The sequence below is a fragment of the Curcuma longa genome, chromosome 20 (assembly GCF_044706935.1).
Source record: "Curcuma longa cultivar G26 ecotype Majalengka, Jawa Barat chromosome 20, ITB_CL_G26_1.1, whole genome shotgun sequence".
NCBI classification, from domain to species: Eukaryota; Viridiplantae; Streptophyta; class Magnoliopsida; order Zingiberales; family Zingiberaceae; genus Curcuma; species Curcuma longa.
In genome coordinates, this window is record NC_133880.1 from 8,459,258 (window position 1) to 8,531,346 (window position 72,089).

Consider the following 72,089-nt stretch of genomic DNA (forward strand, 5'->3'; position numbering starts at 1 on the left):
TAGCAAGTACTTCAACCACAAGTGCCTTTAAGACTATCTATGACCGAAAGGAGATCCACTATTTCTCATGATTATGTTTATTTCCAAGAGCATGAGTTTGATATAAGATTGGAAAGTTATTCTATATATATCTTTCCAAGAAGTCAAATAATGCTCTAATCTTGAGAGGTGGATTGAAGCTTTGAGGAAAGCGTTGAAAGTCTATGGCAAACAATGACTTCTAGGAACTCGTCAAATTTCCTGAAGGTATGAAATTCGTTGGTTGTAAATGAATATTTAAAATCAAATGGAATCAAAAGGCAATATCGAGAAGTATAAGTCTCGTCTGGTTGCTAAGGGATTCACTCAAAAAGAGGACATTGATTATAAGGAGACTTTCTCATCTGTTTCGATGAAAGATTCTCTTAGGACTTATAACTCAAATGGAATCAAAAAGTGCATTCCTCGATGGTAATATTGAGGAGATTATATACATGGTGCGACTAAAGAATTTTAAGTATAAGGACTCAAAGCTTCTAGTATATGTAGATTAAAGAAGTCCGTATATGGTTTAAAATAACTGTCTCATCAATGATATTGAAGATTTAATTAGGTGGTTACTTCATTTAGTTTTAAGGAGAACCTTATTAATCAACTTATTGATCAATATATATATGTCAAGTTCAGTAGAAGTAAGTTTGTTATACTTGTTTTATATATGAATGATATTTTACTGGCAAACAATAATAAAAGTCTGCTGCATTAAACCAAGTTATTTCTATAAGGTAATTTTGAAATAAAAGATCTTGATAAAATATATTTTGTTTTAGGCATACATATATGTCATAATCGTTTAAGGGATATTCTTGAACTTTCACAAAAGACCTATATTGAAAAGGTACTTGTATGGTATGCTATGTAAAACTATGCACCTGGTGACACACCTGCACCTAGAGATGACATATTCAATTACAGCAGTGTTCACAGCTGGAACTTGAAATAAAGGAGATGTAACAATTCTCTTATGCATCAGCTATGGGGAGTCTCATCAGGTATGTACACACCCAGATATAACGTACATAGTAGGGATGTTAGGTAGGTATTTAAGTAATCTAGGACCAATGCACTAGAAAACTAAGAAGACACTGATGCGGTATTTATAGAGAATTAAAAATTCTCATGTATCGGAGACATGATCACATGGAGGTGATTAGATATTCAGACTCTAATTTTGCTAGATACTTGGATAGCAAAAGGTCCACTTTAGACTATATTTTCATATTTGTTGGAGGGGCTATCTCGTGGAAAAGCATCAAACAGATGCTAATAGTCATTTATACTATAGAGATAGAGTTTATAGCTTGCTATGAAGCATCCAATCACGGGATTTAGCTATGGAACTTCATCACAGTGTTGCAGATCATTGGTGATATTAACATGTCATTAAGTATCAAATAGGAAACAACTTTATAACCCTAAGACCAAGAAAAAACAACTGCAACTAGTTGAAATCAAAGTACATTGACATCAAATTTCTAGTGGTTAAAAAAGAGTTTAGAGTGGTTAGGTGATGTTAGAATATATATCAATACATATTCCAAATTAGCAGATCCACTCACCAAAGGCTTGTTACCCAAGGTGTTTCATGGTATGCGGTGGATATGGAGACTCTTTTATTGGATGAAGTATATGTTTAGTGAGAGTCTATATCTATTTTTTGATGCTCTATATACATTAATAAATACATGCATTTTATTTTATTTTATTGTGTGTACTTAAGTTCAAAACATTCATGTGTATGTTTTTGATACTCTAAAATAAAGTTATCATGATTTTTATTGTCGTTTAATATATGATGTTTGTGAATATAATATGGATTCTTTTTGAAAACATAAGGTTTGGACCACGATTTGTTGCTATAATTTAACATAAAATGATTGCAAATATGATCAAGACCCTTTTGAGTCATTAGAAGGACTAGTTGAAAATTAACATGTATAGATAATATTTCATATAATTTTCATGCTATACTCTACTCGTGATCTATGTCATTAATGACATTGATGTTGTAATTACTATTAGGACTTGTTACAATTATAGTAATGATAACCTCTTTAGTTCTATACCAATGAAGCTAATGGATCATATTATTTTACAGGGATATTCTTTACCCATAAAGTTTGACATTATTGAAACTCAATTAAGGATTACTCGTGTGTTGTATACAAATCACATGTAGCCCAAGTGTGAGATTGTTAGATTTTATTTCGTTATTTGGTGGAGTACATGTTATTTGTAACACATGTATTTATGTGATTACAGAACAAATCCATTAAATGATCGAATTAAGGTTAATTGCAGGTTTGTGTTATTAGATGTGAGTTTACATGTGTAAAATTCGTTAACCCGTTCTGTTTTAATGATGGATTGATAACAAAATTGAGTCCATTGTTATATATATGGTGTGGTCTCCATTGGATTGGATAATTCGAGATCTCCCTGCTATCCATTGGTGAGGAGAGTACGGTATCGTTGTCTAAATTCGTACGAAAGATCCGCACCTACTGCTTCTTCATAGGATCATCGAATTACGAGGACAACACAAAGATGATGATAATTCCGTTATATTAAGGTTCATCATTTTTATCTTTTTTATTTAATTTTCGTTGTAGTTTCGATGATACTAGATCTTGTGTATGTTTTCTTCTTTGTTAACTCCATGAGAATTAGAATTCATATTAAAAAACTTACATCGTGTAAATGAATCAAAGGTTCATGGCAAGCTTGGTGTTTAATTTGATGAAAATGTATTTATATTTATTCAATTCACACGAAATCAATTAAATGAACAAATTTAAACATCTTGTTGTGAATATATATGAGAAGAGATTGTGAACTATTCGTTCGTGAATAATATTTATATCAATATCTACTAATATAATTTATGAACCATATTCAATAATAAACCTCATCACATAAGGGAAGAAAATCTAGATTAAATGGGGGAAACTTAATGGAGAAAAGGAGTTGGAAATTGCCATTTGTAACCCCTTTTCCTTTTTCTCCTCATTTAAATTTATTTCTCCATGTGTCTCTAACAAGATAAACTTGCTAGCACATTTGGTTAACCCATGCTCTACTAGGCTTTCCATTCCTTGAGGTCCAAGGATCAATCCCTAAGTTCCTCCATTATTTTTCTCCTTTATTTTTGCAAAGCCCACATGAAATTAGCCCAATTAAATCTTCAAGACACATTTAGAAATTCTTTATTAAATTCCTTTACGAAGGAGAAGAAGAATTTGTGGGAATGCTTTCAGCAACCTATGCTCCAAAGATTCCAAAGAATAATCAAAACCCTCAACCCATATGGGATACACTGGGTGAACTCAGTGGAAAATATGATTACTATGTGGACTATTCTGCACCGGTAAGACCACCCGAATACTACCTCCCTATCATTCCAACAGGATAGGAGGATGATAATGAGGAATGTCCACCCCTCCAGGATTTCTCTAAAGCAACTTCTCCACCAATTATTGACATCCCCCCAGAATGGAGGTATGATGATGAAGAAGAAAAAATTAGCAAGGATCATTCAGAGAAACATTTAAAGAAGGAAAAGCCAGAGACTTCAAAATCTCAACAAAAAAGAAAATTTTCCTGCTATGGCTGGATAAGTGAAAGTGAAGAAGAAAATGTGCTCTTCCTAGCATATGGGAGGACACACCCTGGGAAGAAGATCCTGATTATGACCCTGGTGAAGACTTACCAAGGGAGGAGGATGAAGAACGAGCTAACACTGATTATGGGGAAGATAGTGAAGAAGACTTAAGTTCTTATTTCTTGGGTCTCAATAATTTGGAGATCGATTATCCTGTATATTCTCCAACTTCAGTCCTTGATGAAGAATGGCAACAACCACCCCAATGGGACGAGTATAGTCCTGAAGCAGAAGCATATTGGCAACAAACTATTCAGGAAGTAGAACAAGTTGAAGAAGAATATTCAGCAACAAACAGGCTAAATAATCTTTCAATCAATGAAGAATCAACCTCAGAAGAAGAAGGTGAGCCAAATGAATGGTTACCTTTTGTAAATAAGAACCAGCCACAGAATCAAGAAAATTCAACAAATACAACACAAGAAGCAATACATATGGGAGTTGATTCCCCCTTAATAGAGCAATTAGCAAATCTTGATTATCCAATATTGCAAAGTATGATGTAGCAAGCAGCAATGGCAGAAAAAGCTTTATCAAGTACTAGTGTCATATCCAGGTACAATCCTCCACAAGAACCTCTTATGGGTCAAATTAATTATCCTCCTGCACAAGTGAGGACAGAGGTAAGGGAACCAACTACTATGTTTAGCGGAAGATTTAAGGCACGTGGATATAACCATCAGCCATGGACATTACCATCAGCTCAAACAAATGATGGGGCTATTGTAATTCTACCAAAAGACATTGGGCAATATTCTGAAGTAATATCTCGATGGGAGTCTATTACCAATAATTTGGTAAATCAAAAAACATGGCTGGACAATGCTCAAAAGGTACAATTTATTGAAAATCTTTTAAGCGAAACTGAAAAGAAAATGTGGATACAGTGGCGCATGACATATGCGGCTGAATATGAAGCTCTTGTTCAAATGGCTGGAGAGACTCAGAATGTTTTATCAGCTATCAGGAGGTCAATCTTATTGGATGACCCTTATCAAGGCTCCACTGTGGAGCAAGATCAGGCTTTCATTGATATTGAATGGTTATCTTGCAGTAACATGAAAGACATTTTTAATTACTTAAATGACTTCAAATTTCTTGCAGCCAAAACTGGTCGAGCATTTATCAGTCCTGAACTCTCAGACAAAATATTTAAGAAGATGCCACCTCTAATAGGGCAGGAAATAGCTGCTGCTTTTAAAGAAAGATACCCGGCAAATCAAGTAGGCATTCTACCTAGGATTCATTTTACTTATCAATATTTGGCAGATATATGCAAGAAAGTGGCGGTACAGAAAGTTGTTAAAGACCTGGCATTCTGCAGCAAAATACCAATACCGGAGTATTATAATAAACAAAAGAAATATGGCCTCAGAAAATCCAGAACATACAAAGGAAAACCCCATGATTCTCATATAAGGGTTTTCAAAAGGAAAAAGATATATATATATATATATATATATATATATATATATATATATATATATATATATATATATATATATATACGATTTTGATATTCTGCGCGACTGCCTCGTGTGCGCCCGTGCGCGACTCGCGATCCACCATCCATCAAGCGATCGCGAGCCAGATCTGACCGTCCAAAAGTGGGAATGCGCAGTGTTTCATCCGCCCAACCCCCGCCGCTTCCGGCCGCCCTCGCCTCACCGCCCGGTCACTGTCGGCCACCGGACCGGACCCGATCGACGAGCCACTCGTCGGCGCGTCGGTCGGTGTTAGATTTCGGCCGGATTGTGGTCGGAACGCAGCCGGCAGTGGCACGCGGCGTTTCCGGCTAAATCGCAGCCGAATTCCGACCAAATCGCGGCCGGGGAAGGATCGGCGTGCGACCGTGTCGCGCAGCGTGGATCGTGCAGAATATCAATTCTCTCTCTCTATATATATATCATTCTTATCATATCCTCAATTAAAAATTTATGGTTTACCATGTTTTTTTATTCACCGCCATTGAGTTCAATTAATCAACTTGTGGCCCTATAACTAAATAACATTTTTAGAGGTATAAGAGAAACTTCACACGAAGCCTCTCATTGCTTAGTTAGACAAATATTTTGTTTACAGATAAATCAAATAAATTTTAGATAAATCTCTTCTTTGTTCTTCTTCTAACTTCCATTCTTAGTGCCTTTTTATAAATATATGGTAAAAAATCAACAAATATAGAAGATTAGTTGTTATTGAGTCTAAGGTTTAAAATTTCAAACCGTGTCAAAGTTTCGGCTCCAAATCAAAACGATCTAATTTCAGTATTGTATCATGCCATGCCGATATGATTTTGATATATTTTTAAAAATTTTTAATATAAGTGTATATTAACTAAAAAATCACCTTCATTAATATTTGTTTGCTATATATGCTCATTATTTATTTTATATTTCAAGTGTTGATTGTTGAGTGTATATTTTAATGTTATTGTAAGATATTTAATGCTAGCATCTATAAAGAGTTATAAATTTAAAAATTATATTTTTATTGAGTATAATAAAATCATAACTTTAAATTATTTTCTAATTTAATGTAATTTTTAAAATTTGAGAATATTTAAAAGTGTCAATTTGGTTTAAAAATATAAATAACGTTAAATTTAATTTTATACAATAAATATACAACATTATGATGGTTTGACTTATTGATATAATGTGGACATTACTTATAAATATAAAAATTCTTAAATGAATGTGTTTACTCTATTTTTTATTTTAAAAAATAATTTCTTGGGTATACTTGATTTTATATTGGTTTTATTTAAGTTAAACATTTTATATAAGTTTTCAACTTAAAATTGTTATATAAATGCAAATACATTTATTTCTCTTTCGAAAAAGTGATACATCATATACTCGAATCAAGTAATTAGGACAAATTTAAGATAATTTTCAAATTAGAACATACATTATATGTCACCTTGCCAATACCAAAAAGAATATCATGAATCGGATGGAAACATTGGTTCTTGCAACATCCTTGTAAGATCAACTCCATAGTTCTCAACACCCAAATTAAATAATTATTCCAAGACGTGGTATTGATATTGATTTCTCCACATGCCCATGAGTATATTTCGATTCACCACTAGGAGTTGGACTTGAATGACACAATTGGAATTAGAACTAGTATAAACACATAATACAGATAAACATATATCCTTGAACTTTGATATGATAGATCACTATATAATGAATCTTAGCTATAATAAAAAAATTATGATGAATTATGATCATAATCAATCTTAGCTAAACTCTCTTGCATATCTTGATAATTTTTCCTTCTTCATTTCTTATTGCAAACTCATAATCCTCATGCATCTTATCATATTCCTTATTTTACACCCTTATATGCCCATTTATATCTCCTATTAAAATTATTTTATTTGGTGAAATATTTTGTAATACCTCATTTAGGTTGTCTCAAAATTTAAATTTGGTATCTTCATCTAATTCTACTTGAGGTATATATATGTTAAGTACATTTATAGTTTCTTTCACTATCATTATCTTGAGAGCTACAATCCTATCTCCTTTCTAACTACTTCTACTACTTCATTCATTGTCTTTTGTATACACAAAATATTAATTTTTCTCTTAATCATTATATCTACTATCTTCATTGTTTTATCGGTGAACGTTCCTAGGTTCCATGTTTCATATCTTAGATAATTAGTTTTCCTATATAATATTTAATCTTATCCTATGAGAACTCTTACATATTTAATACCACATCTAAATTTTTTATGGAGATGTAGCGGTACTTGTCGAAATATCACAGTCGGATCGTGTAATGCGTTCCTTCTGGGGAACAACCTAATATTAGTACAATAGTTTGATGGATCTATTTATTGAATATTTGCTTTAAAATTTAAATTGAGTGACAACTTAACACGCAACCCTCATCCTTTTTCATCTGGTCTTAGGACCAACATTGGCGGGTTTGATATATAATATAATTAGAGTTTTTTCTTTCTTCCCTTGCTCACTCACGTCTTGTTCTGGATGATCTCACAAGCAGTCGCTTGATCGTGACTCGCTTTCGAGGATTTCACAAGTAGTGGTGATGGCGTCCCCGACGATCAATTTGGTGATCGCCTTCGGTCCTTAGAGGGCGATCACCTCTATTTCTGACTCTCTCGCTAAAGCTAATTACCTATTGTCGTTCCAATCTCAGTTGCTCATCACCGTCGTTCGCCGCTCGATTGCTCCTCATTGCTGCTACTTACTGATAAGTTTTCAACTTAATGATTCCTTGTTTTCTTCTTCCCTGTGATCAACGGAAGGAATCGACTATCTCCCTTCGTGCCGCTGACGTGATCATGCTAAAAAATCCTTAACCAACTATAGGAATCTTGCATGCTACAGTTGGCAAAGGTGACAATGTGTCGACAGGTACTAGTCCAGTGTCGGAATGGTGAAAGCCACTGGTATCGGGCGGAACATGTCGACACTAAAATCACCGATTGAGTCTACCTTGGGTCTTAATAGAAAGTTGGCTAGAGGAGACTAACTTGGAAATAGTTTGGCCAATTTGAATGGAGTAATAGGTTTAATTGAACCGAACTACTAGAAGTTTGTTGAAGCAGATGGAGTTAAGTTCGGTTGAGATGCCAAGAGATAAATCAAAGTGGGCAAATTTGGTTAAAAGGTGAGTAGATTGTCTAAGTTGAATGGGTTTAGGATTGATCTTAACTATAAAGGTTTAGGTGAAGTTAGGTTGCAAAGTGTGTTGGAATTGTTTGGGCTAAATGGGGTGATGGTGGAAGGGATTAGCTAAGCTAGTCTCAAGTGGTGATTATTTGTTTAAAGTGACAATTGTTGCTTAGAGAACTATGTAGCATGAATTGAAGTGTCGTGAATGAGCATTCCATTAACCAACTGACACACGAGATGATTTCGATTTGGTCAACATGATAGTGCACGGTGGAGACAAGAGGAGAGAAGAAAAAGAGAAGAGAATTGAGGAGGGAGTACTGATGGAATTTGGCTAACAATTGATGACACCAAGCAAGCCGAGTAGGGATGGCAACGATTACATACCACAGTAGGTGAGTCGTATTGTTAAGTTGAATGGGTTTATGATTGATCTTAACTATAAAGGTTTAGGTGAAGTTAGGTTGCAAAGTGTGTTGGAATTGTTTGGGCTAAATGGGGTCATGGTGGAAGGGATTAGCTAAGCTAGTCTCAAGTGGTGATTATTTGTTTAAAGTGACAATTGTTGCTTAGAGAACTATGTAGCATGAGTTGAAGTGTCGTGCTGTGCTTGTTGACATGAGCATTCCATTAACCGATTGACACATGAGATGATTTCGATTTGGTCAACATGATAGTGCACGGTGGAGACAAGAGGAGAGAAGAAAAAGAGAAGAGAATTGAGGAGGGAGTACTGATGGAATTTGGCTAACAATTGATGACGATGTGTGGGCGACACCAAGCAAGCCAAGTAGGGATGACGACAATTACATACCACAGTAGGTGAGTCTTATTGGGGGATGGTACCATGGACAAGAGAAATTAGGTGAGAGGAGAGAAGAAAAGAAGTTTTAACCAACTTCAGGAGCGGATGTTGAGAGAAAATTTAATCATAACCTTTTTAAAATAGCATTGAATATTGACTTAATTAAATACAATTGAATTGATGATTAAGTTTTAACCCACTTTATTTTAATCATCATCTCATCCTAAATGACTTCCACTTCAAAATTTTAAAATATTAGTTTGATTTAGCTTTATTATTATTATTATTTTTGTTAAATTTTAAAATGTAAAAAATTAAATAGAATAAAATTTAATATTTAATATTGATGTTTTTTTTTTAATGTTTTGAGTTTTATGATATCAAAATATCGTGTGTAGACGAAAAGAAAAGGTTTGGATTGTGATGTTGAGCTTCTCCTCTTTTGAGTATAAAAAATTTTCAAATTCAAAATTTGATTTTATCAAAAAAAATAATTTAAAATTTGATTAAGTCAAACTACATATTTTTCATTTAATTTTTTTTTGTACTTGTAAAATTAAATAAATTTAATTACAAAATTCAAAATCTAATTTAAACCTTAAACATAATATTTATATTCAAAATTTAAAAAATCTTTAATCTGATTATTTTGTATTCATTCTAACAATTGTATTTACGTGAAATACACAAAACTGAATTAACTCCAAATGATAAAATTTTAAAGATTTTACCACAACCAGTGGTTGTATTTTTGTATTTAGATTTTATGTAATAAAATATAAGAAACAAAAATATATTTAATGTTCACAATTATTATGAATCGAATAAAAGCATTTTTAACAAATGTAAAGAGAAGTACAAACTTAATTTAGCAATCTAATTAATTATAAATAAATAAATAGATAATTCTAATAAATTAATTAAAAGTTACAATTAAATAAGTATCAAAATTCTATTGGCATCACATGATACAATACCAAATTTGTTTCGTCAATCAAAGACCAAAACTCCAGTATGCTCGAAATTTTAAACCTTAGCACTATATAAATCTAAAATACCTTCCAAAAAAGTCTCTTTCTTTGTGAGCCTAAGTTCTCTTTTATAGTCTTGAAGTGAGTAATCATCTATTGATGCATTAGTGGCTAAGATTGTAGGTAACAATTTCGGACTACTAGCTAAATTGTTGAAATTCCTAGCCAAATTGGAATAAAACGTAAACCACATATAATACCTTTACAGCCAATTGAACTTGGCACTGGAATTTAAAATGCTATGAGATATTTGGTTCAGAGAAGCTCAACTTTATATCCTATGCCACACAATTGACTTACAAATATATGTTTGACCTCATACCATTTACTAATAGAGCTTTGCAAATAATAAATTATTTTTGAAGTTTAAAATTGTCTTACCTAATAATTTTGCACTCATCATTGCCACCAAAAGAGACATTACTTCTTTTGTCGCAAGGTGTTGAACTTACTAGCATCGTTGGTCATATGGCACGAGCAACCATTATCCAAGTATTGCTCTCTCTAGCGAGCTTACTTGTTAAATATTATTGCATAATTCACTTATATATTATCTATCTATGTTCGTGGCTTTGATGTGAACTTACAATATTTTCTCTCTTCTAATCCAATGCAATTAGTAACTGCTAATATTACAACATTCCTACATTTACCGAATTAAATTTTTCCTAATGGAAGGAATACATTATCATTGTCTTGGACTGTATGAACTTAAACTATACATTAAGGCACGATAGACATGCACCCCTACACTTACGAAATCAAATTTTGCCTAAAGGAAGGAATATGTTAATGTTGTCTTGGGTCGTATGAACTTAGACTATGCATTGAGGGATGATCGCCCTACACCTCTGACCAATGCTCACTGTAGAGCAAAGAGCTGAATTTGAAAAGTAAAAGCAATCAAATTGCATGAGTCTAAGTATCATGAAGCTTCAATTTTGAAACCAATTAGGGGCTCAATAATTGAAGGGGAGGATGCTAGAATTTTCTTGAAGCAACTTGCAAACCGTTTTACCTCAAATGAAAAGGTCGGGACAATTACGGTATTATCGAAGATTGTCTCAATGTGGTATAATGATAAGGAAAGTATAAGAAAGTACGTTATGGAGATGTATCATCTTGCTACAAGACTAAACCTACTAAAACTCAAAATGTTTGAGAGTAGGTTAGTGCATTTTATCTTGATGTCTCTCCCTACACAATTTACTCATATTAAGATATCATATAATAATCAAAAGGAATAGTAGACATTAAATGAGCTTATTGTCCAATGTGTGCAAAAGGAGAGACGGAGGCGCGAGACATCTGAGAGTGCTCACTTAGCATCTGGTCCTAAAGTTCGAGCAAGAAGAGGAAAATGACCAATGTTAAGAAAAAAAGGTAAATAAATTGCAAATTCTGAGAGGTTTCGCCATAAGAAGCAAAAGAAATAAGATAAAAAAAAATCCACTTGTTTCTTCTATCAAAAAAAGGATAGTGTCACCATATAAGATTATCTCAGGAGTCGACTACAATTTGATGGTGAAAGATACATCTATACGGAAAATGACAAGAAGCCTAAAATAGAATCAATACATGTTTCTAGATTTTATTTAGGGACCAATATTTTTTTGGATTTGGACAATATGTTCATTGTACCATCTTTTAAACGGAACTTAATTTTTATTTTTTATAATTAGACAAATCAAGTTATTCTTATTCATATGAAAATGAAATTTTCAGTATTTTTTTTAAATTTAGTGTTGATTGGCAATGATTCCTTAAATGATAAGCTATATAAATTAAACATCTTACCTCTTATTGACAACAAAATAATGCATAACATATGTATCAAATGCAATTTAACTGATGAGAATTCATCAATGTTGTGATATAGACATTTATGATATATATCCAAACAACGCCTAAAAAGGTTAATGTCACATTGGATTCTCAAATCTCTTGACATGTTTGACTTTGATATCTACATAGAATGTTTTAAATGGAAGACAACTAACAATAAATAAGAGTGTAAGCCGATATAGTGAAGTCAGAACTGATATATATGGATATTTATGAACTGTTCCCTAAGGTATCATGGAATGAGCACATATTTTTTATGAGTTTCATAGATAACTATTCATAATATGACTATTTATACTTTATTCATGAGAAGTCGCAATATTTGGAGGTGTTTAATATTTTTAAAGTTGAAGTTGAAAATCAATTAGGTAAGAAAATTAAGATCATCAGATCTAACCGTGATGTGAATATTATGATTGATATGACAGATCAGGTGAATAATATCTTGTACTTTTTATGAATTACCTTGCTGAATGTGGGATTGTACCTTAATATACCATGTATGATAATCCTAATCAAAATGGTATAGTTGAGCTGTAACGACCCGGCCCCTCGGCCCCTTGGGCGGCCCAATTGGCGGTCCCTTGGGCGGCCCAACTAGCGGCCCCCTTGGCGACCCCTATGTCGTCAATCGACGACCCTCGGCCGTGCCGTTACTCACTAGGTCTTTCCACCCCTGGCCAGTGGATTTTTGCCTTCCCCAGGATTCGAACTCTAGACCTCCAGGTTAAGTACTAGAGTCTATTGTGCACAATCTTATTTTATTTTATAACGATAGTAATTTTATCATTATGTTCAGGATCCCCTTCAAACTCTTTGGATACAATGATATACTAAAAATTATCAAAGTGATTAGTAGTTTGGTGATAGACTTTTAGTGGTAAAAAAAATCATAGATGTATGTAGAATATTTTAAAGATAATAGTAGTTTGATATTATCATTTTAAATCATCAAAATGTTTTAACTATAATATTTTGAAAATTATTTTAATACCAAAGTATATATTGATGGTCTTTTTAATAGTCAAAATAATAATCGTGACCAACATTGCCGATATTGTAAAAATTTATTTCATCATTTCACATCGATGATAATGAAAATTTTGCTTCTAATATAGCCTAAGGGCAGAGCCATATACATCTCTAACTGAGCTTTAGCCTGGAGACCCACCCAGAGGGAGGGGGAGGGAAGTGTGAAAATGGAAAAATAAATGGTGAATTCTCTTATAGCCCGGGTGTTTTTTTGCTAAAAAATTTTAGCCCGGATAGATTTATAATCCTAACTCCATCATTGATATAACCATACTTGTATGGATCAACACAAGTCAAAGGGTGTCAAAAGTCATCTCGATAAGACCTCTCTGATTCGTAAGCCATTATGAGTGTTGTAGAAGGAATAGAACAATACAAATAAAAAGGAATAATGTAAAGTTAGGGTTCCAGAGATCCCATAATCATATTATTGTCAACTTTTTATAAAGAAATTTCAACAAATTTCTAAAGGGTACATCTAAAGTTTGAGAATACCTAAAAGACCCATTTAACTTTCATTTTTCTCAAAAAACACACCTGATTCTCATTTTACCCCCTCTACTAATAATTGATTTTTTCTCTTCGCTTTGCATGCAACATTGCATCTCTTTTCTTTTTTACAAGCAATATTTTTTCTCTCTTATCTTTTCTCTTAAATTAAATTAAACTTTGATAGATAATACACTAAATTTATTTATCAAAATTATCAATAAATAAAAAAAATTGTCTCTAAAACGATAAATAAATCTGTAATATCAAATTCACTAATCAACCAAATAATTTTTAAAACATAAAAATTTTAAACAATTAAACAAACTCAAATAGAGAGTTCATTAACATCCAAATGAGTCAACCCCAATAATATAAAAAAGAAATCAAGTCAAACTTAAACAACCATCTCAACAATTCAATTCATTCTATGTCCAAAGACGGATCTTCATATGAGCTGTACTGGGCTGTAGCCCAGCCCTATTTATTGGATAAAATGTGGATGTTGGTTAAGGCTTTTCCTTCCTTCCCTCTCCTCACCATCGGCGCTCCACCCCTTGCTTCTCCGGCGGGGCGAGCAGGGAACATTGATGACCGATTCTTCAAGAGGGATGCCCGCGAAGTGGGAGAACAAGGGAGGTGCCGTCGCAGTTGCAGGGCCGAAGTGGGGTAGCGCCGTTTCCCCTTGCAGTGTTGTGGCGGGTTGAGAGGGGAGAAGAAGTAGAGAGGAAAAACAGAGGTGTATGCTCGCGATTTCTTCTTTAAGGAGAAAGCTACAGTACTTTGGATCGGTGATTAAGGTTTTCATTGATTTTTTTTTTCTCTTTTGTTTTTCGTTGCAGCCAAAAGAAAAATAGAAAAGAAAAACTAAAATCCTAAACTTAAAACCAAAACTTTATATCAGTTTGAACCGAATTATTACTGTAGCGAACCGATTTAAGTTTGGTTCGTTTGGTTCAACAACCAAACGACCTTCGATTTCACTCAAATCAATTTTGTTTACTTCGTCTTCACAAGACAAAGCTTCTCATACCAACCGTTCTGTCAAAATCTCTTCCATCATAAACCAAATTAAGTTGGTTCAATTTTGATTTAAAACATAATCATTTGGTTCAGTAACCAAACGGTTTCTGTCACTTCGCAATAAAATGGAAGATGATTTTTTTGAAGATTGCTTGACACTTTATATTGAACGAGATTTAACTAAGGATATAGATATAGATTCTATTATAAATAAATTTTATGTTTCAAAATCTCGTAGAACACAACTTTATTTAATGATATAGTGTAAATGACTTTTATTATTATTATATATATATGGATAATAATACATAATTCATTATATTAAGTCAAGTCTCCCCTAACTCTAATTTCTGAATTCGTCCCTGTCTATGTCCAACTTCGTTTAACACGGTTACCTTAACCAATCTTATCAAACAAATTTAAACAACAAAAAGTTTACCTCGGCTTAACTTGTTTACAAGCCTATATACTGGAGTGGCAGGCATGCTATGAAGCATGAAGTGTGGAACAGAGGGCATTCTACTGACTTTTTCTAGGATATGTCTCCTTAGCGAGCTCTGGCTTGTTTTCCTTGTCCTTGAACTGGTGTCATTTGGAGTTGCCAGTAAAGGCCAATCCAATTCTTTATCCATGACTTGCTCTGAGACATGACAGTGAGTTTTCTCCATTTGTGGATGTGTGCCAAGCCATGTTTTGGGCAACAACTGCTTGCTCCCTGTTCCTTATGTTTGTTGCTGTTATAGTTGCTGCTGTCTTCTCCATGCTCCCTCTCCAGCTTTCTTTCAAACAATAACTGTGATATATCAACTTCTTTCAAACTATTGCTGAGAGAATATAATTTTAGAGATGAACTTAGAGAACCAAAATCAGAATCAATTAAAAAGTTTTTAAAATTAGTTTGCTACTGTTTGGTTAGGAAATGCTACCTATAGATAGTTTTTTGATAACTATAGAGCTGTAACTGTAACACTTGGTAAACCCGAGCATCTAGGATGGTTCCTCGTATCCGCGTCTTTGTCCGAGTTAGGATTGAATTAGGTCATGTCATGCCGCACAAGCCATGCCTTACCATTCAAGTCGCGTTGGATGAGCACGACTGATTGACATTCAAGGGTTAAAGGTGTAGAACTTAACTAATATTGATTTGGTCTAGTAGTGAATAAGTTAGATTTCAAAGAAAGAACTTTTAGTCAAAAGTTGGATTTAAATTCATATAATAATTATTATTAAAAGGAATTTAACCTTAATAAACCTTTCTAAATCCACTGGATTTGGAGTCTAAAGATATGAAAGAGGAAAAAAGGGGACTCTTCTAGATAAAAGAAACATTAAAAGTCAATTTGATTGAATATAATCTTTTTCTTCGTGGTAACTTTATTTTCTTGCTCTAACATGGAAAAAAAAATAGAAAATTATTTTCTTTTCTTATAGTTCAAACCCATTTTGAAACGTTCTTCATACTTTTAAAACTATCATTTCACTCTTAGACTTTAAAATCTTGTTAAAAGTTAAATTTATCAATAAAATTAAGTTGGCCGATTTCATTAGAAAGTCGTACCGTGATTTTTAGAGGAGGCATATTTGTATGAGAGTTTTAAAATATAGGGAGTAAATTAATAACTTCAAAAATAAGTGTCTTTGAGAAATTAAGTAAACTATAGGGGCAAATCCAGGATTATTGCCCAAGCATTTGGCATCCCCTTCTATTAATTAATAATCTTATTATATTCAGATTATAAAAAAATATTGAAAATTATAAATTTTACATTTATAATTTAATTATTATTTTACATATATTAATCTTTTTGCTTTCATAAAATACTTATAATTCATTCATATTACGTAAAGCTGTCAAACAAGTTAATCCATGACGGGGTGGGTCAACCTATAATGGGTCATTATATGGCGGGGCGGATTAATCCACCAACTTGGCGGATTGAGAAATCTCTAACCCAACCCAACTCAAGACGGGCCACGGATTAAGCAGGTCAACTCACAGGCCTATTAAAAAATAAAAAAATATTAAAAATTTTAAGTTTGAATTATAATTTAAATTGATTAAGTTGAAATTTTAAATTTGAATTATAATTTAAATGAATCAAACCCACTAATTAATTGAGTTTTCTATTTTAATTTTAAAATTTAAAATAAATAAATAAACTTTCTTAATCCGCGGATCAACTCAAGCCCGTCGCAAACCAATCCACTTGGGTCGCGGGTTTAGATGGGTCAATCCATCTAAATTTATCTTAAAATGGGTTGATAAAATTTCAATCTAATCCATCTAAATTACTTGACAGGATGGACTAATCTGATGAATCTAATTCAAATTGACAGCTATAATATTACGTAGATGAACCAACATGCAGGCTTCTTATAAGGACTTTGTGACCACCCATATGGGCTTTTGGAAGTCTCTTGTTGCATTTAGGGATGCTACTGTTGGTATTCAATGATGACGATAAAAATAATAGTCTAGGAAATTTGTTCCTTTTTAATTTTTCTTCTTTTTTTATTGGGTGTAATTATAGAAACGAGAATAAGCTAAAAAAATTAAAAATATTAGTAAAAAATTAAGATGGTATGGATTAAGAAAAATTTGGAGAGATATCTTTAAGATAGCATGAATATATACTTAGATGACTAATAAATACTATAGTTATATGATATAAAATTATAATAAATATGTAAATCAAATGAGGAATATAAAAATAAAAAAACTTAATTAATAATAATAAAATAAGATAAAATTTATTTAAATATATATATGATGATATAAAGCTTAATAATTAGAAGGATTCATATAACCGTCCCGTATGTTTGGGAAGGATGAATCGCTTCCGAAAAAGGATCTATTGATTCTCTCTCAATTGGTTGTATCGTAGGTGCGATGATTTACTTTACAGGCAAGATTTCTGGTTCAAGTCTAAGATGACCAAACTGCACTAGGGAAAAGAATAGAAGACGCATCCAACTTTTTCATGCATATTTCACTTGGTTGGAGGATATAGCTCAGTTGGTAAAGCTCTCTTCTTGCAATTAGATATCTAGTGGGATAAAATTTGATTATTGTTATTATTATTTTTTTTACAATTAGAAAGAAAAAAATGACAATATACGAGTTGATAAAGTTCTATTAAATAAATTCCAATTATTATTTTAATTAATGTTATTTATTATTTTATTTTTTATTGTTAAATAAAAAAATGATATTTTACTAAATCGTGTGAGGAAGTTTTAGTATTATCCATTTCACGTATTTAACTTTCATAATTTCAAAAATACATAGTGCATTCTTATTACACCCCTCCTCCATTTCACATATTATGTGACTTTGTAACATTTCCAGATTTTTATTTCACTCATTCAAAAATTTACTGTTTTCAATTTATGTTATCAAATTCAAATATGACGACATGAATACATTAGGAAAGCAAGAGTATATTGATTTTGATTTAAAGTAATTCAGAGCTCTTTAATTTCTTAATCAATTTCTTTCAAAATTGAAGGATCTAACCATTTTAAAATTTAAAAGTTTGATATTTTTTAAAATAGAAGAGTCTTAAAAATTCATTAGTGGTGTTAGTTAATAAATATCATTTGTCTAATGACTTTTAATAAGTTAATGATAAATTTTATTAAGTCTTTGCAAGTTCAAAAATTCATCAATCTCAATTTATGATATTGAATTCAGATACGAGGGTATGGATAGATTAAGAAGACTTTTAAAAATATATTAATTTTAATTTAGAATAATTATTTTTTAAATTAAAAGAGTTTTAAAAATTTATTAGTAGGGTTGATTAATGAATATTATTGTCTTAAATCTTATAATACGTTGATAAATTTTCTCGCATCTTTATAAGTAAAAAATGACTATTTTAAAATTAATATATTTAAAAAATCATTTTAATGTGTTTATATTGTCAGATTAAATTAGATAATGTAAATTGAGTATAGTAAATATTTTAAATGGATGTGAAATTTTACATAATTCGGAGAGACAGAGGGAAGAGGTGCAAGAGAAATGAGCTATTTATTTTATTGAAACTCCTTTAGGCCTTTCCGTAAATGCCGTAGAAAAATTATTCTACTGGCCACAGATTTCGCTATCTAAACCATCTACTTATAATAAAAAAAAACCGTCTACTTCTGTTGTAATCAAGGATTTGTCCTTTGATTGATCATGAGAAGGCGCCTCAGCCACGACGCCTTCTACTCCTCCTCCTCCTCCTGCTCCGCCGCCCTTCTCCTTCTCCTCCTTCTCCTTCCCGCCACTCTCTTCTCGATCGCCGGCGGAGCCGACACCTTAGCCCCAGATCTACCTCTTCTTGACGATGGAAGCCCCGCCTTGACCTCCGCCGGTGGCACTTTCCAGCTGGGATTCTTCAGCCCCAGCGGATCCACCAACCGCTACATCGGCATATGGTACAACAGGATCTCCCCCCAAACCGTCGTCTGGATCGCCAATCGCCGAAGCCCCATAACCACCCGCTTCGGCAACCTCTCTTTGACCACCACCGGGACCCTCGTCCTCACCGGCGGCAACTCCACTATCCTCTGGACTTCCGGCGCGCCAGATTCACCCCTATCGAATCCCGTCGCGCAACTCCTCGAAGACGGAAACTTCGCTGTCCATGAATCCGGCGGCGGCGGCGGCGCTGACGGTTTCGCGTGGCAGAGCTTCGACTTCCCGACGGACACGCAGCTTCCGGGCATGATATTGGGGAGAAGGAGGCTCGGAAACGGGACCGACCTTAACATCAACATCACGGCCTCGACGAGCGATAGCGATCCCACTCCGGGCGGATTCGTCTACGGCCTCGATTTGCGGGGAGACCCGCAGCTGTTCATTTGGTCCGGGACGGAGCAGTACTGGCGCGCGGGGCCGTGGAATGGCCGGTGGTTCAGCGGTGTCCCGGAGATGGTGGACACAGCCAACGGACTCCTGAGGTTCGATGTTGGACCCAATCAGATGACCTACCTTCGCAGCGATCAGTCTTCTGCTCTGTTGAGATTCGTCATGCATTCTTCCGGCACTATACAGCTCAATGTGTGGTTAGAAAGTCGGCAATCTTGGAATAGGATTTGGTATTCTCCCAAGGATCTATGCGATCCTGTGTCGTCCTGCGGCCCCAATGGCTATTGCCGCCAAATCATCACGCCACAATGCGTGTGCTTGCAGGGGTTTCACCCGCGTAGTCCCAGAAACTGGCAACTCCGAGATGGGACGGGTGGTTGCCTGAGAACGACGCCGTTGGATTGCCGGAATGGAACCGACGGGTTCGTCACCCTAAGAAACATAAAACTACCAGATACCTCGAGGTCGACGGTGAGCGCAAGCTTGAGCCTTGACCAGTGCAGGTCTTTGTGCTTGAATAACTGCGACTGCACAGCTTATGCTGCCTCAAACATCAGCGACGGTAGCAACGGTTGCATAACGTGGACAACCAATCTCACCGATATCACAGTCTATCAAAGTAGCGTAGGACAAGATCTTTATGTCAGGCTCGCGGCAGCTGATTTAGGTGCGTTCTTATCCACTTAGTTTGAACAGATTGAATGCTCAATTTTGTATTTATACAACGAAGTTTATCCATCTTCCAGGGTCTGAGCCTTCATCGGATCATCCTCGTCGGAATCATTTCGTTGTTATCATTGTTACTCTTGCTGTAGCGATTGTTCTCCTCTCCTGTCTTGCTTTCTGCCTTTGGGAGGAGGAAGAAGAAGAGAGGTACCCTTAATGCTTATTCTTTTAACTAGTTTCAATTTTTGTTCACAATTACCTGGAGACATCAATTTATCAAATTTGTCTTATATTTGATATGTTTGTAGGTGCCGATATAATTGAAGCAACAGAAGAAAATGACTTAGACCTTCCATTATTTGACTTAGGCACAATTAGAAACGCAACATTCAATTTCTCATCACAGAACAAGCTTGGCGAAGGAGGGTTTGGCCCAGTATACAGGGTATATAGACTATATGAATTGTTTCATAAATTTTATTGTTGGTTTTCTTGCTTTTACCTGGAAAAATATCTTACTGTTTATTTTGATAGAAACAACTAATATGTCTAAAATGACTGGGTGCAGGGTAAGATAGGGGAAGATCAAGAAATAGCCGTGAAGAGGTTGTCTAAGACATCAACTCAAGGTTTGAATGAGTTCAAAAATGAGGTGACATTGATTGCAAAACTGCAGCACAGAAACCTTGTTCGACTTCTTGGTTGTTGCATTCAAGAAGAGGAGAGGATATTAGTCTACGAATACATGCCTAATGGAAGCTTAGATATCCTCTTATTTGGTTAGTAAACTTCTTTTGTGCTCATTGCATTATACATATTCGTTTCCATTTGATTCAAGTAAAATCATATCGATTATTAAATCAATGCCTTATCTATATATTGAGCTCCTGGTTATCTAAAACCATGAGATGTTATGTAGCCTCGAGGTCACAACTGCTAGTAGTCCTTTTCCAGATAAAAAGAAGAGAGAAGTTCAATGGTAGATTATTTCTAATGATTTGGAAACTCTTGAACTTAGGGATGGTTTTTGGAATAAACTTGTTACTATTTTGTGCTTTTGCGAAGGTTGAGTTTCCATCTCAAATCAAAAAAAAAAGGGAGACAAAAAGCCTGCGTTATTTGATATATCTATATATATTTTGATAAACTATATGGAGTGTATGTATGGTCCATGTATGCTTTACAACTTAGAAATCTCCCCTTAGTCCCTAGGGTGGTCTTTGTCCCTAGGGGTGGTGTATGTGTGGTACATGAAAATTCAGTTAACAAAATCAGATAGAATGTTTTTTTTAAAAAAAAATGTTACATGGTTTATTTTTTAAAAAAAATGCATAAAACTAGGGTTGTTTTTTATTCTACTTTTTATATCAGGATTATGAGATTACTAGAGGGAATGGAGGGGAACATTTTGAAGATGAAAGGAGATACATGGGAGACCCACAACTCCAGGGTAGTGCATGTAGTCTACTCTATTTTTGGCTCAAAATGGCAAGATCATAATTATTGAATAATTATGCATTAAATTTTAACCTAACCTCTGCCCAATTTTTTAGATTTTGCTTCCAGCTTTTTGTCAATGGAAGATAGTTAAGGCAACTTACTTTGAGTTGAAATTCTGTTAGCAAACACTGTATTAATAATCTCCTTGCAATGAGTGATGTAAAGATCATTTTATTTAGTCACTAACCACCTTCCTTGCATTAGATATTCAAGAACTTGATCAAATAATAAATTTATTGTTACTTTTTATTTAGATGAAGTTAAAGGCACTATCTTGGATTGGCGAACACGATACAATATAATAGTTGGAATTGCTCGAGGACTTCTTTATCTCCATCATGATTCTAGATTTAGAATCATCCATAGAGATCTTAAAGCTAGTAATATTCTTCTTGACAAGGATATGGATCCCAAAATCTCAGATTTTGGCATGGCTAGGATATTTGGAGGGGATGAATCAGAAGCAAATACCAGGAGAGTCGTTGGAACATAGTGAGTAGTTATATTTGCGCTTACCATTAACTATATTAATCATTGCATATGGATAGTAGAAGAAATTATTTTAATTTTACAATTATTATTGCAGTGGATATATGTCACCTGAGTATATCATGGATGGAATCTTTTCAATGAAATCGGATGTATTTAGTTATGGTGTGTTGGTACTTGAGATTATAAGTGGCAAAAAAAATAGAGGAGTTTATCATGCGTCACACAATTTGAATCTTCTAGGACATGTAAGTGCAAGAAACTTTCTTTATCCTTTATACAAGTGGTTTCCCCTTATCATTATAATTAATTCTAACCAATTGCATTTTAGATATGGAACATGTGGAAGGAAAGCAAATGCTTGGATTGCGTGGACAAAAACATTGGATATTCGTTTTCAGAGATTGAGATCTTGAGGTGTATAAAAATTGGACTTTTGTGTGTTCAAGAACGGGCGGAAGATAGACCAACAATGCCTTTAGTGTTGACAATGTTGAGTAGCACTGGAAGTATTGCTCTCTTGTCGGAGCCTAAGCAACCGGGTTTCTTTGCTAAACGAGACTTGATGTCGGAAATTTACTCATCATCATCTATGAGCAATCATCAAGACTCATCCGCCAGCAACCAAATAACAATCACGAATATAGAAGGTAGATAGGAGTTGGTCATTTCTAAATGTACTAGAATGGATAATAAAATATAATGTACAAATAATATAGGCATTTTTGTAGTGGCAGTTCTCAATGATGTAAATCTTTTGGTATAAATAGAAGTAATTTTGTTTGGTGTAAATGAGCCCTTTGTGCAGAATAATTTTCCAATGTTCAACAACCAAGTTAGTAGATTAACAAAGTGATTTTGATATTGATAAAAAAAACATTTCATAAAGCCAATTCTAAGTTAGATAATTGAGGGTGATCCACCTTCATATTGAAGGGTTCTTAGATCTTTGATCTACAATTATCCATGAGCTAATTGCATCATTTTTGGACAATTTATCTAGAAATCATAATGATTCTTTGTTGCTTAGTAGTATAGTTGACTTGTAAACTATTATTATTATTATTATTTGAAAATAAGATATTTAACTTATGGATGCAAATGTTGTGTTGACTTTGACTATTTCTCCATCTTGATTATACAATCTAATTTAACTTTTTTTGCTTCCACTTTCATTGCTATTGTTCCTAAAATTCCAAGTTTGAAAATGAAATTTCCTTGATAATAGGGTAGACTTTACACCATTATCTCTTAAGATCATTTTCCACCACAGACACCTACCCCAAAACAGAGACTTGCAAAAACAAGAGAATCATAAACATTCCAAATTGTTCATTCAAAAAACTAGTTCTTGGGCTTGACCATTTCAGTCGTCTAGTCAATTTGGATCATTCCTACACGATTGAAGTCAAAGTTTACGACTACGATTGAACTTTGCTGCTCGCCAGCTATTTATTCGAAAAATAAATGCGGTCAATCCTCGATCGTGTATTGCTTGTTGCTTTCAAAAGTTGGAGATTGAGGTCTCGCGTGAGAAAGACGATAAGGGATAACTTTTATTTGTGAATTTATCATGTCGATTCAGGATCCCAATTGTTCCTTGTTGAATTGGCATTCTGCTCATAGTGATGTTTTTCATGTATGGATGATTATTATTCAGCACTAAGAATTAAATGGAAGTATTTTTGTGAGTCCAATTTGGGTTAGCAAGTTGAATCAATGATGCAGATTTGACCAAGAGTGTCGAGTTGAATAGACTGATCGGGCCATGGTTCAGTCGAGCTGGGTTGAACTGGCTGATCGAGTTAATTGAGCTTGTGGTGACTACGCAAGCAAATCAGGCTAATAGGAGACGACTGGATCAAGTTAACCGAGGAGAGAGGGTTTAGCGCTTAGGGAGCAAAAGTTGGGTAGACCAATTAGGTCAAATGGGTTATGTAGAATAGAAGAAGTGAGTAGACCAAGCTAAGTGCGCTGATCAAGTTGAATCGGTTGAATCGATTGGGCACAAATTAGTCAAGTCAAATTGGTTAGGCTGGTCAAGTAAACTACTAAAATAGTTGATTGGACTGATTGAGAGAGAGCCACTCATGAACTGGTCTACTCCATGAGGTTATTCATGCTATAGAGGTGGAATATTTCATTCCTTTTCTTCAACAAAAGATGAAATCCGTTACCCTAACAGTCTGTTGACCTCACAACCATCAATGAGAAGGTAAATCGAGAAAATTTAATTGACTATGACATAGTAGGACATTATGAGGAAATTCAACTCTTGCCCACTTAAACAACTCATGTTATAACTAACTCAACTATGTCCTGGAAATAGAAATATTTCACCCCATTCCATGTTTTTAAGCTACACATCATTCTTCCAAATGTTCATCACACCAAAAATTAACCATTATAACGAATCAGTCAGCAATAAACCACTCCAATACTTTTCCTTTCCATTCCAACATGATTTCAACATCGAAGTAAAATTGATAACACTTATTTTACACGATAACCTCGTCTGGAAACAATTCCTTCCGATCTGAAAATTAAAGAGAGAAAGAAGGATTTAAACTGTGTTCCATATAGTCCTAGAGGAGGACCAGTTTTCAACATACAAAACCATAAATTACAAACTAAACGTTGCTGACAATTGCCATCTTACTGAGATTACAATAACCCGGGCTATAATTATCTGAAATTTCATATGGTAGGTACATTAGTGAAGCTTAATACACAAAATCATGGAACAGTGATCGATATTAGTGGCAAAGCAACTGAAGGGCATCAACCAGCAAGCTAAAACTACAACAAATCAGTTGCTCATCATGTCAGAAGTTGCAAGCAATGCGCAGATCGCACAGAGGTACAGGAGCATGTTACTCGTGAGGTTATCATGGCATACAACCAACAGCTTCCAACGTTTGAGGACCTTTTGATATGTGGCTTAGTTCGCCTCTCTGAGACATCCATTGGGCCTGAAGGTTGCACCGAAGGATGTTACATTCAATCATTGTTCCAAAGAACTAAAATGTAAAATTAAGTAATACATTCTCATTCCAACTATGTTCTACATTTTATGCTTCCCACTAAAGCAACAAAAGCATCTGCAGATAGGAGTTAAGTAGTTGATTAAAATAAAATGCCGTGGCTAAGAATTTTTTCCTGTCTCTTGTTTTGTTATCCAGAATAATTCTATTTGAATAGAAATTGAAATAACATTACATGAATTGACTTAGGATGATTATAAAGGATTGGTAAAAGTTAATCAGTATGAGTTTGTATATGGTTTTCATTAGCATGGGAGCTAGGAATGAATAAAATAACCATATTGATATGGCAAATGAGTATTTACAGATGCATGAATAAAAAAAAGCATTTAATGGAACATTCCTATGTCAATTCCATTCATTTTATCTGTTTCTTTGGATCGATATAATGAAAAAACTAGCTAATATGCTGCAGACCCACAATGATTGAAAAAACTCTTATTGAATGAAAATAATGAACAGACAAAAGCACATATGAACTCTTAGGGCGCATTTGGTTTAGGATTATCGTTGATAACCTTGATTATTTGTTCAACTTTATCAACAAAAATCTTATTTGGTATAGGTTATGATTGATTCCCAAGTAATGCAATATCACCGCCACATCAACAAAACGTCAATAAATGGATTATAAACCTTGACAGCTTAAGGTTTTCTACGATTCCGAAGGTTAATGAAAAATTTTTCCATGATTACCCTCCGATTTTAAAACTGAGTTGATTGAAATGTATAGTGAAACCTAATTGAAACTGAGTTAATTAATTCAATAAACTTTAATTTAAATATTTATAAATTTAAAAGAGATAATTTAAATAATTATTTTATTAAAATATATATAAATTTATTTTAAATTTTAAAAAATTATAAATAAATTATATTTATTTTTTATATATTATCAATTTATTATCATAATTTAATATTAATATTAATATTATTAATTTAATTTAATTTAAAAATAAATTAAATCAAGGGTAATATAGTAAATGTTAAATTGATTATATTTTATTTTCTCTAAATAAATAATTGAATCAAATAATATTAAGTTATATTTTATATTTATAATTAGTTATGTGATCACATAACCAAAGTTATACATGATAACTTGAATCAAACATACCCTTATAATCTTTATTGAATGCACTTGCATATATTTTCAACAGTGGCATAAAGAATCAGGTAAGTTCATTTGCATCTCCAAATTACTTTCAATTAAATGACATGAGTAAATGTATCATGCAAATTCAACCTAGAAAGCGTATGTACCAAGAAGAAACTTTTACCTGTCAAGCACAAAATTTTTAAGCTTGAAAGACTCCCTCAGAAAGAGTTCATCTCAAGGCAGTAAGTTCTCCTCTTCATGAGCATCTTCGTCGCTGTTCTATATGGCTCTTCAAAGCAATCTTGGATCCAGCAACTATCTGAGAACTCATTGGAACCTGCGATGCAAGCACCTACTTCCCTCGGCCGTTCATCACTTGGTTTGATAGCCAACAGGGTTGCACCGTTCAGCACAAAGCCATCAGGCAACTCAAGCTGGTTGGCATACCACAGGCGCATGCTTAGCGCTGGCAAAAGGGTCCGCTGCGAGCTCCCTGAGGCCACCACTGCTTTTAACCTTAGTTCTAGCAGCTGCCGCCGGTCCATGGTCAGCACTCCCTGTCCATCAGCATCCGTCAGAACCAAGCACTCCAAAGGCTCATGGTCGACCACAATAGGATGGAAAAGATAATGGCGTGCCGATGCAGCAATCAACGAGCTAATGGTCCATACGACCCTCCGCTTTAAGCTTCCATTGGTGTAGAACGACTCCGGAATGCTCTCACAATCATCACCTCCACAGGCATAATCGGAACTAAGAGTGAGGCTAGGAATCGCGGATTTAGGGGAAATGGATGGTGAAGAGGCAACGGAGGAGGCGCCGAGGATGACGCAGCGATCGAGGGTGGATCCGAAGTCGGCCCTCCACTTCAAGAGGACGCCGTCATGGTCATCGAGCTCGCCGTCAGGAAACTCGATGCGGAGGCGGCGGATTTCTCTGAAGTTCTTCAACATCTCGGTCGGTGAGTGGTGGGCAACGGTGGGTGAAGGCAGCGAGGGAGAAGACGACGAAGGCGATGATGTCCTGGAGACGGCAGCAGACGCGGGGGAGGGGGAGAGGATCTGCCCAAGGGCCTGGAGCGGCTTGACGAGCCCACCTAGGACGAGACGGGCCAGGTGGGCTATGACGCCTGGGGGCTTCTGCGACAAGACGGAGACACCGCTCGCCACGGCATCAGGGAACAGGGAGGCATCGTCGGAGATGGCGCAATCAACCCGGAGGACGACATCGTCGACGAGAGGTACCACAGCGAGGAAGCGACGGGACACGACGCAGCACCGAACCAATTGCTTGATATCACCGACCAGATTGAAGATCAAAAGGAGCACCGAGTCGGGAAGCTGGTCGAAGTGATCGATCCCCTCGTCCACCGACTCCACCGGCGGCGGATCCTGGCGGCGCCTCCGTGACCTATCCAGATCCGCCGAGGGTAGGGCGCCATAAGACGACATCGGATCGGAAAAAATTCGCGCAAATCGAGTCCAGAATCCTCAGGAGCCGATCGATCGAAAACCCTAGAGAGGTTCCATGAGGCGATCAGAAAGGAGAGGAGAGAAGCGCAATTCCAGAACCTAAACGGAAACCTACCTCTGAGATTTTTCGGGCGCGAGCAAGCAGAGGAGAGGGATCAAACCACTGAAGAATCGGACGGATTTTGTTATCGCTGCCTGCCCAACCCAACCCAAGAAGAAGAAACGCGAGGCATGGAACCAGCTGGAAAAATAATTATATAGAAAAATATATAATTTCTAAAAATCTAAATCCTCATGCAGTTTGACCTTTCCGTTGACATTTAAGTAAATCCATTACAATCCGGAGGAAAAAGTCAACCAGTGGAAGAGGTTGAGTCGATTGATGGATGGAATAATCGATCGAGATCAAGATTGAGTCGACTTCGTTATGAATAAATTTTCGAGATCGATGGATCAGTCGGCAAACGGTGAATAATAACATTCTATAAATATCAAGCATGGGCATTTTGAAAAACATATTGAACAGGCAACATTTTCACTCATACTGTTAATTATTGCACCCAAGAACTTTGTGGGTTATAACACCATTTATCTCAGAAAACAATTATAGGAATTATTATTGCGAGGCTATTGATCCTAATCTTTTTTTTTTGGCTTGTCCAAGTTACAATAATATTGTTGGTAAACATGTGATTGATGTTAGGTGGTCATAACTCAACGTGTAATAGATTAACTCATATTGATTTATTTGAGGTTATATATATATATATATTAAAAAAATAAAGAAATGGATAGACTCATATGGCCTCGACTATCCAATGGGTCGGACACATGTCGGTGTCATCAGTCAATTCGGCTTGCACCTACCATCAACCTAACTACTAAGCCCTTGATGATTTCCATCTATGACATCAATTTTGCAATGATGCTATTAATGTTGACAACTATACCATTATAATCTCTACCTTATGGGTGACATGAAGATATTAGAATGTTATTTTTACAAAGGAGGTACTTAGTTTGTTTGAATTTTTTTTTTAAAAGGTTCATCATATTTTAATTTTTATCAAAAGACACAATTTCTAGAATATCTTTCTCGTCTATTTGAGCTCTAAATTAAAATTAAAATCTAATTTTTCTTATTTAAACGGAATCAAATCGGATAAAGAAAAAAAACTTAATTATTTCATAAAGAGTTTAATATAAAAATCATGATGATACTAAAAAATTTATTTTTTAAAGAAAAATGCCTTAGTAAACTCATGATTCCTAAATTTATCCATATTTTTATTTTTAATTTTGGAGTTTTAAAAATTTTAAAAATACAAAAAAAGGTTATAAAAAATTAAATAATAAATTAAAAATATATAGATAAATTTAAGAGATTATCGTGAGTTTAATAATGTAAAAAAAACTTTTTAACGTTATCGATGACTTTTGCATAAAATTCTTTAATAAAATAATTTATTTTTTTATTTTTTTTTATCCTATTCGATTCAGTTTCATTCTATTCAAATAAGAAATTTAATTTAAAATTAAAATAAATATTTTAAAAATTAGATGTGTTCTTTGATGAAAATTAAAATATGATAAGTCCTTTGAAAAATTGTAAAAATTAAGTTCGTCTTTCAAAAAAAAAATTACGTGTCCAGAAAATAACACATCGAAATGGCAGACATACAAGTGGCAGACATATCTAATCAACTTGTGTTCAACCTACGACATCGACACTGTTTGATAATAATGATGGCGAATATGATCCTAATAAGACTGAGACAAACATCACACCACGACTAAATTTTACATCGCATCATACACGAACTTGAGGGACAAGATGCTCAATTTGGTGCTGGAGCAATAAGCTTGACCTTGAACTTGGCAAGGGCTGTTCTTCTTTAAGATGGCAGAGCAATCTTTGGTTGATTGAGAAGAGAATTATTGTTGGTTCAATCATGTCTTGTCCATTTAGTAATTTGTCCACATTGCAAGATGATGGACAATCAATCAAGCCTCTCCACAGTCTCTTTCTAAATGCAACCACTCTAATGAACATTGTTCATTAGGATAAGCTGGAGATGTGATGCGCCACCTAAATGCAATAAATAAATGTAATTAGATTCCAAAATTCTCATATCTTTACCTTGTTTCTTGTCTCTCAAGGCTTGTTTTAGAAAAGAAGACTAAAACAAAACCAAGACGTCAAATTAGAATTTGTCAAAACATGCAACTTTTCATCCATTAATGCATAGAATAATCAACATGCTCCCTAACTAATCGACATAGTTTATTCTTCATGCTACACAGCTTTATACAAGTGCTTTGGGTTATTAGTGATGAGAAAGATGGATCAACAAATACAGCATTGATTGAAGAAAGTTTCGTAGAATTACATTTAGACTTTTACAATTTGACCGAGGTTATACTGTTAATTAATGCAATATATTTAGATTTTTACAATTAGACCGAGGTTATACCGTTAATTAATGTAGAAAATCTTTCATTGGGTCGTCATGATGGGTCCTCTTCATTCGGTAGGCTTCCATATCTTCTGCAGTAACCTGTTAGAATATATTTGAATTTAGTACGAGATAAATATCAAAAGGGTAAATCAAAGCAAGTAATTAGGATGATTAAGATGTTAAATCTGCTACAAACTGTGTTGGGAGATGATACCTCGTCGTTCCACTTGACGTTGTACTTCCTTTTTCTTTCATCTCGTTCTTCTTTCTTCCTTTCATCCTCCTGTTGAAAAAAGACGAGTTTTCAGTATCTTTCCACCAGGAAATCAAAATCACAAAGAGGAATAGGGGAAAAAAATTGCTACCTTCTTCAGGGCTTCTGCAAGCAATTTCTTATCAAGAACCAAATTATCAGGGACATCAGTTCCCCATGTTGCGAGTTGCTTTTCTTCAGCCTCTGGAGTGTTGTCTGACGCAGGCAAACATTAGAAAAAATAACAGTTAGGAATTTGCATAGTGATACTAAAGATGGCAAACAAACTGCATTTAGACAGCTTTTGCTAATTGAGAAGAAAACTTCACTATGGTGAATAACCAGACAAGGTTCCATTTAGCCAAAACCAAAGAGTATAGAGTCTACTGCTAATTGGTGTTTGTATTAGGTAACTAACAAGCATTTAAACATACCTTGAGTGGCCTCCTTGCGAGCCATGTTTGTCTTCATAAGCTCAGTTGCAGCTTCAGCAGCCTCAATTCCAGCTAAGCCTGTGCAGTAGCTGTTATGTATTGTTTGCTTGCAACACTTGTAACCCCATTGAAAATCCTTCCACCATGAACCCCAAACAGCCGTGTGGTTGTTAATGAAGACATCTTCTTCATACTTACTCCTTGGAAGGGAGGCCTCCTGCAAATCCAGCCAGCATCATGTATAATTGAAATTAACCAAACCAAATACAAGTGTTATTGGAAAATAATAATAATTTTAAAAATCCTTGAAGCAATCAAAAGCTACAAATGAAAATGAGGAAAAAGTTTCTAAGTGCAAATATCAAAAAAGTTTGAAATTCCCAAATTGCATCTTTTAAAAAAACCACAAGTTTCTAGAATCTTTATAAGGCATAGAGGGTATTAATCTAATAACCATACCTGTCCCTTAATTATTCGGCCAGCTCGATCATATTCAATCTCTCTTTCAGTCTGCCCAAGAAGAAGTTCTCTTGGCAGTTCCTCAGAAGCTGCATTTCCATATTTCTCTATGATGGAATCCTTAGTTTTATGTTCCAGTTTCTCCTTAATTATCTTATAGTTTTTGAACAGCAATTCAGCTTGAGATGGGGCAGCTTGCATGTGAATATCCTGTCCTTTCTCAAATGCTTCCCAAGCATGTATATTCAGTTGCTTGAAATCCAATGCTTGACCATTCATTCTGTTTTGGTTATCACCCTACATATAACAGAAAATATCAGTAAGATCTCCATAACGAGAAGGTTGTGGTCAAATATGGTCTGCGAATGGCGTATTATATCTTTTAGAAAGGACATACTGAATAAAACTTTTCATTTGGATCACTATCAGGTAAAGGATCCTCGCGCATAGAACGAGTCTTTGGATCATAGTAAGAAGAATTGACATCCAAATTCAGGAGGTATTTAGCCGTATCCTCTCTAATACGCAGATTCCTGGATGGAATAACATCAAATTATTAGTGCATGCCCTCAAACAGAGAACTTAGGTGTTTGACAAACTGATGGGAAAAGGGCCAACATGTGATGTTCAAAAGAAATAAAAATTCCAGTTTGATATAAATTTCAAATGGAGTAGGTCAGAAATAAAAACTACCTGACAGTTCCCGTGCTTCCACCACCTGTGGTGCGAACTCGTTTTTCTACCTTGGCAAAGTCCATCTGTTTGCTCTCGTCAACTTTAGCCTCATCAATTTTCAGATCTTCTTCATCCTCATCATCATCACTGGCAGCGTTCTCACCATTCTGCAGGCTATTCTTCCCCTCTAACTTTTTGAGCTGTTGTTCCTTCAGAAACTTTCTTCTGGCTTCCTCCCTAGCTTCATATTGCTCAATCACACGAGAATAAGTAGAGGCTTCATACCCATTCCAACGGTCACGTTTACCATCATAGTCAAGTTCAAAGCTCTCCACTTTCTCATCTGGTGCTATATGCATGTTTGTCCACTTAGCTCCAATGTTCCGAGGTCTTTCCATGCAAGACTTCTTGTCATGAGTCATTGCTCCACAGCTAGAGAATGTATATACATATAGTTAAGCATGGAAGCATAAAATAATGTAGAAGTAAGCAAAATCAATGGGCAATTTCTAGTGTGCCCCAAAAGTTAAATTCTCTTCCATATTGATAGCATGCCAAATGAATAATAATACCTAATAGTCACCTAAGGTTTATATACAAGTAATAAGTGTGGCACATAATCAAACATTCAATTTGGAAAAAAAGGCAGAATGGCAGTTCTTGCTAGTGCATAAGGAATAATTTAGTGTGGCACATAAACAAACATTCAATTTGGAAAATAGGTGAATGAATGCTAGTTCTTGTTAGTGGCATGCTACTCCTCTCTAGAAGTATGAAATAGAGAAAATACTTAACAACATTCCAGATAGACAATAGCCACGTGCAAATGTTAGGAAGAAAAAAACAGGCAGATTAGCATGTAAAAGCTTGTCCAATTTAATACTATATCAAAGGTGGGAAATGTTCCAGAATATAAAAACTGCTTTACTTACTTTTCACAAGCACCCTTCCTATAACAATCTGCTTGATATATCTTTGCACCTCTATCATACCATGACTTGGTATAATTAGGATCTGACTTCCACTTACGTTGATGCTTGAGACTCTATTCAATTAAAAAATAGCAAGTTATCTCCCAAGTTCAACTCAGGTTTATCTAGACAAATATAAATAACAGATCCTGGTGAAAAAACACTTACAGGTCTCTCTGCATTGAGATACCAAGGTGCAGAGGACATATATTGGGGAATATGAGGATTGATTTCATTTCCGTCCTCATCCACTTCAGCTGGGGCAAGCCCTGCCTTACGTGCTTCTTCTAATTCAAGTTGCTTCCGATGATCTTCTCGTGATTTAAAAGATACTGTAACCAAGGAACCAATTGTCACAAATATTCGTGAAGGAAATCAATGCTTGAGAAAAACATATCAAGATTGTAGTGAAATTTATAAGGACAACCATCATATCAAGCATGTTGAACAGACATAATATTCCTTAAACTTCATGACTCATAATATGCAATATGGCACCATATAATTTTCCCCCATTACAATTAGAAATTAGGCATGTCTGCCAACTTATGAATTAATTCAGTGGTAAAAAACAAAGTCAACAATAATAATGTTTTCTTGGAAAAAATATAGTTTATAGTAAATGCTGACCAACAATCACATATCACAAGAAAATAAAAGAAACCTTCAACATCATGTAACCTAGTGAAGAAAACGGTAAGTTCCTTGATTGCAAAAACATATAAAGAAATACTAAATGCTAGGGTCCTAGTTTGGCATAAAGAATACAAACTCAAATTCAAATTCAAATTCAGGCAACAAAAAAAAAACAAAATATGAGTGATCAGACATTTCTGTGAAATGAAAATTAATAGTAGCACATTCCCATTGACAGAGATCAACTATTCAAAAGCCAAACTAGTATCTCATATTTCAGAAACAAAGAGAATATCAAAGAAACTGAGTGAAACCAATGTGACTATATAACACAGTGAAGCAAGCTTCCTAAATTTGAAAAGAGAACTTAGATATGAAAACACAAGCAACAAACAAAGGAAAATCATTTCTTTTGAAAACACCACCAACTCACCAAGAACCACATAAAATTGGTCATAACAGATAATATCCACTCCAACAAATTTAATAAACCCAATACAACCTTTTTCTTTTGGGGGTATAGTTGTCATACTCTTAGAATGTGCAGAATGAGCATCAATGCATGGGGAAGAAAAGGGACTCATAGTCCAAATGGATCAGGCTAACAAGGTATTGACCAGTAGATTACAATTATTAAGCATCTAACAATATTAGGGTTTAATTAACACTAGGTTATGTAACTGAGACCAAAGTATTTTACTATTTCATGATATAACTCTACAAAAAGGATTCAACAAGAACTGCAAGGCATCCAACAACCAAACAGTTGGGAGAGATGTGTCGTTTCAATCTCCTAAAGGTTCTCCGCTTGGTTCCACGGAAGCTACTCAATGCTCCAAAATCATGGACGCGAAAACCATCTAGTTCATCTAAAACAAGATTCCGTATACGATAACAGCATTACCTGAGACCAAATAAACAATGACAAAACAAATAGCAGAAAAGAACCAAAGGAATTGACATTTTTTTTCTGATGGGCACGAAGCAACAAATTGAATTCAACTAAACTTAGGCGAATTCCTTTTACACGATCGCTTAAGGCGATTTCAAGCTAACAAAACATCGGATAGGAACTAGGAAACCCTAATCCATACTCCCCAATAGATTGAGCAACATCGCCCATCTGATCTTCCAGGCCAGGCTTTCTCGATAAACGTAAAAGTCATAAATTGATTCGAATTGGAAGGAAAGGGCAAAGACTCTTTCACCTGTAGCAGACGCCATTTTGCAGCAGGAGAGCCGATCGGGTAAGCTCTGCGAGAAGCGGGAAACCTCAAGATGCCGATTGCATGGCTTGTGCCCTAATAAATACTGGAAAAAGTCGGTTACCAGACTCGGACGGTCGGACCCGATTAATTCGGGTAGATTCTCTCCGGTCCGGCTTGAGCCGGTTAAGTAATTGTGAAAAAAAAAATTCGATGATAAATAAGTGGACATCAATATTTCATTGAATAAATTTATCTTTACATTAGATTAAAGGAGTCAAAAAGAATATATCATAAATAGACTACTTTTAGATTTAAAATTCCTAAATAAATCATGGCTTAATTGTGAATAAAATTATAAACTTCATACAATTTTGAGAATGTCATTTATAAAAATATATCATTTTACCAAGGAAAGCTGTTTCTAGAGTTATACAAACACTTTTAAAACAGAAATATTTCAACAATGTTTTGGTGGTCACAAAAAAAAATGAATTGATTTTCACATGTATGTGAATCCAATAATGATTTTACTTTGACATTTTGATCTCCACTTTAATGGTCTTTTAATAGTTAAAATGAAAAATTGTATTAAACGCTTAGAATATAGATTCGATGGATCTATATGCATAGTCTTATTTTATTTTATAACGATAGTAATTTTATCATTATGTTTAGGATCCCCTTCAAACTCTTTGGATACAATGATATACTAAAAATTATCAAAGTGATTAGTAGTTTGGTGATAGACTTTTAGTGGTAAAAAAAAACCGTAGATGTATGTAGAATATTTTAAAGATAATAGTAGTCCGATATTATCATTTTAAATCATCAAAATGTTTTAACTATAATATTTTGAAAAAAAATTTAATACCAAAGTATATATTGATGGTCTTTTTAATAGTCAAAATAATAATCGTGACCAACATTGTCGATATTGTAAAAATTTATTTCATCGTTAGACATCGATGATGATGAAAATTTTGCTTGTGATATAGCCTAAGGGCAGAGCCATATACATCTCTACCTGAGCTTTAGCCCGGGGCCCACCCAGAGGGGAAGGTGAGGGAGGGAGGGAAGTGTAAAAAAAAAAATAAATGGTGAATTATATTATAGCCCGGGTGTTTTTTTGTTAAAAAGTTTTAGCCCGGATAGATTTATAATCCTGACTCCACCATTGATATAGCCATACTTGTATGGATCAACACAAGTCAAAGGGTGTCAAAAGTCATTCGATAAGACCTCTTTGATTCGTAAGTCATTATGAGTGTTATAGAAGGAATAGAACAATACAAATAGAGAGGAATAATATAAAATTTGAATTTCAAAGATCCCATAATTATATCATTGTCAACCTTTTATAAAGAAATTTCAACAAATTTCTAAAGGGTACATCTAAAGTTTGAAAATACCTAAAAGACACTTCTAACTTTCAATTTTTTCCAAAGAACACACCTGATTCTTATTTTACCCCTCTACTAATAATTGATTTTTTCTCTTCGTTTTGCATGCAACATTGCATCTCTTTTCTTTTTGACAAGCAATATTTTTACTCTCTTATCTTTTCACTTAAATTAAATTAAACTTTAATAAATAATCCTCTAAATTTATTTATTTTTATTTTTAATTTTAAATTTTAATAAAAAATTAAAAATATATATAAAAAGGTTAATAAACATTAAAAATATTTTTTCTATTTTCTAATATATTTTAATTTTTAATATCTAATTATAAAAAATTAAAAATAAAATTAATAAGGAAAGTTGATTTTATTAATAAAAATAATAAATAAATAAATAAATAATCACTTCGGTGTTACCACGTCTTGAAACTAACACCACATGGTGTTAGTTTTTGAAAAATCAACACCATAGTGTTTTAAAAATTTTAAATCATTTTGAACACCGTTGTTGGGAGAGTTTTAAAATAGTAAACGAGAATTTATTTGGACTTAGTTCATCTAATAAATCTATAGGAGTTGAAATGAATCCAATCAAAACTCTTTAGGTCCATCAATGGAATTTCGACTGAAACTCATTGATGGACCTAGACGATTTGAATTTTTAAAATTTTAAAATGAGATGGAAGTGTGGAGTGTGTAAAAGGTAGATATTATAAGAAATCCTAGTCCTGAGTCTTCTACATAAAGTTATAGAGTCGTGTTAATTGACATAAAATTTGAAACTTTTTAAACCTTTTGAGCAATGTTGGGAGTCCTTTACAATGATAATAAAGGGCACATTTGGACTCCTGGGCATTGTAGAAACTTACATAAGTTGAAATGAGCCCGATTATATCTCTTTAAGTCCATCAATGAGTTTTGATCGAAATTCATTGATAGACTTAGGGGAATTATATTTCTGAAAACTTGCAATGAGATGAGAGAGGTTAGTGTGTAGAAGATATATATGGTGTTCAATCCTAATCCTAAAACACGTAGGCGAAATTATAATAATATGCCAACTAACACATACTGTGGTGTTGGTTTCTGAAGGCCCACAATGGTGTTATTTTTGAAACTAGCACCACAGTGGTGTTGGGTGCTAGTTTTAAAAACCAACATCATAGTGTTAGTTCTTCTCACACATTATGGTGTTGATTTCCAAATCTAGCATTACTGTGATGTTGATTTTTGAAAATCAGCACCATAGTATTTTGAAAGTTTTAAATCATTTTAAGCACTATTGGGAGAGTTTTAAAATAGTAAATGAGGGCTTATTTAGACTCAGGTTCACCTAATAAACACACAGGAGTTGGAATGAGTATGATTAAAGCTCTTTAGGTCCATCAATATATTTTGATTGAAATCCATTGATGGACCTAGATGACTTGAATTTCTAAAATTTTACAATTACATGGAAGTGTAGAGTGTACAAAAGGTTGATATGGTGAAAAATCTTGATCTTGAGTCTCCTACACCAAGTTATAGGCATGTTCCAATTGACATAAAGTCTAAAATTTTTTAAACCTTTTGAGCAATGTTGAGAATCCTTTATGATGATAATGGGACACCCTTGGACTCTCAGGCATTGTAAAAAGCTATAGGAGTTGAAATAGGCTGATAAGAGCTCTTTAAGTCCATCAATGAATTTTAATTGAAACCCATTGATAGATCTAGGGTATTTAAATTTCTGAAATTTTATCATGAGATGGAAGATGTAAGTGTGTAGGAGGCATATATGGTGTTCATATCTAGTTTTAATATTTGTACAATAAATTATGTGTATGTGCTAAATGTCTATTTTTGGAGGCCATAACTTTTGATTCGGGTATCAGAATGAGACGTTCTATATACCAAATCGAAGTTTGTTTAGAGATCTACATTTGATGGCCAATGTTTCGAGCCCCAAAAAATCATTTAAGGCCTTTTCAATGGGTTTAAAAAAATGTTATCTTTTTTTTCATTAATTTTTGCCCATAACTTATCGTAGGAATGTTAGAACCAGTCATGAACACCATAAATATCTTTATTGTATTACCCTCTTCCATTTCATGCTAAGTTTTTAGAAATCCAAAATCTTTAGGTCTATCAATGAGTTTTGACCAAAATTCATTTATGGATTTAGAGAGCTCAAATCAAATCTAATCCAAGGGCTATAGTTATAAGTTATTCAGAGTTTATATGTGCCCAGAAATATCAATTTGAAGTCATTAACAATAGTGATCAAGATTTTTAAAATTCAGACTTTAAAATAATTGATACATACACAACTTATCATAAGGATGTCAAAATCAAGAATGAATACCATACATAATTTCACTGTACTATCCTCTTTGATTACATGTCAACTTTTTAAAAATTTAAATCCCTAGGTCTATCAGAGTTCTGGTCAAAACTCATTGATGGACCTAGAGAGCTTCGATTAGATTCATTTCAACTCTTGTGAATTTATTAGGTGAATCCGAGTCTAAATAAGCTCTCATTTACTATTTTAAAAGCTCTTCCAGTAGTGATCAAAATAATTTAAAGCTTTTAGAACATTATGATGTTGATTTTTGAAGATTAGTACTACCATGATATTGATCTTTGGAAACTAGCACCATAGTGTGTGAGAAAAACTAATATTATGATGCTTGTTTTTGAAAATCAGTATCACTGTGCTATTGATTTCAGAAGACGAGCACTACATCAATGTTGTATTTAAGCTGTGGTGTTGATATTTAAAAATCAATATCAAAATGATTATTTGTTTATTTATTATTTTATTAATAAAATCAGTTCTCGTTATTAATTTTATTTTTTATTCTTTTATAATTAGATATTAAAAAATAATTTTTTATAAAAAAATATTTTATTAACCTTCTTTTATATATTTTAATTTTTTAATTAAAATTTTAAAATAAAAATAAATAAATATAGAAGATTATCTATTGACATAGGGTAAAATGAGAATCAGGTTTGTCCTTCGAGAAAAATAAAAATTAGATGCGCCATAATGTGTCAAAGAATTTTGCTCCAAAATCCTAACCATTTATTAGATCTTGTGGAATGTGGGTCTTGTGTGGATTATTCTTAATCTGTATGCAACTACGTTAAAATCGAGCCATATATGTTAGATATGCGGAGGGAGAAGAGATTATTATTATCTCAGGGTATATTACGAGTTCCACCTCTAAGTCGAATCAAGGAGCTAGAGAGTGCGAGACTCGACTAGAGTAATCAAATCAATAAAATGTCAAGTTAGTTCAGAAAGTAGAGAGGTCGAGGCTGACTTAAGGCATTATGTAGGAGGCTTCGATGAGTGTCCTTCTAGGCATTGACCAATATAAAAGAGTTGACCTTAGAGTATGGGCTAAGGAAAAAAAGAGTTTGATCTTGTGACTTTAAAGGTACCTTTGAGATAAAAATTATAATAGACATTAAAATGGTCATTAAGGTGTTTTAATAAAAATATATTGACTACCATTTTGATGATCTTTTAGTGGTTCAAATGGTAATTAGAGGATATCGTTGCATATATTGTGTTCTCATGTCTATTAATTTTTTTTGTCAATCGAATAAACAAGTTAAATATCATGCATTTTTTTTTATCAATAGGGAGAAGAATTGCTCACCCATCACCAGAATTTATTATTATAATCAAAAGACAATGTAATTTCTTCATCACTTTTATTAAATAAAATGTATAAACAATTTGACTAAATATTTTTTCTAAAATATGTCAATTGACGGATCCATCGAGGCCCATGAGTGGATCTTACCGCCCTCCGTTGTTGAGATCCAAGTTCACCGATGAACGGTCAATATTGCATGAAGATGCTCAACGAACGGTCAAGATGGAGAAGTAGCGAATTGTACACATCGGAAGTGAAGAGGATCCCGCCGCTCACCCTCGTCTCTTCTCCCCTCGCCTCGTTGGCTCCGCCGTTAGCGTGAGGCCGCGAGCATAATATCTGCTCCTCAAGCCTCGACCTTTCTCGCTCCGATTCGCTTCCTCCTCCTCCTCTCCTCTCTCTGTGTTTGATCCGCTTCGGAAATGGCGGCATCACTCCAGTCGGCAGCCCTCCTCTCAAATCGTATTGATCCGCACAGGCGTCTCTTTGCACCCCCTGCGAGATCTCTTCCAGGTTTTTTTCTTTCGCCTCTTTTCCGAATCAGATAACTATTGTTGATTTGGGATCTGAAGATATGACGATTGTTCCTTTGGCACTCAGGAAGGAAAGGAAGCATCTTGGTTGTTAGATCCGATGGGAGAATCTCCGGTAGGCTTAGTGGAAGGAATTTGATCACAAATGCCGTTGCAGTTGAGTGTTGTTTCGTTCTTTCTCATCCTTGTAAATCGATTCAATATGTCTCACTATTTACTTACTTTTCTGTGTCTTCTCTTGCATGGGTTAGGCGAAGGCCGATACTCCTACAAGTTCCACCGACTCTAAACCTGGGTAATTTTCTTCTCTGATGCAGTGCTGTTTCTTGACAATTGATTTTTTGGCAATTGCAAAGGATTACTCATGTTGAGTTGTTATTTTCTAAATTCATTTGTGGATTTGGAAGAGACATAGGACAAGGAGTTGTTACTCATTATAATCTCGACCCAATCTGGAACATTGCGTTTGTAGTGTTCAATAGCACCCACTGGCTTGTGTTTCCATGTCACTTTTCCTTGTTGAAACTTCATGCTGATGAATTCTAAGGCTTTTCTCTAATCCAGCAGTGCGCTAATAATTTCTGACTCACACAAACATTTATTTGTTGAAGTTTCTGCTATTGCCAGAATCCTTGTTGATCAAAATTAATGGTATTTTGGTGCAAGTTACTCCAAGTATCTGTTGTCAGATTTATAAAGTGTTCTTATAATGTTAAAAGAAAATTTTATAATGTGGACATAGGAAGTTTCTGAATATTTACTGAACTAGGGTGGAATCAGGAATTTAATTGAATGCATCATCATGTAGAGATGCTGTGAAAGTGAACATGATTAGTCAGATCAGTAGAGCTTCTGGTGTGTACAATCTGTGTATGTCATATCTTAATTTTCCAACTTTATAGGTACAAAATGTAAGATGGAGTATGCGCCACAGGATGATATGTTTACTTGTTTGTTACTTTAGGCTTGTGAAAGGAATAAAGATACTTTTGTTTTACACTTAATTTTCGAATGGATAATGCCAGAATCTTTTATTGTACGAACATGGAACATTAAAGTCCTTGAATGGCTAAGCACACCAATGAATATTAGATTAAAGGGCAGCCTGGTGTACGAAGCTCCTGTCAATGCGGGATTCTGGGGAAGGGTCTATTGTACGTAGTCTTACTTTGCATTACAAGAGGCTCCGTGACCTCAAATTCATGACTTCCATGTCACACGACAACAATTTTACTGTTACGCCAAGGCTCCCTTTCATCAATGACTATGAGTAGTAGATTCTACAACAATTTTCACAGTGTGATTGGTCTGATTGTTTTTGGAAAGAACAAAAATAATCTGTTTGATGTTTAACTTTTTTGACCATAGATATTCTCATGGTTACTTCATCGTTTCAGAAGCTTTCTCTAACTCCTTTCGTTGTGTAATGGTTTGGCCTTCACGACCCTGCACACTCAACTTTTGGGTCTAGTATTCTTTGTATTTTTGAACTGGAATATTTTGAACTTTATCCTAAAGAAACTAAAGAAACACACTGACATAATATGTAAAATACTTTTCTTCTTACCTTACTGCCAAATAGAGTTAGTTGTGCCTAATTAGAGGTTTGTCGAATATGCAGATAGAAACCTTAAGGATATTGATTTCAGTCTTATCCACTTGAAGAAGGTTCTAATATTCTATTTGTTGTAATAAATTTTTTCCCTTGCCTTTGTAACCTTGTCATGTTACATAACGTATTTTCCAACTGTCTTTATCTTTTTTGTTAAATTTGACCTATCATGCAACTGGGTTGTTTATGCTCTTTGTCATGAATTCCAAGTTTTCATGCTTAAGCTTTTATGTTTTACTATGATTTTTTTGGCAAGGATTTGACTTTTTCTGTTTCTTTTTAAATGCCAGCCATGAACTGCTATTGTTTGAGGCTTTACGAGAGGGACTGGAAGAAGAGATGGACCGAGATCCTCGAGTTTGTGTCATGGGGGAAGATGTGGGGCATTATGGTGGCTCATACAAGGTGACCAAAGGTCTGGCTCCAAAGTATGGAGATCTTAGGGTCCTCGACACCCCTATTGCTGAAAACTCCTTTACAGGCATGGGCATTGGAGCTGCAATGACGGGCTTAAGACCTGTTATTGAGGGGATGAATATGGGATTCCTCCTTCTGGCTTATAACCAGATATCAAACAACTGTGGCATGCTTCACTATACTTCTGGCGGCCAATTCAAAATCCCAGTGGTTATTAGAGGCCCTGGAGGTGTCGGGCGGCAACTAGGGGCAGAACACTCGCAGCGCTTGGAGTCGTACTTCCAGTCAATCCCCGGCCTGCAAATGGTTGCCTGCTCAACGCCTTATAATGCCAAGGGCCTTATGAAAGCAGCCATTAGGAGTGACAATCCAGTGGTGCTATTTGAGCATGTCCTGCTATACAACTTGAAAGAGAGAATCCCAGACGAGGAGTATGTTCTGTGTCTGGAGGAGGCGGAGATGGTGCGACCCGGTGAGCATGTTACAATCCTCACCTATTCACGCATGCGGTATCATGTGATGCAGGCTGCAAAGACGCTAGTCAACAAAGGATATGACCCTGAGGTCATCGACATCAGGTCACTGAAACCATTTGATCTCTACACCATCGGGAATTCTGTGAAGAAGACTCATCGTGTGCTGATTGTGGAGGAATGCATGCGAACAGGAGGAATAGGTTCGAGTCTTAGGGCGGCGATAATTGACAACTTCTGGGACTACTTGGATGCTCCGATCATGTGCTTGTCCTCACAGGATGTACCGACGCCGTACGCAGGGACCTTGGAGGAGTGGACTGTGGTGCAGCCGGCACAGATAGTGGCGGCAGTCGAGCAACTCTGCCAATAAAAGGTGATTCAACTGGATGTTAGTACTCCACTCCACCACTTACAGTTAAATTTCTCATCTAATTCCAGTTTCACTATTGTTATGGAATCAGCTTGAAATGTTTTCGTCTACTTTTCAAAGGGAGTTTGGATTTTGGTTCACCTATTGAAACCAAATCTTAGCAATTGATTGTCATTTCTCTTTTGCAGTTTTCTCCGTCATTGTGTTCCTTTAGCATGAAATTTATAAATTATTTTCTAAATTTGATATAATATATTTGGTTTTATTTTAATGATAATGGATTAACTTAAGTTTGACTTGTAATTTTGTATTTCTTTGTTGAGAGTTGACTTAGTTCTAGTTTGAATATATATAGGTGAGCGTAATATGATCAGAGATCAACTAGGTTAGTCAGATTATTAGCATATCAATTTAGAGTTAAACAGAAGGTTATTTAAGGTCTTTCATTGATTAATTAAACCCTAAGAGGTGCAAAATAAGACTCAAATTATGTATGATGAGGCAAAATTAAGGACGGACATGGAAGCTAGACTTCTGAAAAATAGAGAAGGGATATTAGGTTCATCGATACAATTTTAATTGCGATCCACTGTGTGAAACTGTAGCTTGATTGACCTTAAACTAGCTTATCAAAAAGCCAAAAGAGATAATTTAATGTAATTGTAGAAGGTTAGATAACAAATAAGAAAAGAGATCATCTAATGTAATTAGAGCTATCAATTTGAATTGGATCAGTTAGATTGATCCGTTCGCTAAATAATTTTAGGTTGGATTGAAATTTTATCAATCTATTTTAAGGTGGATCGATCTGCTTAGGCTTGCAACCCGCATAGGTTAGCCCGTGGTGGGTTTGGATGGACTCGTGGATTGATAAAATTTATTTTTTAAAAAAATTTAAAATTAAAGTAGAAAATTCAATGAATTAGTGCTATTGATCTAATTTTGACCCGTTTAAACTGTAATTTAAATTTAAAAAATTTAATATATATTTTTTATTTTTTGAGTGGTTCGTAAGTTAACCCGCCTAATCCACAATCCACCTTGTGTTAGGTTAAAATTTTTTCAATCTGTTAAATTGATGGATAGGTTTGTCTTACCCCCATCATATGATAAATTTTTGATGGGTTGGTTCATTCTATCATGGATTGACTCGTTTGACAATTTTAAATGTGATCGCAGATGGTTAGATCACTTTAAAGTTACGTGAGGCCTTTTAAGTCTCTTTTCCTACTGTCCCCTTAGTAATTTCTTATGTATCTTAAAGTGATTATTTCTCCTTATTCTTTAATAAAAAAAAATGGAATCTATCATCCTAATGGTCCAGTGATTATTTCACCTTCTTCTTCAGTAAAAAGGTGGAATCCACCACCCTAGTGATCCCACACGGTCGATCTCATGACCATCTATGAGGGGGTAAATCAAAAAGTTGTAGTTGACCACGATGGAAGAGGGCTTTGTCGAGATTCAATTCTTATCCACTTCAGTAATTCTATTTTATCGTAACCAACTCAACTATGTCCCGAGAGCGATTATTTCTCCAATAAAAAGTACCACGTAGTCAAGAGGTCTAATATGTAAATTTGAGCACAAGACTTAGTGTACACGTGTAAATCATCCTACGGTATGTAGCATTAATGGACTATTTTATAGATATATTAATTACTCAATATCATATTTGATTTAACAAAGTGTTTCATATATTATTTGATGAGATGCACCTTGTGATCCACCCTGATTGCCATGAAAATAAACTTAGAACGTGAGGGCATCTCCAATTGTATTTGTAGGAGTTGGGATTTGGGATGAGATTTTTTATGGTCTGATGCCATATCTAAAGTAAAAAATTTTTCATCTCTCTGCTATAAAAAAAAAATCTCAATAACAAGATTTTTATGTATCCCACTCTATATTTATATTTTATACTATATATATATAGATAATGTATTTTATAAATTATTTATATTTTAGATAGAATATGTATTTAATATATTATTATTTAGATTTCTATATAATTTTTTATAAATAATAATTGATAAAATATAATTAAAATTTTATAAAATTTAAATTTATATAATTGTTTGAATGATATTAATAATTAAAAAGTGGATTACATAAATTATAGTACATAAAATTATAAAGATTAACACATTTACATCATGTCATGTTTCTATTTAATTTTTTAAATTATTTTCTCTTGTATACGAAGGTGTCTCCGTGTCATCTCATTAGTATCATCTTCATAAGAATTTCATAATCTCAGCTTCCCGCAAAGTCATTTTTTGCCAATATATGGCGATGCTTTATTTTATTTTATTGCTCTCTCTTACTTTGGATTTGCTCTTTCTCTTCGTTGCCTTATGTCCTATTGGATAAATGTGGACTTCACAGTCGTCCACATCAACACTTGTATTGGGATTTGATGTGGAAGTGTGCCCCTTGATTCGGATGTTCTTGCCTCTTGTTAGAGTGATGATTAATTGATTGTGAAGTATATTTTTCATATTATCTGAAAACCCTTCACATGTACATATACTTGATGTCCTTGTTATCGTTATTGATTTTCCACATATTCAGTGTGTTCTCTAACACATTCTCGTCGCTCCAACCGCTTTGACGATGAGTATAAAAATTATTATATACAGAAAACATTCACCATCGGTGCAAACATATAGTAATGTGATAATAGTTGCTTCTAAATTCTTGACATAGTTCCAGCAGATTGATGTTTGTTGTAGTAATTAGCGATATGTTTCCAAAAAATTTGATTCTTCTAGTGATTACCAATAACTATATTGGTGCTAATGGTGGTCCATGACTTCGCAACGACTATGTCTTCATCAGCAGACCAAACTATTCGTTTTGGTGTTACGATTTCTTTGTCATTGACAGATGCATCTACACTAACCCTTCGTGATTCATTCAAAGGCATGACTGTTGCATGGTTGAGGAAGGAGAAAATACATACGATAAAGATGACATTCCAAATTGACTGTCCATGATCGATCAATCTTGGGGTGGATACATACCAAATGGAGTTGGGGTGACTTTACTCGGATTTGTCAAAAGTTTTGAAAACTTTGGAAATTTAGAAAATATGAAGAATATTGTGGAACATATGAATTTTTTAAAAAATTTAGAGGGTACTGTATGTGAGAGGAAAATTGAGAATATTAGATGTTTGTATGAGTACAAGTATTTTGGAAAGATGTGTTTTCTTTCATATTTAAAGAATTAAAAAGATTTGTAAAAAAAGCATTGAAATTTTTATCCGAATAAAAATATAAATATAGAATGAAAGGAAGAAATTTAAAAAAGAAAAAGAGAAAATGATAGGATGAATGAAAAAGATGAAATATTGAGGACGTATTTATAGATAATATTTTTAAAAAAAAATAATTGTTGAACAACGATTAATTTTTAACTGTTGAACAACGACTTCTTTTTCTATTTTATTATTTTTTAAAATAAAAATAAAAATAATTTTATTTTTTTAAAAATTAATAATTACGCATCCGAAGTTTATAAAAAAGAGATCTGATTATGGGAGGGTGTTCCTTTTAATTATCACATCATGACAATGGAAGTTCAAATGGATGCTCTACGGATCTATTCGGCATTGTGATTTATTATTCTTCCACCGGTCTTGAAGGGAGCCGTAAAGGGGTACCTGAGGACAAATAGTGTTAGGATGATATACAATATCATTATTGATGTGGCAGAAATCTCACCGTGATGATGCGGCGGTAGAAATCCACCTCGCATCAAAGAGAGATGACATCGAAGTTTTCTCATCGCTTTCTTCTCATGACATGATCGACTCTACGAAGAACAACACATGTCAAAGGGCGCACTGAGAGTCACTCTGACAAGGTCCCACCGATGCCAAATCATCACACACTACAAGAATTCAGGTATTTAGCGACGAAATATTTTCGTCGCTAACCTAATAATTTCGTCGCTAACATATCTTAGCGACGATAATATATCATCGCTATTTTTGTTGCTATAAGCTTGTCGCAAATTAACGTTAGCGACGAAATTTTGAAAATTCGTCGCTAACATTAGCGACGAAATCATAATCGTCGCTAATCCCGGAAAATTCGTCGCTAATGTTAGCGATGAATTTTGAAATTTCGTCGCTAACATTAGTGGTGAAATTTTGACATTCGTCGCTAACATTAGCGACGAAATTTCAAAATTTCGTCGCTAACACCTCGAAATAGGCTACCGGAGAATCTCGAAGGTTAGCGACGAAATGTGGTAATTTCGTCGCTAACCTGAATCGTATGTTAGCTACGAAATTACAAGATTTCATCGCTAATAGTAAACTTTCAGCTCTTTTATCCTATAATACATACACATCACATCACAACAAACCCTAATACATACACATCACAAAATAATATATAACATTCAATAACATATTCACATACAACTAACACAAAGTTTAATACAAAGTTTATCTCAACAACATCAAGAAAAAATACAAAGTTCTTCTCCAGAAACACATTAAGATCTTCTCCAAAAGATTCACATTTATTCACAATAGTAAGATTTCTCCAGAAACACAAAAACATTATAGTTCACAATACAAAGTTCATAATTCAAATACACTATCAAGTTCACAAATACACATAAGTTTTAATAAATTCAAGAAACAAACACTACTCCAAAAAGATAGCAGTGAAATGACATCCCAAACTCGCAACTGGTCTCTCTTCTCCTCTGCGTGCTACTCTTCAGTGCTATCAGATCTTCTCCAGTACTACAGCTGCAACCGATGCATCCTGTATACATTTTTTTTCCTTTGTTAGTTTTCAATGATTGGACTAAAAGGAGTTCTTCCCCCTCTTTGATAAAATTAGATAACATCATATAGTAATTGAATAAACACAGCAACAAGTAGAATATGAACCATCCACACGTGAAGCAGCTACCAGTAATGTAGTTAACTGAAGAAAATGCAGTACAAGACGGAAAAAAAACCAACTCAATAAACCAAAGCTTTCCTTTACCTGACATTCTCTACAGTTCCAGTTAATTGCTTTAGTATTTTAGAGATCTGCCTCCCACGTCTATCAAGTTCCTAACATAAGAATAAACACAAGATATCCATTATATCATATATTTCTGTGAAGACAGAAAGTGCATGTGATCATAGACTTCCAAAATGTGAAACCAAGTCAAGCAGTAAAGTAGAATAAAACTAAAGCATCACATTGTTGAACCATTGTTAATTTAATAGATAGTTATAGGGGTTATAGGGTACCTTCTGAGAAGGAAGATTGGGTTTCTCAGTCACTTCATTATAAATTTTTAGTCTTTTGATCTCTGCTTTCAGTGCAGCATCAGTTGCCAAAACTTTGATCCCTGCCATCATAATTTGATCATATGACAACTGACTTCCAGTGAAATTAGTTCAGATATTCACCAAATATAGAAAAATGTTCAAAACTAATAGTCTAATACAATAGGTTAATGAAACAAAAATCTAACATCATAGCATTACCATTTTTTGCAAGATCAGTCGCCATCAGCAACAGAAATAATATTGATTTTTTATTGGCAAAGCAAAATCAGTTATCACAAAGTCACAAATACATCATATATCCATTTCCAAACAATATTCTCATTTCAATGAAAAGTAAAGATAAATTACATTTAATTCAAAAAAATAAATTGGGTAACATTACACTGTTCTAATCCAAGAAACATCCTCACTAATTTAACAACAAATGGTGAAAGAAACCACCACAATGGTCCTCACATCCTGTGTTGGCCAAGGAAGGAAAAGGGGCGGGAATACGAGCCCTTACCGATGTCAGTAGAAGCTTGAACTGGGGCAGCGCGTGGCGGACGAGGACAGCGCAGGCGCCGGAGGGGGGCAACACCGAAGGTCGCGGAAGAAGAGGCGGGCACAGGAGCCGCACAGGCGGCGGAGGAGCTCGGAGATCACGGAGGAACAGCCGCAGCGGAGATCGCGGAGGAACAGGCGCAGGAAACCACCGGTAGCGGAGGAGCAGGAAGAGAAAGGCGGAGAAAGAGTGGATCGGGCTCAGGAGAAATGCGGAGGGAGTTGTTGGGATAGGGTTTTACGCGAAGGTTAGCGAGGAAATAAAAGTTTTCGCCGCAAAAAATCAGAGAGGTTAGCGACGATTTTACCATTTTCGTCACTAAAAATCAGAGTTAGCGACGAAATATCATGTTTTAGCCGCAAAAAACCGAACGAAGGATTAGCGATGAATTATTCTGTTTCGTCGCTAACAGTTAGCGACTAAACATATTAATTCGTCGCTAACAGTTAACAGGACGACCAATAGTCGATTGTTAGCAACGAATTTAAATATTTCATCACGAAAATATCGACGGAAATATATTTCCATCGCGATAATAACTACGGAAATATATTTCCGTCGTGAAAATAACGACGGAAATATATTTCCATCACAAAAATAACGACGGAAATATATTTCCGTCGCTATTTTTTGCTACGGAAATATTTTCCGTCGCAACACTAGCGACGGAAATATATTTCGGTCGCTATTTTTGTGACAGATATTATGTTTCGCGTTATTCGTTAGCGACGAAATATTAATTTCGTCGCAAAATTAAAGTGAAATTAATATCGAATTGAAGTTAGCGACAAAATATCAAATTTCGTCACTAACTGTTAGCGACGAAATTAATATTTCATCGCAAAAACTGAAGTTAGCGACGAAATATCAAAATTCGTCGCTAACGGTTAGTGACGAAATTTGATATTTCGTCGCAAAATATATAGTTAGCGATGAAATATCAAATTTCGTCGCTAATACTTATATTAGCGATGAAAATGAAAATCGTCACTAATAATTCGTCGCTATTTTTATAATCTCTTGTAGTGACAGAGCTCCAAAAATAATATAATAGAAAGAAAATAGAGTAAAACATATGAAATCCTATCCTTGAAAATCTTCCTCCCCTTACCTTATATAGAAAGAAAACCAAAGGACACACCTCATCGGAAGAAGTCCAAAGGATGTATCTTACTAAAGGGTGTCATTATAACCATTGTGTCCCTTCACATTATGACAACTGCTATATTCCTTTGCATTATGGTAATTATCGTGTCCCTTTGCATGTCGGGAGGTCGGACCAGAGGCAAATCGAAGATTGAGAGGTCAGACCATTTCAACAGGTCAGAACATAGTGTTGGCGGTTTCTGTAACCGCCCACCGGCGATTTTTGCTTCGTGCATCACTATGCCCACCACGCACCCCACTCCATGGAGAACGCAGCCTCTCCTTATTAAAGGGAGAGGAAAGCCCTTATAACTGCTTGAACGTGTTGTTCATCTGTCAACTCATGACCAGCAGTTTTAGCTCCCGAATCATGTTCGACATCTCCCTGAGATGTTGAACCATCGAAATATTCGGTTGCTTCTTGTAGCTATCAAACCTGATTGTTAGCTGTCGAAGTTTGCTCAGACTTACTCCACTATATTTTTCCTTAAGGGCTATCCAGACTGCATGAGCCGTAGGATATGACTCATACTCAAAAGCTAGGTCATCTACCATTGAACTAATCAATATGCCCTTTATAGTGGAGTCCTTTTTCTTCCATGCCTTGTAGGCATCAAGATCTCGTCTATTATGAGCAGTGGAACCATCTACAGGTTCTGTCATAACCTGATTTACAGCCTCCAGAACTTCTTGTTCCTCAAGTACATATTGTATCATGAGGTGCCAAATTTTGTAGTTTTCACCATTAAATTTTTCTCCCTTATTCAATTCAGCTATTATGTTCTTGGTTGCCATAACCTAACATAAATAAACAGATTATTTAGCTATTCAGTGTAATTAATATGCATGCAATTTATGATTGAATCAATATTAATTTGAGTTGGTTTACAAAATCAAGTGATAACTACGTTTCCACTCATCATTCGTATCATCCAATCAAATCAACATTAATCAATTTTATTACACACATCCCAACTAATGAACTAATCATTGAATGAACTGATCATTTAATTAAACATGAACTAATCATGAAGTTTAATATTATTAAATGAAATAATCATTTAATAATCTAAATGAACTAATCATTTAATATTATACTCATAATGAACTAATCAAAGAGTATCATGTAGAGAAAACAGCATAAAATGAACATATCATTAACATAAATTTGCTGTACTTTGTTAACATATAACAGACTCTACTAAGAATGTAATACTTAACATTCATATGACTCATGAACTGACAAGACTAATACTGTTCGTACATAACAACAGTATTAATAACATGACTCTAAGAAGATAGATAGGTGAACACTGCTCCCACTAGGAAGGACACTAGTGCAGTAGCCAATGTAGTCATGTTCATCCCGGACTCAATGATGGCAAGGTCAACTTTAGAATTGTCCAACGGCTCTATATTTGGATCCATTTCTGGATCTTCCACGCACTCTTTGGGATCCTCATCTGATTCTTCCTGATCCATTTCTAGATCCTCAGGTTCATTTTGATCTACTTCTATAGGATCCTCTTCGAATTCCATGAGGTCCACTTCAGGAACCTCTTCAGGTTCTTCGAAGTCCATTTCTTCAGGATCCTCCTCGAATTCTTCAGGATCCTCCTCGAATTCTTCTAGATCCATATCTTCAGGATCCTCCTCGAATTCTTCTAGATCCTCCTCGAGGATTTCATAGTAAAGTAGTTCTCTGCACATTTCTGAATATGACATGAGCTCTTCAGAATCATCCCATAGTTCGAGTGCAATATTCCTAAGATGTTCCGATAGTAAATAAACTAGAAAAAATCTTCGTTCATTGTCTGTGATTGGAATATCTTCTTGCTCTAGTTTCCAAAACAATTCATCAAGCTGATCAATCAACCATCTGACTCCCTGATTCAGGTCATAATTAAGCTTCTTAATCTTGTCCCAAAGTTTATTTTGTCGCTCTTCGCGACTAGTCAAGATGTCAGTCGTCCTTGTCATCTGTTGAAGCGTGCCTCGAATCTAGCTCCGGCGGCAGAGGTTGCTGCTTTTGTGTTGTTGGCTGATTCTTATCCTTTGTGGATTATAGATTCGGGAGCAACCAACCATGTAGCTCGGAAGCGAGTTACATTTGTGGAGTACCGTCGGGTACCAGCTGGCAACAGATGGATCTATGTAGGAAACAATGTAAGAGTTGAAGTTAAAGGCATCGACACTTGCAAACTCAACCTTCGTGGTGGTAGTGTTTTGTTTCTACATGATGTCCTGTATGCTCCTGAAATTCGACGGAATCTTATTTCCGTAACTTGTCTTCTTGATTTAGGGTATTGTATTAATTTTTACAGTCGGTGTGTTGAACTTAAGATTGACTCAGTGTCGGTTGGCTAGAGAGGGTCTATTAGGCACTCGAGCTAAGATTCATTTGTCTATATGTGAGCATTGTCTTGCTGGAAAAGCGACTCGAAAACCATTTGGTAAGGCTATTAGGGCTGAGTCACCATTGCAATTGATTCATTCGGATATTTGTGGTCCAATGAATGTGAAGGCTAGACATGGAGCTTCTTACTTCATTACATTTATTGATGATTTCTCTCGTTTCGGTCATGTGTATTTGATTTCTCATAAATCTGAAGCATTAGATTGCTTCATTCGTTATATGAACGAAGTTGAGAATCAAATGGAACGTAAGGTTAAGACCCTACGCACTGACCGTGGGGGGGGGGAATATTTGTCTGATATGTTCAAGACAATATGTAATGATAGAGGGATTATTAGACAGCTGACAATCCCTGGAACTCCACAGCAAAATGGGGTTGCTGAAAGAAGAAATAGGACTCTTCTTGAAATGGTTAGGTCTATGATGGCCCAAGCTAATTTGCCTATTTCCTATTGGGGAGATGCATTATTAGCAGCGGCTTATATACTTAACAGAGTGCCTTCAAAATCAGTTCCATCTACCCCATATGAACGTTGGACTGGCAGAAAGCCGGATTTGAGTAATCTGAGACCCTGGGGGTCAGCTGCCTATGTTCATGATAACTCTCATAAATATGGAAAACTGGGACCTAGGGGTAAGAAGTGTATCTTTATAAGGTATTCTGATACTTCTAAAGGTTATGTTTTCATTGGTGAGCAGCAAGATGGAACTATCTCTGAAATAGAGTCGAGAGATGCTACTTTTCTTGAAACTGAGTTCCCAATTAGAGGTGAGGTTGAGAAGACAGTTCCTCTATTTGAGGAGGATGAGACATTATCAACCAAAGAGGTGTCTATAGAGATGCCTGAACCTAGTCAACCGAGTGGGAGTAATTTGCCTAGTCATGAGTTGACTTCTCAACAGCCCAACTTACGAAGAAGTATTCGTAAAATCAAACCTAAGAAGAGGTTTGATATTGAGAATGAGGCATTGATGACACTCCCAGTTGACGATGATGAACCTCAATCTGTTGAGGAAGCATTGGGATGTAGAGTTAAAGAAAAGTGGAAAACTGCAATGGTTGAAGAGATGGAGTCTATGAATAAGAATCATGTTTGGGACTTAGTCGATCTTCCTCCTGGCCGAAAGGCTATTGGGAATAAATGGATTCTCAAAATAAAGAGGAAAGCTGATGGATCGATTAACAGATACAAAGCTCGATTAGTTGCAAAAGGATTTACCCAATTGGAGGGTATTGACTTTGAAGAGACATTTTCTCCCGTAGTAAAATTTGTATCAATACGAGTTATTTTGGCCTTTGTGGCACATTATGACTTAGAATTACATCAGATGGATGTAAAAACCGCTTTCCTTAATGGTGAACTTGACGAGGAAATCTATATGGTTCAGCCAGAAGGTTTCATTGCTGAAGGCCAAGAGGATAAAGTATGTAGACTTAAAAAATCTATATATGGGCTAAAGCAAGCGTCAAGGCAATGGAACATAAGATTTAATGAAGTCATTTTATCTTATGGTTTCGAAATGATCAATGAGGATCATTGTGTTTTCCTGAAAAGGGAAAAAGGAAAGTATGTCATTTTATCATTATACGTTGATGATATGTTGATAGCTGGAAATGACATAAGGTTTGTGAATGAAATCAAGAAGTGGTTATCATCACAATTTGATACAACAGATATGGGGGAAGCCGAGTACATCTTAGGGGTGAAGATCATTAGAGATCGTTCTAAAAGACTTTTGGGTTTGTCTCAAGAGACTTATATTAATAAGATGTTACAACAGTTCGGCATGTCTGAGTGCAACATAGAACAGACACCTATTGTGAAAGGTACTGTTCTGAGCAAGAGTATGTGTCCCAAGACTCCTAATGAAATAGCCGAAATGAAGAAAAGACCATATGCCAGTGCTATTGGTAGTTTGATGTACACTATGTTGTGTACACGTCCCGATATCAGCTATGCTGTTGGCTTAGTAAGTCGCTTTCAGTCAAATCCAGGACCGAGACACTGGAAGGCAGTAAAAAGGATATTCAGATATCTGAAGGCAACAACAGATTATTGTCTCTGTTTTCAAGGATCAGATATGAGCCTGACGGGCTATTCAGATGCAGATTGGGCTGGGGACCTGGATGATAGAAAATCCACATCAGGCTATGCGTTCTTATTGAATGGTGGCGCCATCTCCTGGAACAGCAAGAAACAGGCTTGTGTAGCCTTGTCAACTATGGAAGCTGAATATGTGGCATGTTCAGCAGCTGTGCAAGAAGCAGTCTGGTTAAGAAGGTTCCTAAAGCATCTGAAGATTGCTGAGGACAGTGGGAGTCCAGTTACTGTCTACTGTGACAGTCAAGCTGCAATAGCTTTTTCGAAGGATCCCAAATATCACAGCAAGGGCAAGCATATAGCTATCAAATATAACTTTGTAAGGGATATTGTGGCAAAAAGAAAAGTGGTTCTTAAGTATATCCCTACTCGTGCTATGCTTGCAGATCCTTTTACTAAGCCAATACCAAGAGAATCATTTTGTGAACATGTAAAGTCTTGGGACTTCGTAGAATGTAACAATGACAATCAAATATTATGATTTGATTGAGTAATTTGCCATAATCTATTCAGTGTATGTGTTTGAGTTACATTCATATAAGATCTCGGTATGCATGTTGGCAGGTTGTGATTGGTCCTCTCACATGGACAATCATCTCTATTTGTTGAGTACAAATGGAGGTAAGACCGGTGCTTATAGGACAGCTTATGTAGCTGATGGCTTATGTAGCTGTTAAAATTGTTACATTCCTATAAGCTGGGGTCGCCTTGATATTGGAATCAAGATGAGATCATTTAAAGTTTGATGATCGAAGTAAATGAACCCACCATTTACTAAATCTGTTCTGAAGCCAGATTAGAATTTATGTGTTAAATTCTGGATTAGGCATTGGGAATGTCTAGATCGAAATCTGTACGATGTTAATTTGAGAAAAACATGCACTCTTTTTGGTAAAGAGAATAACATCGTAGCATGTGATTCATACCACATGTGCTAATGCGACAATTAGGGTAGTAGGAGAATGGATCCCTGCTTCTCTACTATGTGAGCCCTATGAGATTATATGTTGATCTCAGCATTTACCTTAAGTGACTATTTAGCTGTCTACTTGAAATTTTAATCAGGGTTTGCTACTTTAGCATGTAGACCTATGACTATGGATGATTCGGTCTATGGAGCATGACTAGGAAAGCGACTGATTAAAATGAATAGATTCAAGCTAAAAAGGAAGATTAAATATATTTACATCTTTTGAGAATATTCACTGGTCGACCCATTTCTGTTATGTATAGAAATGATTGTGAATATTAGAGATATGAAACATGCTCTTGACATGATAGTCAAATTGAGGGATTAGAGATGTTCATATTGATGTAAATACATATTATTTAATCTGGGTAAATAGCAAGACATAATGAGTCCAGGAAATGGTTATGTACCACAAGAAGAGTGATTTATGTATCACTGGAGAACGGCTAGGTGCCACCTGGATGATGGTTGTGAGCCATCAGATAAATGACTGTGTGTCATTCAGAAAATGGTTATGTACTATTTGGAGAGCGGCTAAGTTAGGTGTAACAACTTTCTTAGCATTGATCGCTCTATGAGCAGCTATGTAAGGTGTAACAACTTTCTTAGCAATGAATGCTCAATGTGCTTGCTGTCGCACGAACCATTTTCCTATGTATGAATTGGTTGTTCTTACAGTCTATGTGACTGTGCATTCCGGTTATATTTAGTCTACGTGACTAGATACCTCTTAATGGTCTTTGTGACCATTTGCCTTTGTGGCTTCACTTGGACGAGTGGGAGATGTTGGCGGTTTCTGTAACCGCCCACCACCACTCCCACGTGCACCACTACGCCCACCACGCACCCCACTCCGTGGAGAACGTCGCAGCCTCTCCCTATTAAAGGGAGAGGAAAGCCCTGCTGCGAGGGTGCGTGAAAGAAGCAAAATAAACAAACCTGCGCTGTGTGTGTGGGCGTCCAAGCCGAAGCATAAGGAGGAACGCTGCCGGAGGTTGAGGAAGAACACCAAATCAAGGATTTGGTTTGTCTCTAAAGCGAGGAGTATTGAAGAGATTGAATACTTAGAGACATGAAAACATGTTAGCTTAGAAAAGTAAAATGTTATTTTGGGGCTATGCTTGGTAGGGGTACACTACCTAATTACTTGGTTTGAAACCTTTGTTTGAGTGTCTATTGGTCCTAAGTCATAGTTTGTGGCTTAGCTTGGACTTTGCATAGGCTTATAAGGAAGTAAGACATGTGAAGGATGTGTCACCAACTAAATTCAGTCGACTAGGAGAACCCAATTGACTAGACTAGTTTAGTAAATTGAGGAGTTGATTTACGTAAGGATTTAGTGAATAAAAAAGTTATATTCAACCAACAATTATTTGGAGGTTCAAATTAGAGGGTTGAGCAGTCTACTCAAAGATATTTCTAGTTGGTTGGTGATATAGTTGTCGATCATCTAAAGATAACATGTCTCGATTAGAGATGAGCAAAATAGATCTATCAAAGGCTTTATCATATAAACTCTTGGGGAGATTTGAACTACTAAGACTTTATGAAATCATTCTTGAAACTCCTCTGAGCAAGTGCCTATAGTGCTAAAAAATCTCTAAGGGAATGAATAAGTTTAAGGGCTTCCATTCAAGTTTTTGGTAATCATTCTTGAAACACCTCTGAGCAAGTACTTGCTCCTATACTTTAAGCTGAGTTATAAATTGTGGATTAGGAGTAGAGTCTTTAAACTATGCTAAAATAATTTGATAGTTTGTGTGTTTCTTTTATGTATTTATTTTATTTATGTATTATATTCTTATCATGAAAACAAACACAACCCTCCAAGCATTTTTTTTAAAATCTAGGTGGTCTACTCTTGTGATTCAATTAATCTTGGAGGTGTATGGCTCGGCTCCACAGACCACCCACTAGGCAAATCCAAAAATACACACAGTTCATTGCCCATCAGCCAACATCTCAAATTTTTTATTCTACTGGAGAAAAATGCCCTATAGTGCACCGTAGCTAGGATTCAAACCCTCTCTAAACATCTAATGATTTACTTGTCTATGTGTTTGTGCACGAGATTTGTGATTAACGCTTTGTTTGGGAGGAGGTGAGGGAAGGGGAAGAAAAGGTAAATAAAGAGAAGGAAACTTTTAACCTTGTTTGGAAAGGAGTGAGGGAAGGGGAGGGAAGGGTAGGGAAGGGTAAGTTTTAACTTTCCTTACCCATAAAAAAGAAGATTTTCTTACACTCTAATTTGGGGTGTAAGGAAAGGGAAGACAACTCTAAATATTATTTGTTCCAATTTTATCCCTATTTTAAAATATTAATTCTCAAATAACTTATTTAATTTATTTAAATTATAATTTTTAAAATTTTCTCGCTGAGCACGATCTTTTCACTCCTTTTTTATATTAGTAAATTTTTATAGAAATATATGTAAAAATATTAATTTATTTTTTATCATACCAAAGTATGCAAATTATATATTTTGTATGCTTATTGTATGTTTACTCATTATTTCTTTAAATTTTTTTTATTTATTTAAGTCGTAAATATTAATTTTAGTTGGTTTCACAAAGTAATTTTGGTAAGAAAAATCTTACATTGGTTTAATGAGCTATACATATTTTTTCACATGTAGATTTATTTTAAAAAGTATGGGTATTTTTATAATTTTATATATTTAACTTTCATTCCCTTTACTTTCTGTTGGGTTATAAGGGTGCAAACATAGTCCCACATCTAAAGTACATGGAAAAGATCATGAGATTAAAAGGATGGAAAGTATCTCCAATGGTATGAGACCTTTTGGGGAGAGCACAAAAACAAAGTCATGAGGGCTTAGGCCCAAAGTGAACAATATCATACCATTGTGGAGATATTTTATTTCCATCGGTTTTAACAAGTGGTATCAGAGCGAGACTGTTCTTCACCGGACTAACCGCCGGATGAGCCATGATCCAGATCTAACAATGTGGTTTGAACCTTAAAACAAAGGAAGTAGGTGCTCCCGTGTCTGAATCAATAGGATCAGATACCAGGTGAGAAGTCCTAGTAGGTCGGGTGGACCGAGGGGCAAAAAGTCCTAGTTGCGACTAGGTGGGATGTCCTAGTAGGTCGGGTGGACCGAGGGGCAAAAAGTCCTAGCTGCGGCTAGGTGGGAAGTCCTAGTAGGTCGGGTGGACCGAGGGGCAAAAAGTCCTGGTGGATCAAGGATTCAAGACATCAAAACGACGTTGGGGGGGGCCTGTGGTCCTTTGTTTGAGGGGGGATTGTTGGGTTACAAGGGTACAAACATAGTCCCACATCTAAAGTACATGGAAAAGATCATGAGATTAAAAGGATGGAAATTATCTTCATTGGTATGAGGCCTTTTCGGGAGAGCCCAAGAACAAAGTCATGAGGGCTTAGGTCCAAAGTGGACAATATCATACCATTGTGGAGATATTTTGATTCCATCGGTTTTAACACTTTTCCAAACAAAGTAACACATGTTACATTAATGAATCTTTCGTTCTTCCCAAGTAAGGAGAACATAAATACTTTCCTTCCCCTCATTTTCCCTCTCTTTCCCTTCCGTTAATAAACTTTCTCTCATCCCATCCAAACAGAGTGTAAAGGGCACCATCTATTCACCCCTCGCTCTATTTGGAGAAACATTAATTGTACCTTAAATTGAATAATTGAATCTTAACAAATATTAAATGGTGAATTGGCAAATACATTTATTATCTTACTTGTTAGTTAATTTGTTTGCTTCCATTATGAAGACTTTTAATTCTCAAGATAAACAAAGTGACTTCACATGAGATGACAAAGAGTTATTATGTATGTTGCTTAAAGAAAGTAGAAAGTTGTTTTAGAAATTAGAAAGAGTTGCACTCGTTACATTACTAAAGAGATAAAATAGACAATCATGGGGGTGAGAATTCAAGTAGTGTAAATATGGATCTAAACCCCATATCCACATAAGATGGCCTCAAGTTTATCATTAACAAATTACTTGCATCTACAACTGATCAAATTTCTTTTTGGATTTGAACATTTCATTAAATTGTTTCCATTATTTAGATGATCAAATGATCAAATTGGTTGCTCAAGTTGGAGTTAGTTGTGATTTCATGATTAGTTATTTCAATTTCTTGTTGTCTATTTGATAATGTTGACAAATTATTAATCATTAGTGTAGGATCGGAGAAGCGCTAGAGGGGAAAGGGGAGGGGGGAGTGAATAGCGCACGTCATTTTTCTTTTAAAACTCATTTTTATCTTTTCAAAATATTTTCTTTTTTCAAACACGAATGCAGCATAATACAAAACAAAATACAACAAAGACCAACTGTGACACGTCACCCATACGGTTTGGTCGACCGATTAGGCCGATCAGTCTATTGAACTCTGCAAAAATAAGGTTAGTGCAAAAGGATACAGTTTAAGTATGAAAGATAGTTATACTAATTACCTGATCTCAACTTTTAAATCCAAGTGAAAATCCATTGATGCCTAAGATCATCCTCATAAATAGGACTTGGCTTGACTTGTTCTTCTTTTCAGAAGAACCTTTCACTTCAGGAACTTACCTTACTTATCATTTGTCAAACATTTGATCATCTAGACTTGTTTGGGCTTCCTCTGCTCAACATCCGATCACTCTACCATGAGGGCTTTCTCCTGACTCAATGTCTAGTCCTTGCTGATCCATCGAGTCCATCTTGCCAAATGTTCGGTCCACTGGCCCATCTGGACTTCATGCCTGGTATTCTTAATCTATTAAGTCTTTTACCACATAGTATTTGGTCATCCTAACATTCTAGAGTTTTCACTTCTCTAGTATTCGGTTAGTCAAACTATTAGGACTTTTCTAGTTGACCCGCTACACACTCAATCAATCCATCATACCATAACAATACTTAATCGTAAACTTTTACCGACATCAAAACATAGATTCGATTTTGGTACTCCTTGCACTAATAATTAGTTGTGTTATTTGAACCAAATTAATTAAGTCATTTTGGTGAACTAGACTAGTTATAAAGTCCAAATCGACAAATAGTAGGATTTGACGATTTGATTGACTCAACTAGTCAAATTAAATTTATTTGATTGAACTGATCAATTGAGCTTGATACCCAAGGATATTGACTCCATTTAAACTCAACGGGTTATGCTTGTGTGACTCTACTCCAATATAATACCCTTGCCAATGCATACAAAAATCTTGGATCAAATAACAACTTCTCACAAGGAGGTCAGTAGGATAAACAATCTCTTCTATTAGGTCAAGACTCTGAGCTCCCTGGGCTCTTTCTTCTAAGCTCCTCTAGTTCTCCACTCTAAGCTCCTCGAGTTCTCCACTTCCAACTCCCCGAGCTCTTCCTTCCAAGCTCCCTCCTTTGATGCTTTGAGCTCCTTGGGCTCTAGCTTTTGATGCTTTGAGCTCTTTGAATTCCTTATGTTGAACTTGATCTCTTAGGCTCTCCATTCTAGAGATAGAGGTGAGTAAAAATTCAATTTCTTAGGCTCTCCATTCTAGAGATAGAAGTGAGTAAAAATTCGATTAAACTGAATAAATTGATCAAACAAATTAAATTTAAAAATTTGATTCGCTTATTTCAGAATTTCAGTTATTTTTTTAAAAAAATCGATTAATTCAGTTTGATTTCGATTTAAAATTTTTTATTCGGTTAAACTGAATAAACTGAATTGATCAAAATAATAAAATAATTTATAAATTCATAAATTCTTAATTAATTGATAAAATTTTTATAATATTTAAAAATTTTAATTATTTCAGTTAATTTGATCAAAAATCGAATTAATCAATATTTTATTGATTTATTTAATTTTTTGTTTAAAAATTTACTCGATTTGATTAATTTAAAAAAATTTAATTTGATTTAATTTAATTTTAACTAAATATTCAATCCTATCTCATTCCACTCCCAATCTGATTATAGCAGCCTTGACAGTTCTAGACCAATACTTGACATGACCCTCCACAATCCACATCTCCACCACCTACAACCCATAAATACTAAAGTCAGTCGGCGATGATATAGGTAACATTCTCTAATGTATGCAAGCACATTTTTAACGCTTACTTTTATATTAATCTAATTTAGTTTCTCACTCTCCAACACTATTTCATTACTTCTCCATCACTTTTATCTTAATCTAATAGTCCAATTTTAATTTGTTGAGTTAGACAGCCTAAATAGTCAAATTAAGTGTACTTGATTGAGTTGACTGATGGAATCAAGCTAATTTAGTTAGTTGTTCTGATTGATGAAGTCCAATTTAAAATGATTGTCTGATTAATCATACTAGCTAAATTGATTTATAAACTAATAAGCGATAGAGCCGTGTTGACTCCACCAAGTCACACTTAAATCTACTCATTATAACTGATCAAGTCAATTTGTAGTATTAGTTGAAACCAATCAAACTAGATAAATTGATTAGTCTAAACTAGCTGACCCCACTATTTCAGCAATCTACTTCAACAAAAAGGCAGAACCAACGACTTCACACAGTCGGTTCCCGACCATATATGAAAAGGTAAATTGAAAAGCCACAATTAGCCACTATAAAAGTAGGCATTGTCTCAACTTCATCGAGATTCTATCCTTGTCTATTTAGTAGGTCTGTCCCCGTACTAATCAACTCAATTATATCTCGAAGACCACTAACACACATCTCACTTTGAATGGGAAACCAACACGACAAGAATGGCTTTCAAGCATGGGCTGCGAAAACATATAATTTAAAAAAATCAAGCTTAAAATATTCATTGTTATGAACCGAGAAGCTCGATAACCGTTTTAATAAACAACTTTGAACACAGTGAAGATGAGCGGCTGCGCCAATCAGACTGCACAAATTGATTTGGCGTCCGACCCAACAAACAAAATCTACTCGACCGAATCTCGCAAATAAAGAATATTGTCGTCGAGTTATCTCGCGTCGGATCAGATCCTCCCTTCCGTTGCAGTTCAGCATGCACAATTCGCACCCCAATTAATGGGGAATGGGCACCGCCGCAGTTCCTTTCGAGCATGGGTCGCAAGAGTCCACGGCGAAGACAAAGATAGCAGCAGCGGCTTTCAAGCCTGTCTTGCTCCGCCACCGTCTAGCAAGGCGACGACGCAGGGGTTGTCGGCGGCGGGCCCTGAGAAAGACGTCGCGGTGGAAGGACAATGCAATTTCGTATTCTCTTGTTCTCTTTCACTTTCACATCATTCTCTACCGTTAAACTCAACTATGGACCTGTCACCTGTCCAATCGTGTTAATGGGGATTGTACTCGAAGAAACAAATACATATACAAGACGACAGAGGAATCTACATGCCGTGGGGGAATTATTGTATCAGAAATGACTGTATCGTAGCAGTATCGAGTAGTGTAACTGTATCCTATACAATAAAACAAAGAAAAGAATATCTCACGCGTATCTGTCTGCTCTTCCTAACCACCAGTAACCGCTAAAACAAACAGCGGAAGGAATGACTGTGAATGGACTTTACTAGGCCTGAGACTCCAAGTTCTTCGAGGTGATGAAGGTGCCGTGGAAGCCGTAGGGCACCCGGGAAGGTAGCTTTACGTCGGCCTCCAGCCTCATGTCGCTGGCGTTGACGATCGCTAGCTTCGACTGGCCCGTGCTCTCATTGTGGACGAAACAGAGCACGTGGCCGTCGTCCTCGCCGGTGGCGCCCGCGTCCTCCCTCGGCACGAAGAAAGGCTCGCCGCCGTACTGGTTGTCGCCGAAGATGAACTTCTTGACCTCGCCGGTGAATAGGTCGACCTTGGCGAAGCCGGAGACTCTCGGCCATGGTTCGGCGATGGCGAGGTAGGCGTAGCGAGTTTTCCTGCCGAGGAGGTTCCGGTTCACCATTCCGGCTTCGAGGTTTAGCTGCTCGGACGGGTTGAGGATGGGGCGGCGGGTCGACTTGCCCGTTCGGAGGTTGAGGCGGATCTCGGACAGGACGCTTTTGAGGCTCTCGTCGGATTCGTTGAAGACGGCGTCTGGCGGCGTCATGCAGGAGCCGATGACAACTACTTCGCCAGTGGCCGGCTCTTCCCAAGCATTCCACAGGTGGAAGCAGAAGCAGTCCGGGACGTCGACCCATCGGATCTCCGACGCGTCGGCGGCGTACTTGGGGAGGACGCCGAACCGAGCGGTCTTGGTCCGGTCGTAGATTACCGGCGAGCCGCCGCGAACCATCTCTTGCAGCTTGAACACCACCTGCTGGTCAGGGATCACCACGTGGTGCTCGGTGATAGCGAAGTCGTGCATCATTGTGGGCTGCTCGAGGGGGATGGCCACGTCGGCGGACTTCCGGCCGTCGGGGGAGACGTAGAAGTACTTTAAATAAGGCTTTCGGATGACGTCGTAGCTGAGGGCGAAGAGCTCTCCGGATACCGGGTCGACCTTCGGATGCGCGATCATGGAGGCTTCGAGCTCGCCGTCGAAGTCGTACCGTCCCACTGTTTTGAGGTCGCCGGCGGGGGTGACTCGCACGTGGTACGGCACGTCGTCCTCGGACATGGCGAGAAGGCGGTGGTTGAAATAGACGAGGCCGGCGTTGGCAACGCCCATTCCGCGGCTGCCGTCGACGAGACCGAAAATGGTGCGAGCGTAGAAGAGCAGCAGCCTCGCGATGCCAGAGTGGCCGTGGAGTTCACCGATTGCCTTGGGGAACACCGGCCTCCCTATGAGCCGCTCCTGCCGGAGCCGCTCCGTCTCCGTAAACCGGCACGCGTAGCCGGCGCGACCGGCTTGGAGGTGGACGGCGTGCACCATCCCGTCCCCGTCAAAGAAATGATGGCCGGCGACGGGCTCGAACAGGGGATTCGCGCCGTTGCGGACGTAGACTCCATCAAGCGACGCCGGGATGCGCCCTTCGACCGGGAGGTCATGGCAAGGTGCGCGCTCATCCACGGGAGCGAAGTTGCCGGCTATCTGGACGGCGGGGTCAGCCGTCTTCGGCAGCGGCCGAGGGCGTTCGAGCAGGTTCGACACAAAGGCCTCCTCGACGGCGTCAAGAGCAGCCGCCGCGAATCTCTGGAGCGGGTTCCAATTAGGCCCCACCGGCTTGGCGGGCGGCTCCTTTTGGTGACGAACAGGCGGCAAATACGCCGGCGCCGCGAAGTTGACGAGGGAATTGGAGGAAGCAGACCAGTTAGTTCTTCTCTCTCTTGCCTTCGTCGTCGATACCTGCTTTCGCGCCACTTTCTCCGGCGAAGCTCTTAACCGAGGATTAACAGCGCACTGCAGAGCAACAGAAGACATGGGAGAATTCGGATCGCTGCTAATCAGTGAAGTAGTTGTCGCTGTGTCAGCTGAACGAAGAGACAGGAGAAGGCGTGGCATTTATAAGTGCCGGAAGAGGGAAAGGTGCATGGAACGTCGCCACCTTGACGCCTCCTCGCCGCCCCGCGTGGCGTCGGGCGCACTGAGTCAAACAACAGAGAGAGACAGAGAGAGAGAGAGAGAGAGAGAGACTACTGTGAAATAGCGACTTCTAGCACTGCGACACACGCGGCACGCGTTGCGTCGCCATTGGTGGGGCAATAAAGAAATCGCCGGGAAGGTTGACACGCCGCCCTGGGTGGGGGCCAACCTGCGCCGCGCTGTCCTCGACGGATTTAATTAGATTCGCGGATTTCGCTTGGGGTTCTGGTCGGTTAGGGGTTTGTCAACGTTCGTTCGATTAGGGTAAAAGAGGGTTTGGGGCAAGAGGTTATGGTGGTGGTGGTGGTCGTGGTGTACGCGAGAAAGAGAAGACACGGCCCACGCAATGGAAAGGTGCGATGGCGTTCAACGCGGAGTTTGGAATTGGAGTAGTCGCTCGAAAGCAGTCAAAAAAGCAGCCATTTTGCTTAATTAATTCCTCATTCTTCGAACTAAGACATTTTCCTCAAAATTTTCCCCCTTCCCCATTCGAATTCTAATAAATCATCAACTTGTTTGATTATGATTAAGATTTTAACAATTTGTTTGTTTGACTAGAGTTAATCTTGCAATAAATGCTAGTATTAATGCTCTGCATACATTTCATGCATTGAAAATATATATATATATATGATACAAATAAAAAAACGTTGTATGTAGAATATTCCGTTTTTAGGTAGACGGTGGGTAACCACAGAGAATGCCACCTACGACCTTTCCACTATAAAAACGTGGATGTGACCCTCTATCTCTTCCTGTTGCTACAGCAACTGTTTTTCTTCTCGTGTTTCATTTAATAAATCTTGCGACCTTTTCCACGGTTTCTAATATTCCTCTCATTCATATGATTTCTTTTTTTGGATTTAAATTGCAGATCCTGAATTTTTTAAAAACTTGTTTGTATTCATCAATGAATATGTCATTAAAGGGCTTGATAATATTTCTTTTATAGGATACGATGAGATCATCCATCCCACACACTTTTGGTCCATCATTGCTGCTATAGATTAATCCACACCCTTTCATTATGTCGGATCTTGGTTAGTCTTGTTCAGATTGGGTTGTTGGATTGCTCGGACGATATATCTAGAGTTGCAGAAGTATGAATCATGCACTGAATCACATTACGTGGTTGGGTCAATTGGCCACATGATTGGGGTGAACAACAGTCCGAGCATCTCCTTCAGCTTTCAGAGTGCTCAGTATCTTGAACGCCTCATTCAATGTCCAGAGTGTTTGGTAGCTTGAATAACTGTTTCAACTTTTAGAGTGCTCAGCGTCTCCTTTAGCTTTTAAATTGCTAGACTATCCGAGCACCCAACTCCACATTGTATATCCACAAGGCTTTGCTCGGGGCTATGATTGAGCCTTATACCAAAACTTGCCCCTCTGAGCCCCCAAATCTCTTTAACCTCATTAAGATTGTCATTCCTAGCCATCCTTGGGCAAGTGTTGATAGGAATAACCTTGCCTCATGTAGAGTATAACCAGAGCATACAACCTATAATTGGGTAGTCACTTTGTTAGAGGGAGTTGCTGCTGCAACATATAGAAAGGACAAGTGAACTATAATTGGGTCAGTACTAGATTGATAGGGAGATGTCGTAGTAGAGCATCGTTTGCATAAGTCCAAATTATCCTTGGGCACACCCTTACCAATGATGGTATTGTAGAAAATAACCACTTATCTTGTCTAGAGGGCTAGTCATATAAAAGAAGTAAATTAGCAATAATTGTTGGTACAATCATCCTCAAGTCAAGGATGATCGGGTTGACTAAGCTCGAGTTGACTCGTATTAGGTTTTGATATTTGAGCAATATATTAGTTAGACGTCAAGTAAATCAAGATTCACTAGATATTTAATAGTGAAAAAAAGTCTAAGTGGATTAAGGTTAATCAGACACTTGGCGGTCAGAAGTCCAACGGAGAGTTGGCAAGAGGAAAGTTCAAGTGAGTCAAGGTTGACCAGACATTTAGTGATAAGAAATCTAACAAGGAGTTGACACGAGACGAAAACTCAAAGTAGGTCATAAAGGACCAGATACTTAGTGATGAAAGTCCTAGCAGGTCAAGGTTGACTAGATGTTAAACAATAATAAGGCATAACAGGTCAAGATTGATCGAATACTAAGTAGAGGAAGTTTTGACAGATCAAGGTTGATCGAATATTGAGAAATGGGGAGCAAGTCATGAATGACTAGATATTGGATAGATGAAGTCCTGGTAGGTTGGTGTTAATTGGATACTAAGCAAGAAGTGATTTCAGCCTTGGAAAGGCTAGAATTAGGGTTAGCATTCACCAATCGATTGACAAATTTTAAACCTGAAATTTCAGATTTGTTGTGTGACTAATCGATTGGTAAACCCTAAACTCGAAATTTAGGTTAGGGTTGGCAATCAATTGGATCAATTGATTTGTGTCAAGTAATAAATTGCTTGATTATGGCTAGAAAACAGAAGACTTTGGAATCGATTGACTCAATCGATTCCAAGCTATCAATCGATTGGGGCAATCGATTGACTAGAGAAAAATGATCATTCTGCAAGTTTAAATAGTTAGATTCGATGTAGCAATTGATTGATAAGTAAGACCAATTGATTGATAGACGAAAATGAGTCTGATGTCAACCCTAGATAAAAGGGTTTTGGTGCAAAGGAGAAGGGGTCGATTCTTGGAGATTCTGAAGCAAAGTACTAGTACATTTCCGAGTCAACAAGATGCATTTTCAAGCAATAATAGATCAAGGTGCCGATTCTTGGAGATTCTAAAGCGAAGTGCTAGTATATTTCCGAGTCAACAAGCATTTTCGAGCAAGAATAGATCAAGCAAGCAAGTTTTTGATTGTAAAGTCATTTTTGATTGTATTTGTATTTGCTTTCTTGTTTGTTGTTTTGTTCTAGTAAAAATGAATTTGTGAAGGCTTCTCCGCCTCCGAAAAGTTTTCGAGAAGGAGAGAGTTCATAGTGGAAAAAGATCACTGGTGTGGACATTTGGATTAGTTACCTCAAGGAGGTGAATATCAAGTAAACCAAAGTGTTGTGCATGTGGAATCAAGTTTGAAACAAAGTTTCCATTGCGTATTCAATGACAATCACAAAGCAACAATGAGAAGCGATCGAAGCTATTCACCCATAGCTTGCACGGGTCCCAACAATAATAAGGGGGTTGAACTTTAATTAATCTTCTCCTTATCCTTTGGTCATTACACTACATAACATCTCTCCTTTAAGCTTCATGATCAGATTCTAATTTAAGCATCGGAGGAGTAGTATCAGATCACTCCAGTGCCTCCTGATGTGTGTTAATCCATGCAAGTTTATCCAAAACATTAGGAGGAGGCTCTTGTTGTGTAACAATACATCCAACAAGAAGGTAGATTTCCATTGCATTAGATCACAGTAATTGGATTAAAATCAAACTATTAACAAACACAAGCTATAATAATTGTTTGTCACATAAAGTGGATAAAGTTTAGGAAGATTTCCATTAGCATCGTTTGTTATTTTTGTTGGTGCAATAGACTTTGAGTCAATGGTGACTAAGTTGATTAAGCTCGAGCTGACTCGAGTTGGAGAATTTTGATGTTTGATTAATATGGGAGAGTGTGACCAATATGGTGTTCGATCAAGATGGTAAAGTGAGACATTAAATAGGATAAGGTCGACCGGATACTTGATGATGTTAGAAGTCCAACATGGCATTGACATGAGATGAACAAAGTCTAGGTGGGTCACAATTAATTGGATACCTAGTGATCGAAAGACCAATGGAAAGTTGGCATAAGGGGAGGAAAGTCCAGGTGGATCATGGTTGACCAAACACTTGGTGATCAAAAATCCAATAGAGAGTTGACAAGAGGAAAATCTAAGTGGGTCATAGTTCACTTGACACTTAGCAATGAGAGAAGTCCTAATAGGCCATGATTGATTGGATGTTAGGCATGAAATGAGAAGTGCAAACAAGTTAAGGAAGATTGGATGTTTAGTAATGGCGAAGTCCCAACATGTCAAGGTTGATTGGATATTGGACAATGAAAAATCTTGACATGTCAAGGTTGACTAGATGTTAAGCAAAGGAAATCCTAGTAGGTTGAGGTCAATCAAATATCAAACAAGATGAAAATACAACTTTGATAAGGCTAAAATAGGAGTATCAGTCGATTGATAAAGTGTATTGATCGACCGATGGACTTCAAAACTCCAAATTAAGTTTTGAGATTGTAAAGTGGGTTTGTCGGGACCCAACAATTGATTGCTTGAACATAACAAATAATTGTTGGGTTCCAACAATTGAATGTTGGAACACATCAATTATTTGTTGGGTCCAAAAATAGATTGCTGGAAGGAAGCAATCGACTACTTGACCCAACAATCGATTGCTAGATTCCTGGCACTATAGCAGAGTATAGTAGGTATTGTAATCAATTACTATAGATTGGCTAATCGATTGTTGGTGTTTAGTAATCGATTGCTAAGATAGAAAAGAGTTGTTTTGCAAGTTTAAATGGTCGGATTCGGTGAAATCTAACAATCGATTGTTAGACGAAAATCAACCCGAACAATAGCTTTATAAAGAGAATTTCGAGGAAAATTCTCAATGTCGATTCTTGAGAGTTTGGAGATGAAGCATTGTTACATTTCTTACCATTAAGAGGCAATCTAAAATGACCAAAGATCATTATGTAAAGTTATTTTCGTTTTTATTTGTATTTGCATCTTTATTTCTTATTATGTTCTTGTAATAACAATTTGTAAGAGGTTTCTCTATTTCCAGAAGGTATCTGACAAGAAAAAAATATAGTGGAGTATCGTTAGGACTAGACCTTAGAGTAGTCACCAAGATTAAACCAAAATCCTAAAATCTTGATATTGTGCTTGTAGCATCGAGTTTGTTTGAAGTTTCTTGCTACGCAACCTATCGACGTTGTTCCAGCAAATACACTGTGAATGGTTCCAACACTGGTTCTAGGATTGCCGACATGCACGCTTCTGAGATGAAGTTGCGGAAGGAGAAGAAGAAACCTGCAAAGCACTCAAAAAGAGGGTTAGAATGGCACCGGGGTGGGTCTCGACAAGCCACTCCGATGCTCAAGTTAGGGTTTGGCGTGAGGAAGAAGTTTAATGACTTGAAAAAATTAGGGTAGATGTGTGTGTACTTGTGTCCATGGGTATGGATTACCTTTTTATAGTAGTTGATCTCCGAAATATTAGTAATCATTTGAAAAATATTCTGACATACTTTTTTTCTTCTAGAAAGATTTCATCCGTTTACATATATTTGAGAAAGAGTTTCCACTTTTACGGGAGAATCAGTTCTGTGCTCCCCAGTTTAGACAGAATGACCGTGTCTGCAGATAGGAATCACATGTCGGAGGTTGACCCCAGATGTAGAAAGTGTGCCAAGACCGAGTCATGAGGTCGGCACGTGATGTAGGGAGCGTGTTGAGATCGAAGTAGGAGGTCATCACATACTTTATGAAGCATATCGAGACCGAAGTAAGAGGTCGACATATGCTTTAAAAAGTATACCGAGAACAGAATAGGAAGTCGGTACATACTTTAAGAAGCATATCAAAATCGGAACAGGAGATCAACATATATTTTTTGAAAGCATATCAAAATTAGAGTAGGAAGTTGACACATGTTACTAGAAAATATATCCACACCATAAAATTAAGCAGGCCTCAACTGAGAACATTTTTGTGCTGCGATTGATTTGACAAATTACAGTCTGACATAGTAAACCCCGACACAGGGCAAGGCCCCAGACATGAGAGCTCTCAGTGGCCCCCACTCGGTGACCATTAATGGACCTCAAGGAGGCAACGCCACGCAGAGAAAGCTACGTACCGTACTGTTCATGATAGATGGCACTGAAGAACAAGTCAAAATGACGTGCGATGTTCTCGCATTGGACAGAGGAGAGTTTGGAGGTTAGTTCTTTTTAACACGAGTGATATAATGGAATTAATATAGATACATAAACGAGATGTGTTAGTTAGCACTGTTTTAAATTCATTTATTAGATAATTATTAAGCGAGAGATTTGTGTTCAAATTAGTTGAGCTAGCGATGAAGAATTAATTATGTAATTTATTGGCTTGATTTGGTTTAATTGGAAATTAATAGAGGTTATGAATGTGAATGCATAAATACTAATTTAAATTTATAAGAGTGTTGTTAGTTAAAATGATAGGGAAAAAGGTTGTTTGAGAGTGTTCAAATTAATTACCTCAGTGGAGCTCTCCAATTAATGCCCTTAGTTCACATTCTCTTCCTTTTCCCCTCTAAATCAAGATGTTGCTCATCAATTTCTTGATCCTAAGGGTAGATTGTCAATCCATAGTGGATTAAATTTTGGTAAACATTTTAACTCATTTAAAATATTTGACAAAATTCTCCAGTCGCTTGGCCGCGAGCTTGCAACTTGCTCACAAGTCATTTGGTCGATCGTCTGACCACAAACTTGCAACTTGGTCGCTTGCAAGCTCACCGACTGACCACGAACTCAATTTACTCTCCGGAGTAAGTTGAGCATAGGAATTGAAGTTAGTTTTAGAGCTCTCAAATGGATCAATCCATGACGGAACGGACCAATCCACTAAAAACTCATCATACGATAGGACGGAGCGGGCTGATCCACCAACTTGGTAAGTTGAAAATTTTCCAATCCAATCTAATCCAAAGCGAGTTGCGGGTTAAGCGGGCCACAACCCACGGATCTGTCAAAAATTATTAAAAATATTAAGTTTGAATTATAATTTAAATGGATCAAGTTGAAATTTTTAAACTTGAATTATAATTTAGACAAATTAAATCCACTAATTTATTAAGTTTTCTATTTTAATTTTAAAATTAAAAATAAAATAATAAACTTTCTTAA

At 36.1% G+C, this 72,089-nt stretch overlaps 5 protein-coding genes and 2 pseudogenes across 5 annotated transcripts; 3 read left to right on the forward strand and 4 right to left on the reverse strand.

Moving 5' to 3' along the window:
- The first annotated feature begins 4,215 nt into the window (after nt 1-4,215).
- Nucleotides 4,216-8,045, forward strand: LOC141813000 (uncharacterized). The gene is made up of 2 exons (XM_074700922.1): nt 4,216-5,140; nt 7,978-8,045. The coding sequence occupies exons 1-2, from the start codon at nt 4,216-4,218 to the stop codon at nt 8,043-8,045; spliced, it is 993 nt and encodes a 330-aa protein (XP_074557023.1).
- Nucleotides 8,046-18,772: 10,727 nt separating this feature from the next.
- Nucleotides 18,773-22,904, forward strand: LOC141813090 (receptor-like serine/threonine-protein kinase SD1-8; annotated as a pseudogene).
- Nucleotides 22,905-24,543: 1,639 nt separating this feature from the next.
- LOC141813947 (F-box protein At5g46170-like) lies at nt 24,544-27,925 on the reverse strand. Its single transcript, XM_074701953.1, has 3 exons — nt 27,833-27,925; nt 26,427-27,759; nt 24,544-25,074 (listed from the first exon to the last, which is right to left on the reverse strand). Exon 2 carries the CDS (start codon nt 27,694-27,696, stop codon nt 26,464-26,466), a length of 1,233 nt encoding a protein of 410 aa, XP_074558054.1. The 5' UTR covers nt 27,697-27,759; nt 27,833-27,925; the 3' UTR covers nt 24,544-25,074; nt 26,427-26,463.
- A 2,168-nt stretch (nt 27,926-30,093) lies between these two features.
- On the reverse strand, nt 30,094-34,864 carry LOC141813859 (pre-mRNA-splicing factor SLU7-like). Its single transcript, XM_074701855.1, has 10 exons — nt 34,813-34,864; nt 33,137-33,300; nt 32,930-33,042; nt 32,016-32,429; nt 31,720-31,855; nt 31,323-31,619; nt 30,864-31,080; nt 30,542-30,645; nt 30,391-30,459; nt 30,094-30,275 (listed from the first exon to the last, which is right to left on the reverse strand). The coding sequence occupies exons 1-10, from the start codon at nt 34,826-34,828 to the stop codon at nt 30,198-30,200; spliced, it is 1,608 nt and encodes a 535-aa protein (XP_074557956.1). The 5' UTR covers nt 34,829-34,864; the 3' UTR covers nt 30,094-30,197.
- Nucleotides 34,865-40,167: 5,303 nt separating this feature from the next.
- On the forward strand, nt 40,168-43,459 carry LOC141813440 (pyruvate dehydrogenase E1 component subunit beta). Its single transcript, XM_074701407.1, has 4 exons — nt 40,168-40,377; nt 40,465-40,553; nt 40,649-40,692; nt 42,300-43,459. The coding sequence occupies exons 1-4, from the start codon at nt 40,287-40,289 to the stop codon at nt 43,270-43,272; spliced, it is 1,197 nt and encodes a 398-aa protein (XP_074557508.1). The 5' UTR covers nt 40,168-40,286; the 3' UTR covers nt 43,273-43,459.
- Nucleotides 43,460-45,509: 2,050 nt separating this feature from the next.
- LOC141813001 (uncharacterized) lies at nt 45,510-46,201 on the reverse strand (annotated as a pseudogene).
- A 16,801-nt stretch (nt 46,202-63,002) lies between these two features.
- On the reverse strand, nt 63,003-65,124 carry LOC141813808 (9-cis-epoxycarotenoid dioxygenase, chloroplastic-like). The gene has a single exon (XM_074701793.1). The coding sequence runs from the start codon at nt 65,122-65,124 to the stop codon at nt 63,277-63,279; it is 1,848 nt and encodes a 615-aa protein (XP_074557894.1). The 3' UTR covers nt 63,003-63,276.
- Between the last annotated feature and the right edge of the window lie 6,965 nt (nt 65,125-72,089).

Bases quoted from the DNA above. Each gene is read 5' to 3' on its own strand.
- LOC141813000 (XM_074700922.1), top strand. From the start codon at position 4,216: ATGGCAGAAAAAGCTTTATCAAGTACTAGTGTCATATCCAGGTACAAT. The intron at 5,141-7,977 runs TATATATATATA...TTCTTCTTCCCT, and splicing joins GGTTTTCAAAAGGAAAAAGA to GTGATCAACGGAAGGAATCG.
- LOC141813808 (XM_074701793.1), bottom strand. From the start codon at position 65,124: ATGCCACGCCTTCTCCTGTCTCTTCGTTCAGCTGACACAGCGACAACT.
- LOC141813859 (XM_074701855.1), bottom strand. The intron at 32,430-32,929 runs GTAAGTAAAGCA...TACATTCTCTAG, and splicing joins AGGAAGGGTGCTTGTGAAAA to CTGTGGAGCAATGACTCATG. The intron at 30,646-30,863 runs GTATGTTTAAAT...TGCCTGCGTCAG, and splicing joins TCGCAAGGAGGCCACTCAAG to ACAACACTCCAGAGGCTGAA.
- LOC141813440 (XM_074701407.1), top strand. From the start codon at position 40,287: ATGGCGGCATCACTCCAGTCGGCAGCCCTCCTCTCAAATCGTATTGAT. The intron at 40,554-40,648 runs GTTGAGTGTTGT...TGCATGGGTTAG, and splicing joins TGATCACAAATGCCGTTGCA to GCGAAGGCCGATACTCCTAC. The intron at 40,693-42,299 runs GTAATTTTCTTC...TTTAAATGCCAG, and splicing joins TCCACCGACTCTAAACCTGG to CCATGAACTGCTATTGTTTG.
- LOC141813947 (XM_074701953.1), bottom strand. From the start codon at position 27,696: ATGTCGTCTTATGGCGCCCTACCCTCGGCGGATCTGGATAGGTCACGG.